Source organism: Somniosus microcephalus, chromosome 6 (genome assembly GCF_052327205.1).
Source record: "Somniosus microcephalus isolate GS21.2 chromosome 6, FLI_Smic_1.0, whole genome shotgun sequence".
Taxonomy (NCBI): Eukaryota; Metazoa; Chordata; class Chondrichthyes; order Squaliformes; family Somniosidae; genus Somniosus; species Somniosus microcephalus.
The window spans coordinates 135,483,564-135,534,840 of NC_140992.1; the positions used below are offsets into that span (position 1 = coordinate 135,483,564).

Genomic DNA, 51,277 nt, shown 5'->3' on the forward strand with positions numbered 1-51,277 from the left:
GGAATGTGATGTTGAATAGAAGGGAGAGTGCAAGAAGAGTGTCATGTTAAGTCACTCATCCATCACCCCTGTCTTCATTTGACCCACACTAACTCGTCATCCTCAAAGCATTAAGCTTAAATTCTTACCTCAGCTTTATATCCCCCCCACCTCCATGACCATGATCCATCCTATCACTGCAACCTTCTCCACCCAATATCCCTTTCCAAACACACCATTCCTTCGATTTAGGTTTTTTAGTCACCTCTCCAAATCTCTGCATCCTGGCTCAGCATCTGTATCTTTACGGCCAGGATATATTTTATGGGTCAGTTCTGTTTCAAAGGTTGACTTACTGTCCCTTCCCCCAGTTTCCATGTATTTACCTTCTGTCCCCTCCCTCGCCTCTTTTTCCAGTACATTGATGGCTGTATTGGTAGCACTTCCTGCTCTTGCCAAAAACTGGAAACTTTTTATCAACTTTGCTTCCAATTTCCACCCTTCTCTCACCTTCACATGGTTCATCTCCGACTCTTCCCTTCCATTCTTCAACTTCTCTATCTCCATTTCTGGGGATAGACTGTCAACCAATATCTACTATAAGTCCATCGACTCCCACAGCTACCTTGATTACACCGTCCCACCCCGCTTCCTGTAAGGACTCTCTTCCATTCTCCCAGTTTTTCCATCTCCGTCGCATCTGTTCTGACGATGCCACCTTCCACACCAGTTCTTCCGATATGTCTTTCTTTTTCTTCAACCGAGGATTCCCCTCCACTGTGATTGACAGGGCCCTCGACCGTGTCCGTCTCTCATTTGCCGCACTTCTACCCTCACCCCTTCCCCTCCTTCCCAGAACCACAATAGGGTTCCCCTTGTCCTCACCTTCCACCCCACCAGTCTCCACATTCAATGGAAACATAGAAACATAGAAGATAGGAGCAGGAGTAGGCCATTCAGCCCCTCGAGCCAGCTCCGCCATTCAATGCGATCATGGCTGATCATCCAAATTCAGTACCCGGTCCCTGCTTTCTCCCCATACCCCTTGATCCCTTTAACCTTAAGAAATATATCCAACTCCTTCTTGAATATATTTAATGTATTGGCCTCTACTGCCTTCTGTGGTAGGGAATTCCACAGGTTCACCACTCTCTGGGTGAAGAAATTCCTCATTTCTGTCCTAAATGGCCTACCCCTTATCCTTAGACTGTGACCCCTGGTTCTGGACTCCCCGACCATCGGGAACATCCTTTCTGCATCTAGTCTGTCCAGTCCTGTCAGAATTTTATAAGTTTCAATGAGATCCCCTCTCATTCTTCTAAATTCCAGCGAGTACAAGCCCAATCGACCCAATCTCTCCTCATACGTCATTCCTGCCATCCTAGGTATCAGCCTGGTGAATCTTCGCTGAACTCCTTCCATGGCAAGAACATCCTTCCTCAGATAAGGCGACCAAAACTCCACACAATACTCAAGATGTGATCTCACCAAGGCCCTGTACAACTGCAGCAAGACATCCTTGTTCCTGTACTCAAACCCTCTCGCTACGAAGGCCAACATACCATTTGCCTTCTTAACCACCTGCTGCACCTGCATGCTTACCTTCAGCGACTGGTGCACAAGGACACCCAGGTCTCGTTGCACTTCCCCTTCTCCCAATCTATTGCCGTTCAGATAATAATCTGTCTTCCTGTTTTTGCCACCAAAGTGGATAACCTCACATTTATCCACGTTACATTGCATCTGCCATGCATCTGCCCAATCACCCAACCTGTCCAAATCATCCTGTAGTTTCTCGGCAGCCTCCTCACAGCGCACACACCCACCCAGCTTTGTGTCGTCTGCAAATTTGGAGATATTACATCTAGTTCCCTTGTCTAGATCATTAATATATATTGTGAATAGCTGGGGTCCAAGGACCGATCCCTGCGGTACCCCACTAGACACTGCCTGCCACTCGGAAAAAGACCTGTTTATTCCAACTCTTTGCTTTCTGTCTGCCAACCAGTTCTCTATCCAAGTCAATATCTTGCCCCCAATAATAATTCAACTTTATTGTCAGTACAGTCCAGTACAAATAACATTAACATTAAACGTAAATAGCACCGTCCTGGGAGAAGCAAAGCCGCTGCGTCTGTGCGCGCCGCCATTTCATTTCCACCATTCCTCCTGTCCGACAATCTTCAGCCCAACGCCCGGGCCTGCTCACCAGCCGCCCCTCCCGGGGCTCCTTCCGTGACCTTCTCACCAACTGCCCCTCCTCGGGGCTCCTTCTGTACCATGGTCTGTCCCTGATGGTCACCCCTCCAGGTACTAACCAGGCCTGGCTTTGCTTAGTTTCCAAGCCTTGCCAGTGACCCTGTCCCTAGTCCCAGGAACAGTGCCTTAACTTTACACACTAATCTCTTATGCGGGACCTTATCGAAAGCCTTCTGAAAGTCCAAATACACCACATCCACTGGTTCTCCCTTATCTATTTTACCAGTTACATCCTCAAAATATTCCAGTAGATTAGTCAAGCACCTTTTGTAAATCCATGTTGACTTTGTCCGATCCTGTCACTGTTTTCCAAGTGCTCTGCTATTACATCTTTTATAATGGACTCTAGCATTTTCCCCACTACCGATGTCAGGCTTACCGGTCTGTAATTCCCCGTTTTCTCTCTACCACCTTTTTTGAATAGTGGGGTAACATTAGCTACCCTCCAATCCATGGGTACTGTTCCAGATTCCATTGAATGTTGGAAGATGATCAATGCATCTACTATTTCTAGGGCCACTTCCTTAAGTACCCTAGGATGTAGATTATCAGGCCCTGGGGATTTATCGGCCTTCAATCCCATCAATTTCCCTAACACCATTTCCCTACAAATACGGATTTCTTTCAGTTCCTCCCTTTCATCAGACCCTATGTTCCCCGACATCTCTGGGAGGTTATTTTTGTGAAGACAGAACCAAAGTATGTATTTTATGGAATATCCTCCTCCATCTCCAGGGCGATGTTACCACCAAACACATCTTCCTGTCCCCTCCCCTTTCAGCATTCCAAAGGGACAGTTCCCTCTGCGACACCCTGGTCCACTCCTCAATCACTCCCAACACCCCCTTCCCTCCCCATGGCACCTACCCTTTCACCTCCTCCCCACCTTCCAGGGCCCCAAACACTCATTCCAGGTGAAACAGCGCTTGTACTTCTTTTAATTTGGTATACTGTATATGCTGCTCACAATATGGGCTCTTATACATTGGGGAGACCAAATGCAGATTGGGTGCTTGCCCCTGAGCTTCTGGTCAATTGCCATTTTAAGTCTCCGTCCCACTCTGACCTCTCTGTCCTTGGCCTTCTGCACTGTTCCAATGAAGCTCGAGGAACAGCACCTCTTCTTTCAATTTTACAAGCACGGGAAGGCACTTTACAATCTTCTGGACTCAACATCGAGTTCAACAATTTCAGATCATAACCACTGCTCCCATTTTTTCAGCCAGCAGGTGCTGGTAGTGATTCTGCCGGTCATAGGGGAGTTGATAGTCAGGGGGATAGACAGGAAATTCTGCAACCGACGGTATGAGTCTTGCATGGTGTGTTGCCTCCCTGGTGCCAGGGTAAAATAAAGAAAAACTTACATTTATATAGTGCCTTTCACGACCTCAACGTCTCAAAGCACTTACAGCCAATTAAGTACTTTTGAAGTATAGTCACTGTTGTAATGTAGGAAATAGGGCATGTAGGAAAGGACATCACTGAGAGGATGCAGATCATTTTGCGCGGGAAAGGGGAAAAGCCAGAAGTCGTCGTCCATGTGGGAACCAATGACATAGAAAGGAAAAGGGTTGAGATCCTGCAGTCAGAGTTTCAGGAGCTAGGGAGGAAGTTAAAAAGCAGGACCTCCAAGGTAGTAATCTCTGGATTACTCCCAGTCCCACGTGCTAGTGAATATAAGAATAGTAGGATAAAACAGGTTAACGGGTGGCTGGAGAAATGGTGCAAGAGAGCAGTATGTAACTGAACTGACCAGGGGGCAAGCAACCTTAGATCTGGTCCTGTGTAACGAGACAGCATTAATTAAAAATGTCCTAGTAAAGGATCCCCTTGGAATGAGTGACCATAACATGGTTGAATTCCATATTCAATTAGAGGGTGAGAAGGTTGGATCTCAAACAAGCGTGCTAAGCTTGAATAAAGGAGACTATGAAGGTATGAGAGCGGAATTGAGTAGAGTGGATTGGGAAAATAGATTAAAGGGTAAGACGATACATGATCAGTGGTGTACATTTAAGGAGTTATTTTACAACTTCCAAAAAATATATATTATCCACTGAGAAGAAAAGGGTGTAAAAGAAAAGACAGCCATCCGTGGCTAAGTAAAGAAATTAAGGATAGTATTCGACTAAAAACAAGGGCATATAAGGTAGCCAAATCTAGTGGGAGGATAGAGAATTGGGAAAACTTTAAAAGACAGCAAAAAATAACAAAAAGATTGATTAAGAAAGGGAAGATAGATTATGAAAGTAAATTAGCAAAAAATATAAAAACAGATAGTAAGAGTTTTTATAGTTATATAAAAAGAAAAAAGGGTGGCTAAAGTCAATGTTGGTCCCTTAGAGGATGAGACCGGGAAATTAATGGTGGGAAATATGGAGATGGCAAAAACACTGAATGAATATTTTGTATCAGTCTTTACAGGAGAAGACACTAAGAATATCCTAACACTGGACAAACAGGGGGCTATGGGGGGGAGGAGCTAAACATGATCAAAACCACTAAGGAAGTGCTACTCGGTAAAATAATGGGACTCAAGGCGGATAAATCACCTGGACCTGATGGCTTACATCCTAGGGTCTTGAGGGAAATGGCGGTAGGGATTGTGGATGCATTGGTAATAATTTTCCAAAACTCCCTGGACTCAGCAAAGGTCCCGGCAGACTGGAAAACTGCTAATGTAACACCCTTATATAAAAAGGGCAGTAGACAGAAGGCTGGAAACTATAGACTGGTTAGCCTAACATCTGTGGTAGGTAAAATATTGGAGTCCATTATTAAGGAGACAGTAACAGGACATTTGGATAATCATAATTTAATAGGACAAAGTCAGCATGGTTTTATGAAGGGGAAGTCATGTTTGACAAATTTGCTGGAGTTCTTTGAGGAAGTAACATATAGGGTGGATAAAGGGGAACCAGTGGACGTAGTGTATTTAGACTTCCAAAAGGCATTTGACAAGGTGCCACACAGAAGATTATTGCTTAAGATAAAAAATCATGGGATTGGGGGTAATATTCTGGCATGGATAGAGGATTGGCTATCTAACAGAAGGCAGAGAGTTGGGATAAATGGTTCATTCTCAGACTGGCAATCAGTAACTAGTGGTGTTCCGCAGGGGTCAGTGCTGGGTCCCCAACTCTTTACAATCTATATTAACGATTTGGAGGAGGGGACCGAGTGTAACATATCAAAGTTTGCAGATGATACTAAGATGGGAGGGAAAGTAGTGAGTGAGGAGGACATAAACAACCTGCAAGGGGACATAGACAGGCTAAGTAAGTGGGCAGAGATTTGGCAGATGGAATACAATACTGGAAAGTGTGAGGTTATGCACTTTGGCAGGAAAAATCGTAGAGCAAGTTATTATCTTAATGGCAAGAAACTGGAAAGTACTGAAGTACAAAGGGATCTGGGGGTCCTGGTGCACAAAACTCAAAAGGTTAGTATGCAGGTGCAGCAAGTGATTAAGAAGGCCAATGGAATGTTGGCTTTCATTGCTAGGGGGATAGAATATAAAAATAGGGAGGTATTGCTTCAGTTGTACAAGGTATTGGTGAGACCGCACCTGGAATGCTGCGTACAGTTTTGGTGTCCATACTTAAGAAAGGACATACTTGCTCTCAAGTCAGTACAAAGAAGGTTCACTCGGTTAATCCCGGGGATGAGGGGATGGACATATGAGGAGAGGTTGAGTAGATTGGGACTCTACTCATTGGAGTTCAGAAGAATGAGAGGCGATCTTATTGAAACATATAAGATTGTGAAGGGGTTGGATCGGGTGGATGCGGGGAAGATGTTCCCGATGATGGGTGAAACTAGAACTAGGGGGCATAGTCTTAGAATAAGGGGCTGCTCTTTCAAGACTGAGATGAGGAGGAACTACTTCACTCAGAGGGTGGTAGGTCCATGGAATATGCTGCCCCAAAAAGCTGTAGAAGCTACATCATTACATAAATTTAAAACAGAAATAGACAGTTTCCTAGAAGTAAAGGGAATTAAGGGTTATGGGGAGCGGGCAGGAATTTGGACATGAGTCGAGGTTCGGATCGGTCATTGCCCTGTGGGTAGCGGAGCGGGCCCAGGGGCCGTGTAGCCTGATCCTGCTCCTATTTCGTGTGTCTAATTCTGTTAGATTCAGGAGATGGTTCTGTGATAGTGGATTGGCGGTTAGGATCAGATCAGCCATGATCTTATTGAATGGTGGAGCAGGCTCGAGGGGCCGATTGGCCTACTCATGCTCCTATTTCTTATGTTCTTATGAGGTAGGGCTTTAGATTCCTGGGGCATTGGGATCAGTTCTGAGACAGGAGGGGCCTGATCAATGTGAACGGGTGGCACCTCAACAGAGCTGGGACCAATGTCCTCGCGGAAAGGTTAACTTGTGCTGTGGGGGAGGGTTTAAACTAATTTGGCAGGGGGGTTGGGCACCAGGATGAAACATTAGAGAGGAGAAACAAGGTGCACAGAGGACTGGGAGAGGCAAATAGCACTAGAGTAAAGAATATTTCAGAAATAGGAGGGATCAGACATGGGCAAATGCGAAGCAGTCTAAGATGGGTTTGGAGTGCATGTACATAAATGCACGGAGCGCGTTAAATAAAGTTGGTGAGCTGCAGGCACAAGTCGCCACATGGGACTATGATATAGTGACAATAACAGACCTGGCTCAAAGAAAGGGAAATAACAACAGAAAATGCTGGAATAACTCAGCAGGCCAGGCAACATCCGTGGAGAGAAAATGGAGTCAACGTTTCGAGTCAAACTCTTTGTCATAGAAACATAGAAGATAGGAGCAGGAGTAGGCCATTCGGCCCCTCGAGCCTGCTCCGCCATTCAATGTGATCATGGCTGGTCATCCAAATTCAGTACCCGGTCCCTGCTTTCTCCCCATACCCCTTGATCCCTTTAGCCTTAAGAAATATATCTAACTCCTTCTTGAATATATTTAATGAATTGGCTTCTACTGCCTTCTGTGGTAGAGAATTCCACAGGTTCACCACTCTCTGGGTGAAGAAATTACCCCTCATTTCTGTCCTAAATGGCTTACCCTTTATCCTTAGACTGTGACCCCTGGTTCTGGACTCCCTGACCATCGGGAACATCCTTCCAGCATCTAGTCTGTCCAGTCCTGTCAGAATTTTATAGTTTGTGAACTTAATATTCCTGGCTAAAAGGTATTCAGGAAAGATAGGGAAGGAAAAAAAAGGAGGGTGTGGCAGTATTGATTACAGAAACTATTATAGCACTGGAGAGGGATTTGATTAGAATTAAGGAACAATAGAGGAGCTATTACACTACTGGGTGTATACTATAGGCCACCAAGGAGATAAAAGAGCAAATTTTCAGGCAAATTACAGAAAGATGCAGGAACTACAGAGTAGTGATAATGGGGGACTTCAATTATCCTAATATAGACTGGGATAATAACAGTGTAAAGGGCAAAGAGGAGGAGGAATTCTTGAAAGGTGTACAAGAGAACATTCTTGATCAGTGTGTTTCCAGCCCAACAAGGAAAGAAGCAGTGCTGGATCTAGTTCTGGGGAATGAAGTGGGGCAAGTTTCAGTGGGGGAGCTTTTGGGGAATGGTGATCATAATATTGTGGGAGACTACAGTCTCCCGCGTAAAGAAATAGGCAACACAGCGAGCTACAAGAAATAGGTCTTTACTCCAACTCTCACAATACAGTACTGAATTCGTACAGCCCGCGAACCTGTGATGACTCATGGATTGGTCACCTGCTGGAACCTGATTGGTTTTCCTTCTCTCAGCAGCAGGCAAGTCTGAACATGCCTTATTCCTCTCAGCTTGCAACTGTCTTGCGGGGGGAGGGGAATACAGCAGTTAAAAGGGGATTATACAGGTTTATCTACATACACACAGTGTTTCCCCAATGTGGCAACGCCACATATGCCCCCCCAGAATCCTCGTTAACTGTAAAAGTCAGTCTCTGCGGAGGTTTGACCAAACGGCCGTAGCGGCTGTAGTAGCCATCTGGCGTGTGAGGAGGGCTGTCTGGGAGGTCGGCCGGTTGGTTCGTCGGCTGGTCTGCCGGTGGGCTGGCTGGACGGGCTGCCGGCGAAGGTGGGGCGGCGGCCGGGAAGTAAGGTTCTGGCGTGTCTTGGTCCTCTTGTGGGGCCGCCGCCAACGCGGGATGTCTGCCCCGCCGTGGGGGGAGAGCCGGACGAAACGGGAAGCTGAGGTCCAGGTGCGCCGGTTTGAGGCGGTCTACTGAAATAAGGTCCGGCTTCCCGCCGACGTCGATAAGAAAAGCTTTGTCCCCCGTCTCCAATACTGAGAAGGGGCCGGTGTATGGTGCCTGCAGCGGGCCTCTGTGCGCGTCCCGGCGCACGAAGACGAACTCCGCATGTCGTAAGTCTCGAGGCACGTAGGACGGCTGCGGGCCGTGTTGCGAAGTGGGCACTGGACGGAATTGCTGGGCCGCGTCCTGGTGCAGGGAAAGCTGTCTGGCGGCCAACCACGGCTCCATTGTCAGGGGGAGGAAGTCGCCTGGTACTCTGAGCGGTTGGCCGTAGACCATCTCGGCCGCGGAGGCGCGGAGGTCCTCTTTGGGCGCGGTGCGCAATCCCAGGAGGACCCAGGGTAGTTTGTCGATCCAGCTGGTGTCGGCCAGGCTGGCGCGGAGGGAGGCTTTCAAGGAACAATGAAAGCGCTCGCAGAGCCCGTTGGCCTGCGGGTGGTAGGCTGTTGTCCTGTGCAACTTGGTGCCGAGGCCGGCGGTGATGGCATTCCACAAGTGGGAGGTGTGGTAAACCACTGTAGTTCACTGTGTTCACTGTTGTTGTTGTTGTCGTTCACTCTTGTTTCACTGTTGTGCCTGACTATGCCTCAGCTGACTCCGCCCCTGGGCTACCGAGTATAAGAGCGGCCGCATGGCAGCTCCTGGCATTCGGTCGTCCACTAGAGGCATAGTCCTGACCTGTCTGAAGTGCAATTCAGTAGTTAATAAAAGCCTGTCGTTCTGAACTCTGCCCAGCCTTTTATTAGAATTGATAGCGCATCAATTTTATTAACTACTGAAAAAAAAAAAAAAACGATGCTGCAGATTCTTAAGATCAAGTGCCTGGAACTCGACCCGCAAGAACCAGACTCGACTGCCAAGTTCTCGCACTGGCTGCACTGTTTTGAGTCCTTTCTGACTGCATCCGGCGAGACCGTCGCCGCCGATGCCGACAAGCTCAGGGTGCTGAACTCTAAAGTAAACCACCGAGCTTTTGCCCTTATCCGGGACGCTACGAGCTACCAGGGGGCTATCGACATCTTGAAGGAGCAATACGCACGCCCGGTCAACTATGTTTACGCAAGACATCTCCTGGGGTCTCGCAAACAACAACCCGGGGAACCCACAGAAGCATACATACGGGCGCTGAAGGAACTCGGCCGAGCCTGCGAATGCAAGCAAGTAACAGCCACGGAACATACGGAGGAGCTCATCCGGGACGCCCTCGTGGCGGGCCTCAGGTCCACTCACACACGGCAGCGACTGCTGGAAAGTAGCGAGCTCGACCTGAAGAAGGCGATTTCACTCACCCTCTCGTTGGACGTAGCCCACCGGAACATGGAGGCCTACTCCCCGGACCGCGCGGCCGCCTCATGGATGCCGCAGCCGCCGCCACCTTGGGACGCGGCGCCGCCACGGGCCCTGGCCTCAACTGCTGCAGCGATGTCCCGCCCGAGCCAGAAATGTTATTTCTGTGGCCAAACCAAACACCCCAGGGCGCGCTGCCCCGGCGAAAAACGCGGTCTGCTCTGCCTGCGGTAAGAAGGGACACTACGCTGGCGTCTGCAGAAGTCAGAAGACCCCTACCTCCAGCAGCGCCGCGTGCAATTCGTGGGAGCGGCCATCTTGCCTCCCTCCAGCCTCGTGGGGATCGGGATCGTCATGGGCGCCGCCATTTTGTCCTTCCTCTCCGACGCCGCCATCTTGCCCGCCATTCTGCCAACGGGCCCCCGACTCACCCACCGCCGCCTCACCGGGGTTCTACAGCGACGCTACCGACTCCACAGCGGCCTCCATCACGCTGGATCAATCCAGACCCCACCAGCTAGCCAGGTCCACGATGGACATCCAGGTAAATGGCCGCGCCACAACTTGCCTTTTTGATTCCGGGAGCACGGAGAGCTTCAAACACCCTGATACAGTACGGCGCTATTCCCTCTCGGTCCGGCCAACGCGCCATCGGATCTCCATGGCCTCGAAATCCCACTCAGCAGACGTCGGCGGCTACTGCGTAGTGACCCTCTCGGTGAAGGGCTCCGTATATAAAAATGTAAAGCTATTCGTCCTGCCACATCTCTGCGCTGCCGTTCTACTGGGGTTGGACTTTCATTGTCACTTTAAGAGTGTCACCTTGACATACGGTGGACCTCTTCCCCCGCTCACTGTCTGCAACCAGCAGTTTTAAAATTGCCCGCCGCGCCCCACCTGTAGTCTCTCCACCCTCAAAATCACACCCCCCCCCGTTCGCCAACCTCACCCGCGACTGCAAGCCTATCGCCACAAAGAGCAGGCGATACAGCACCGGGGACAGATCCTCCATAAGATCTGAGGTGACGCGACTCCTGAAAGAGGGGATTATTGAGGATAGTACCAGCCCCTGGCGAGCCCAGGTGGTAGTCGTTAAGACTGGCAACAAGCAGCGCCTAGTCATCGCCTACAGCCAGACTATCAACAAGTACACCCAGTTGGACGCATACCCCCTCCCCCGCATAGCCGACATGGTTAATAAGATAGCGCAATACCGCGTTTTCTCGACCATTGACCTCAAGGCAGCATACCACCAAATCCCTATCCGCCCTGAGGACCGCCAGTACACAGCTTTCGAGGCAAACGGCCGCCTTTTTCACTTCCTCAGGGTTCCTTTTGGCGTCACCAACGGTGTCTCCGTCTTCCAGAGGGAGATGGACCGGATGGTCGACGAGAATGCGTTACAGGCCACGTTTCCCTACCTGGACAACGTGACCATCTGCGGCCATGACCTGCAGGACCATGACGCCAATCTTGATAAGTTCCTCCGCACGGCCCAACTCCTAAACCTCACGTACAACAAGGAAAAGTGCATATTCCGCACAGCCCGCCTCGCTATCCTTGGTTGCGTGGTGAAACACGGAGTCATCAGTCCTGACCCTGACCGGATGCGCCCGTTGATGGAACTTCCCCTGCCCCACTGTCTCAAGGCCCTCAAAAGGTGCCTGGGCTTCTTTTCCTATTACGCCCAGTGGGTCCCTCATTATGCGGACAAAGCCCGTCGACTTATCAAGTCCACTTCCTTCCCCCTGACGGCGGAGGCCCGCTTAGCCTTTCACCGTATAAAAGATGACATTGCCAAGGCCACCATGCACTCGGTAGACGAGTCCATCCCCTTCCAGGTGGAGAGCGATGCATCCGACTTTGCCCTGGCCGCTACCCTTAACCAGGCGGGAAGACCCGTGGCCTTTTTTTCACGAACCCTCCAGGGCTCCGAACTCAGACACTCCTCTGTGGAAAAAGAGGCCCAGGCCATTGTGGAGGCGGTGCGCCACTGGCGGCACTACCTGGCTGGAAAACGATTTACCCTGCTTACTGACCAACGTTCAGTCGCTTTCATGTTCAACAACAAGCAGAGGGGCAAAATCAAAAATGACAAGATTTTGAAGTGGAGAATTGAACTTTCCACCTACAATTACGACATCTTGTACCGGCCTGGGAAACTCAACGAACCCTCAGATGCTCTATCGCGAGGCACATGCGCCACCGCGCAGATCGATAGACTACGGGGCCTCCACAACGACCTCTGCCACCCGGGGGTCACCAGGTTCTTCCATTTCATTAAGGGCCGCAACCTGCCTTACTCCATCGAGGAGGTCAGGACCATGACCAGGAGCTGCCCAGTCTGTGCAGAGTACAAGCCGCGCTTCTATAGGCCTGACAGAGCAAACCTGATCAAGGCCACCCGCCCTTTTGAGCGACTGAGTATCGACTTTAAAGGGCCCCTCCCCTCCTCTGACCGCAATGTGTACTTCCTCAACATAGTTGATGAGTACTCCCGTTTCCCTTTTGCCATCCCCTGCCCGGACATGACCACCGTTACGGTCATTAAATGCCTGCACAACCTCTTTGCTCTGTTCGGTTTTCCCAGCTATATTCATAGCGACCGGGGCTCGTCCTTCATGAGCGACGAACTCCGTCAGTACCTGCTCATGAGAGGTATTGCCTCAAGCCGGACCACCAGCTACAACCCCCGGGGGAACGGACAGGTTGAAAGAGAGAACGCGACGGTCTGGAAGGCGGCCCTCCTAGCCTTAAAATCTAGGGGCCTTCCGACCTCCCGTTGGCAGGATGTCCTACCCGATGCGCTCCACTCCATCCGGTCACTGCTGTGTACAGCCACCAACGCAACCCCCCATGAGCGAATGTTTGTTTTTCCCCGGAGGTCCACATCCGGTAACTCACTACCACACTGGCTGACGTCCCCAGGGCCCGTCCTGCTGAGGAAGCATGTAAGGTCCCACAAAACGGCTCCCCTGGTAGAGAAGGTTCACCTCCTCCATGCCAACCCCCAGTACGCCTACGTGGCATACCCGGACGGGCGGGAGGATACAGTCTCCATTAGAGATCTGGCACCCTCGGGGTCCACTGACCCGCCACCATTGCCCCCCACCACGACCCCCTCCGACACGGCCCAAAATTCAGTAGACCCAATTCTCACCCCTGTCCATTCCACCCCAGTAGACGGCATGCCGCGACCCCAGGACCAGCCGGAGTCCACTCGCCCACCCAACACCAAAGGGGACGATACGCCGGTGCTGGACCCCGCTCAAGACGCGTCGTGGGAAGCTGTATCATCGCAACCGTCGCCACGAAGATCTCGACGGCAAACGAGGCCGCCCGACAGACTCGCCTACTCGAACTTTTGATACACTTCACCCCGCCGGACTTAATTTTAAACGAGGGGTGAATGTGGTAAACCACTGTAGTTCACTGTTGTGGCATAGTCCTGATCTGTCTGAAGTGCAATTCAGTAGTTAATAAAAGCCTGTCGTTCTGAACTCTGCCCAGCCTTTTATTAGAATTGATAGCGCATCAGGAGGTGAACTGGGGGCCTCTGTCCGAGGATATGTCGGTCGGCACGCCGAACCGGGCCACCCATGTCGAGACGAATGCTCGCGCGACGTCAGTCGTGGTGGTGGAGGCGAGGGGAACCGCCTCGGGCCATCTGGTGGTGTGGTCGACGATCGTGAGCAGGTGTGTGAAACCGTGCGACGGCGGCAAGGGGCCTACCAGATCGACGTGGACGTGGTCAAAACGCCTCTCGGGCACCGGGAAACACTCCAATGGCGCCTTGGTGTGCTGCTGGACCTTAGCGCGCTGACACGCCACGCATGTGTTGGTCCAGTCTCTGGCTCGGGCGAACACTGGTGGTCCCGTAGTGGTGATGTGGTGCTCGACACCATGCCTGGCTGCCGCGGCTGAGAAGGTCGGTTGTGTGAGCCTCGGGAAATCTGCGAGTAGGCGGGCGTAGTCGTCGTCCGCCGGGGCAGAGCAGGACCCGACAAGGGCCGGGCTGTTGCTCTGCTGGCAGGCCAGTGAAGTGAAAGTTGCTGCGTCGATCAGGCGCCTGTCGTGGACGTCGACCAGGAGTCCGTGGGCGCAAAAAAAATCGGCGCCCAGCAAGGGATGTGCCACCGAGGCCGTCACAAAATCCCACATAAATCGCTCGCTGTTGAAACAAACCTCGGCCCATCGCTTTCCAAAAGTAGCAATGGCTGCGCCATTTGCTGCCACGAGGGGTGGGCCGCTGCAGCCTGCCTGGATGTCGAGCTGGGAGGCAGGAATTATGCTGCATTGGGCTCCGGTGTCGCAAAGGAATCTGCGCCCTGAAAGGGAGTCGGTTATGTACAGCAGTTTACCTGCGGTGCCGATGACCATCGTGGCGGCGGGGGTGCGGTCGAGCGGGCCTAGACGGCGGCGCGGGGCTGGCGCGTTGGGCCGGGTGGCCATCTTGGTTTGATCGAAAGAGCAGGGTGCTCTGCAGTGTTGGGCCTTGTGGCCGAAACGCGCGTGGTAGTAGCATAGTTCTGTGGCCTGGCGTGGCGGCGTGCGCTTGGTGGTGTCGGGGAGCCTCGCGGCTGCACAGCCGAGTTGGGCAACGGCGAAGACTTTGTCCGCGGCGGCTGCCAGTTGTACGCAGTCCGTGATCGGGGACCCCGCGAGGGCAGTCTGTACCTGCTGAGGAAGCAGGCTGAGGAAAAGGGCCCGAAACAAGAAGCACTGCGGTTCAGAGCCCAGGAGCGCAAGCATCCGGCTCATCAACTGGGTCGGGGTAGAGTCGCCGAGGCCTGGTAGTGAAAGAAGCCTGCGGGCCCTCTCCTCCCCGGACAGGCCGTAAGCCTGCAGCAAGCGGCCCTTAATGGTTGAGTACTTGCCGGTCTGTGGTGGGTTCCCCAGCAGGTCGAGAACTTCGGCGGCGGTGGAGCTTGCTAGTGCTGAGACTACGTGGAGGTACCTTTCTTCATCGTCTTGAACCCTGCGAAGGGTGAATTGGGCCTCCGTGTGCGCGAACCAAGCCAGTGCTTGGTGTTCCCAGAAGGTGGGGAGCTTCAAGGACACGGCGCCGGCCGACATCGGGCTGCTGCTGGTTGCCGTCGGGTCGTTGCTGGCCTCTGTAGGGCTACGTGAGTCGGGGGCTTCGGCTGCCGACATTCGGGGTCACCAATGTGGGAGACTACAGTCTCCCGCGTAAAGAAATAGGCAACACAGCAAGCTACAAGAAATAGGTCTTTACTCCAACTCTCACAATACAGTACTGAATTCGTACAGCCCGCGAACCTGTGATGACTCACGGATTGGTCACCTGCTGGAACCTGATTGGTTTTCCTTCTCTCAGCAGCAGGCAAGTCTGAACATGCCTTATTCCTCTCAGCTTGCAACTGTCTTGTGGGGGGAGGGGAATACAGCAGTTAAAAGGGGATTATACAGGTTTATCTACATACACACAGTGTTTCCCCACCACAATATCAATTTAGAATTATGGAAAAGGAAAAGGTACAATCAAGTGTAAAAATACTTAACTATGACAATTGTAAGGTTCATAATACAGTGGAGAACCAAGCTGAGTATAGAAAGTACAGAGGAAATCTAAAAGGGAATAAGAGGGGCAAAGAGAGAGTATGAGAATAGATTAGTGGCTAACATAAAAGGAAACCCAAAATCTTTTATAAACACGCAATTAGTAAAAGGGTAGTCAAAGGAAGGGTGGGGCTGATTAGGGACAATAAAGGAAATCTTTTTGTGGTGTCAGAGGTCATGTCTGAGGTACTAACTGAGTACTTTGCATCTGTCTTCACTAAAGAGGATGCTGCCAATGTTCCAGTAAGGAGGAGGCAGCAGTGATATTGGATAGGATAAAATAGATAAAGAGGAGGTACTTACAAGGTTGGCAATCCTCAAAGTAGAAAAGTCACCTGGTCCAGATGGGATGTATCCTAGGTTACTGAGGGAAGTAAGGGTGGAAATTGCGGAGTCTCTGGCACTGGCCACAATCTTCCAATCCTCCTTGGATATGGGGGTGGTGCCAGCGGACTGGAGGATTGCAAATGTTATACCCCTGTTTAAAAAAGGGGAGTGGGATAAACCCGGCAACTACAGGCCAGTCAGCCTAACAGTGGGGACATTTAGAGTCAATAATCCGGGACAAAATTAATTGGCATTTGGAAAAGTATGGGTTAATAAATTAAAGTCAGCACGTATTTGTTAAAGGCAAATCAGATTTGACTAACTTGATCGAGTTCTTTGATGAAGTAATGGAGAGGGTTGATGAGGATAGTGCGGTCTACTGCTCTTTTTTGTTTTGATATATATTAACGACCTGGACTTAGGTATATGGGGCTAATTTTAAAGTTTGCAGATGATACGAAATTCGGAAATGTAGTAAACAATGAGAAGGATAGTAACAGACTTCAGGAGGACTTAGACAGACTGGTGAAATGGGCAGACACATGGCAGATGGAATTTAATGCAGAGAAGTGTGAAGCGATACATTTTGGCAGAAAGAATGAGAGGCAATATGAACTAAATGGTACAATTTTAAAAGGGTTGCAGGAACAGAGAGACCGGGAGACTGTATGTACACAAATCCTTGAAGGTGGCAGGACAAGTTGAGAAGGCTGTTAAAAAAGCATACGGGATCCTTGGCTTTATTAATAGAGGAATAGTACAAAAGCAAGGAGGTTATTCTAAACCTTTATAAATCACTGGTTAGGCCTCAGCTGGAGTATTGTGTTTAACTCTGGGCACCACACTTTAGGGAGGTGTCAAGGCCTTGGAGAGGGTGCAGAAATGATTTACTAAAATGGTCCCAGGGATGGGAGACTTCAGTTATGTGGAGAGACTGGAGAAGTTGGGGTTGTTCTCCTTAGAGCAGAGAAGGTTAACAGATTTCATAGAGGTGTTTAAAATCATTAATGGTTTTGATTGAGTAAATAAGGAGAAACTGTTTCCAGTGACAGAAGGGTTGGTAACCACCGGACACAAATTTAAGGTCATTGGCAAAAGAACCAGAGGCGACATGAGGAAACATTTTTTTACGCAGCAAGTTGTTGTGATCTGGAATGCACTGCCTGAAAGGCTGGTTCAATAATAAAATTTAAAAGAGAATTGGATAAATACTTGAAGGGAAAAAATATATAGGGCTATGGGTAATGCTCCAGTTAAGCTGTGTGGCCGGGCAGCGATCTGGAGGTCCCATGCAGGCCGCTGAATGGCTTTATAATGGGAAAAACATAATTTGAATGAGCTGTGCAGCCCCTTAAAGGGACTGCACACTCAAAAAAAAAAACATAGCCTATCGGGAAAGAGCAGGGAGAGTGGGATTAATTGGACAGCTCTACCAAAGAGCCGGAATAGGCACGATGGGCCGAATGGCCTCCTTCTGTGCTGTATCATTCTGCGATTCTTACCCACTTCTGCCTCGCACCATTATCCCTTTTGTCGTTTAATTTAAACTGGACGGTTTGCACCTGGGCAGGACCGGGACCGATGTCCTAGGGGGAGTGTTTGCTAGTGCTGTGGGGGAGGGTTTAAATTAAAATGGCAGGGGGTTGGGAACCTGTGCAGGGAGATAGAGGAAAGGGAAACAAGGATAAAAGCAAAAGACAGGAAGGAGAAAAGCAAAAGTGGCAGTCAGAGAAATCAAGGGTTTAAATCAAACATGGCCACAGTAAATAATAATTCTAAAAGGTCTAAGATTGTTAAAAAAAACAAGCCTGAAGGCTTTGTGTCTTAATGCGAGGAGCATTCGTAATAAGGTGGATGAATTCACTGCGCAAATAGATGTAAACGGATGATATGATTGGGATTACGGAAACATGGCTCCAGGGTGACCAAGGCTGGGAACTCAACATCCAGGGGTATTCAATATTCAGGAAAGACAGGCAAAAAGGAAAAGGAAGTGGGGTAGCATTGCTGGTTAAAGAGGAGATTAACACAATTGTAAGGAAGGATATTAGTTCTGATGCTGTGGAATCTGTATGGGTAGAGCTGAGAAATACCAAGGGGCAGAAAACGTTAGTGGGAGATGTATACAGACCCCCAAACAGTAATGCGGAGGTTGGGGATGGCATTAAACGGGAAATTAGAGATGCGTGCAATAAGGGCACAGCAGTTATCATGGGTGACTTTAATCTACATATAGATTAGGCTAACCAAATTAGTAACAATACTGTGGAGGAGGAATTCCTGGAGTGTATACGGGATGGTTTCCTGGACCAATATGTTGAGGAACCAACAAAAGATCAGGCCATCTTAGACTGGGTATTATGTAATGGGAAAGGAATAATTAGCAATCTTGCTGTGCGAGGCCCCTTGGGGCGGAGCGATCATAATATGATAGAATTCTTCATTAAGATGGAGAGTGAAGTAGTTGACTCAGAGACTAGGGTCCTGAATTTAAATAAAGGAAACTACGATGGTATGAGGCGCGAGTTGGGTAGGATTGATTGGGGAATGTTACTCAAAGGGTTGACGGTGGATAGGCAATGGCAAACATTTAAAGATGGCATGGATGAACTACAGAATTTGTTCATCCCCATTTGGCAAAAAAATAAAACAAAAAAGGTGACTCAACCGTGGCTAACAAGGGAAATTAGGGTAGCATAAGATCCAAGGAGAGGACATATAAATTGGCCAGAAAAAGCAGCAAACCTGAGGATTGGGAGCAGTTTAGGATTCAGCAAAGGAGGACAAAGGGATTAATTAAGAGGGGGAAAATAGAGTATGAGAGTAAGCTTACAGGGAACATAAAAACTGACTGTAAAAGCTTCTATAGATATGTGTGAAGAGAAAAAGATTGGTGAAGTCAAGCATAGGTCCCTTGCAGTCAGAATCAGGGGAATTTATAATGGGGAAGAAATGGCAGACCAATTAAATACATACTTTGGTTCTGTCTTCACAAAGGAGGACACAAATAACCTCCCAGAGATGTCGGGGAACATAAGGTCTAATGAGAGGGAGGAACTGAATGAAATCAGTATTTGTAGGGAAATGGTGTTAGGAAAATTGATGGGATTGAAGGCCGATAAATCCCCAGGGCCTGATAATCTACATCCTAGGGTACTTAAGGAAGTGGCCCTAGAAATAGTAGATGCATTGCTGGTCATCTTCCAAAATTCTATATACTCTGGAACAGTTCCCATGGGTTGGAGTGTAGCTAATGTTACCCCACTATTCAAAAAAGGTGGTAGAGAGAAAACAGGGAATTATAGACCGGTAAGCCTGACATCGGTAGTGGGGAAATGCTAGAGTCCATTATAAAAGATGTAATAGCAGAGCACTTGGAAAACGGTGACAGGATCGGACAAAGTCAACATGGATTTAAAAAAGGTAAATCGTGCTTGACTAATCTACTGGAATTTTTTGAGGATGTAACTGGTAGAATAGATAAGGGAGAACCAGTGGATGTGGTGTATTTGGACTTTCAGAAGGCTTTCGATAAGGTCCCGCATAAGAGATTAGCGTGTAAAGTTAAGGCACATGGGATTGGGGGCAAGGTACTGACTTGGATAGAGAACTGGTTGGCAGACAGGAAGCAAAGAGTTGGAATGAACGGGTCTTTTTCCGAGTGGCAGGCAGTGACTAGTGGGGCACCGCAGGGATCAGTCCTAGGACCCCAGCTATTCACAATATATATTAATGATCTAGACGAGGGAACTAGATGTAACATCTCCAAGTTTGCAGACGACACAAAGCTGGGTGGGCATGTGTGCTGTGAGGATGCCAAGAAACTACAGGATGATTTGGACAGGTTGGGTGATTGGGCAGATGCAGTATAATGTGGATAAATGCTCCCCTTGTCCTCACCTTTCACCCCACCAGCCTCCACATTCAACGGATCATCCTCCGGCATTTCCGCTACCTCCAAAGTGATCCCACCACCAAACGTATCTTCCCCTCCCCTCCCCTTTCGGCATTCCGCAGGGACCGCTCCCTCCGAGACACCCTAGTCCACTCCTCTATCACCCCAAACAGCCCTTCCCCTTCGCCTGCCACCTTCCCGTGCAAGCGGAGGAGATGTAACACCTGCCCCTATACCTCCCCGCTTCCCACTGTCCAGGGCCCCAAACACCCCTTCCAGGTGAAACAGCGATTTACTTGTACTTCTTGCAATCTAGTATACTGTATTCGCTGCTCACGATGCGGTCTCCTCTACATTGGGGAGACCAAACGAAGATTGGGTGACCGCTTTGCGGAACACCTCCGTTCAGTCCGTAAGGGTGACCCCGAGCTTCCGGTCGCCTGTCATTTTAATTCGCCGCCCCATTCCCACTCGGACCTCACCGTCCTTGGCCTCTTGTATTAGAACATAAGAACATAAGAAATAGGAGCAGGAGTAGGCCAATCGGCCCCTCGAGCCTGCTCCACCATTCAATAAGATCATGGCTGATCTGATCCTAACCGCCAATCCACTATCACAGAACCATCTCCTGAATCTAACAGAATTAGACACACGAAATAGGAGCAGGATCAGGCTACACGGCCCCTGGGCCCGCTCCGCTACCCACAGGGCCATGACCGATCCGAACCTAGACTCATGTCCAAATTCCTGCCCGCTCCCCGTAACCCTTAATTCCCTTTACTTCTAGGAAACTGTCTATTTCTGTTTTAAATTTATGTAATGATGTAGCTTCTACAGCTTTTTGGGGCAGCATATTCCATGGACCTACCACCCTCTGAGTGAAGTAGTTCCTCCTCATCTCAGTTTTGAAAGAGCAGCCCCTTATTCTAAGACTATGCCCCCTAGTTCTAGTTTCACCCATCATCGGGAACATCTTCCCCGCATCCACCCAATCCAACCCCTTCACAATCTTATATGTTTCAATAAGATCGCCTCTCATTCTTCTGAAGTCCAATGAGTAGAGTCCCAATCTACTCAACCTCTCCTCATATGTCCATCCCCTCATCCCCGGGATTAACCGAGTGAACCTTCTTTGTACTGACTCGAGAGCAAGTATGTCCTTTCTTAAGTATGGACACCAAAACTGTACGCAGTATTCCAGGTGCGGTCTCACTAATACCTTGTACAACTGAAGCAATACCTCCCTATTTTTATATTCTATCCCCCTAGCAATGAAAGCCAACATTCCATTGGCCTTCTTAATCACTTGCTGCACCTGCATACTAACCTTTTGAGTTTTGTGCACCAGGACCCCCAGATCCCTTTGTACATCAGTACTTTCCAGTTTCTTGCCATTAAGATAATAACTTGCTCTACGATTTTTCCTGCCAAAGTGCATAACCTCACACTTTCCAGTATTGTATTCCATCTGCCAAATCTCTGCCCACTTACTTAGCCTGTCTATGTCCCCTTGCAGGTTTTTTATGTCCTCCTCACTCACTACTTTCCCTCCCATCTTAGTATCATCTGCAAACTTTGATGTTACACTCGGTCCCCTCCTCCAAATCGTTAATATAGATTGTAAAGAGTTGGGGACCCAGCACTGACCCCTGCAGAACACCACTAGTTACTGATTGCCAGTCTGAGAATGAACCATTTATCCCAACTCTCTGCCTTCTGTTAGATAGCCAATCCTCTATCCATGCCAGAATATTACCCCCAATCCCGTGATTTTTTATCTTAAGCAATAATCTTCTGTGTGGCACCTTGTCAAATGCCTTTTGGAAGTCTAAATACACTACGTCCACTGGTTCCCCTTTATCCACCCTATATGTTACTTCCTCAAAGAACTCCAGCAAATTTGTCAAACATGACTTCCCCTTCATAAAACCATGCTGACTTTGTCCTATTAAATTATGATTATCCAAATGTCCTGTTACTGTCTCCTTAATAATGGACTCCAAAATTTTACCTACCACAGATGTTAGGCTATAGTTTCCAGCCTTCTGTCTACTGCCCTTTTTAAATAAGGGTGTTACATTAGCAGTTTTCCAGTCTGCCGGGACCTTTTCCGAGTCCAGGGAGTTTTGGAAAATTATTACCAATGCATCCACAATCCCTACCGCCACTTCCCTCAAGACCCTAGGATGTAAGCCATCAGGTCCAGGTGATTTATCCGCCTTGAGTCCCATTATTTTACCGAGTACCACTTCCTTAGTGAATTTGATCGTGTTTAGCTCCTCCCCCCCATAGCCCCCTGTTTGTCCAGTGTTGGGATATTCTTAGTGTCTTCTACTGTAAAGACTGATACAAAATATTCATTCAGTGTTTTTGCCATCTCCATATTTCCCACCATTAATTTCCCGGTCTCATCCTCTAAGGGACCAACATTGACTTTAGCCACCCTTTTTTCTTTTTATATAACTATAAAAACTCTTACTATCTGTTTTTATATTTTTTGCTAATTTACTTTCATAATCTATCTTCCCTTTCTTAATCAATCTTTTTGTTATTTTTTGCTGTCTTTTAAAGTTTTCCCAATTCTCTATCCTCCCACTAGATTTGGCTACCTTATATGCCCTTGTTTTTAGTCGAATACTATCCTTAATTTCTTTACTTAGCCACGGATGGCTGTCTTTTCTTTTACACCCTTTTCTTCTCAGTGGATAATATATATTTTTTGGAAGTTGTAAAATAACTCCTTAAATGTACACCACTGATCATGTATCGTCTTACCCTTTAATCTATTTTCCCAATCCACTCTACTCAATTCCGCTCTCATACCTTCATAGTCTCCTTTATTCAAGCTTAGCACGCTTGTTTGAGATCCAACCTTCTCACCCTCTAATTGAATATGGAATTCAACCATGTTATGGTCACTCATTCCAAGGGGATCCTTTACTAGGACATTTTTAATTAATGCTGTCTCGTTACACAGGACCAGATCTAAGGTTGCTTGCCCCCTGGTCGGTTCAGTTACATACTGCTCAAGAAACCCATCCCTAATACACTCAATGAACTCATCCTCAAGGCAGCCCTGCCCAATTTGATTTGTCCAATTAATATGATAGTTAAAATCCCCCATAATTATAGATGTTCCCTTATTACAAGCCTCAACTATTTCCTGATTGATACTCCGTCGAACAGAGTTGTTCCACGGAAGCTCAACATAAACTCGAGGAACAGCACCTCATCTTCCGATTAGGCACTCTGCAGCCTTCCGGACTCAATATCGAGTTCAACAATTTCAGATCATAACCTTGGCCCCTATTTCATTTTTTCTTGTAATTTTTCCACTCCTTTCCCCCCCCCCTTTCCTTTTGTTTCTCTCTCACACCTGGCAATTATCTCTTGCCCTGCCAGTACACCTAATCTCAGCCTATTACCATCTCGTCTAGCTTCTAATACCTTTTATTGTCTCTTTTTTACTTTTGTTTCTTTTATTCTTTTGTCCGATCGCAGCCCTGCCTCCGATCTATCTTTTCTTTCCAGTTTTGAAGAAGGGTTCGACCCGAAACGTCAACTCAAATTTCTGTCCACGGATGTTGCCTGACCTGCTGAGTTTTTCCAGCATTTTCTGTTGTTATTTCAGATTTCCAACATCCGCAGTATTTTGCTATCATAAATGCGAGGTTATCCACTTTGGTGGTAAAAACAGGAAGGCAGCTTATTATCTGAACAGCAATAGATTGGGAGACGGGGAAGTGCAATGAGACCTGGGTGTCCTTGTGCAACAGTCGCTGAAGGTAAGTATGCAGGTACAGCAGGCGGTTAAGAAGGCAAATGGTATGTTGGCCTTCGTAGCGAGAGGGTTTGAGTACAGGAACAAGGATGTCTTGCTGCAGTTGTACAGGGCCTTGGTGAGACCACACCTTCAGTATTGTGTGCAGTTTTGGTCGCCCTATTTGAGGAAAGATGTTCTTGCCATGGAGGGAGTGCAGCGAAGATTCACCAGACTGATACCTGGGATGGCAGGAATGACTTATGAGGGGACGATTGGGTTTATACTTGCTGGAGTTTAGAAGAATGAGAGGGGATCTCATTGAAACTTATAAAATTTTAACAGGACTAGACTGACTAGATGCAGGAAGGATGTTCCCGATGGCGGGGGAGTCCAGAATCAGGGGTCACAGTCTAAGTATAAGGAGTAAGCCATTTAAGACAGAGATGAGGAGGAATTTCTTCACCCAGAGAGTGGGGAACCTGTGGAATTCTCTACCACAGAAGGCAGTTGAGGCCAATTCATTAAATATATTCAAGGAGTTAGATATATTTCTTAAGGCTCAAGGGATATGGGGAGAAGGAAGGGACAGGGTACTGAATTTGGATTATCAGCCATGATCTCATTAAATGGCGGAGCAGGCTCCAGGGGCCAAATGGCCTACTCCTGCTCCTATCGTCTATGTTTCAATAATCTCTCCCCCCGCCCCCGCCACGCACCCCTACACTTGCCTAAAATCTGTTACAGCTCTAACTTTTTCCAGTTCTGATGAAAGGTCATCCATCTGAAATGTTAACGCTGTTTCTTTCTCCACGGATGCTGCCTGACCTGCTGAGTGTTTCCAGCATGTCCTGCTTTTGTTTCAAGTTTCCATTTATCTGCAGCATTTTGCTTTTGTTTTAATGTTAATTTTTTTCCCCGCGAAGGACGGAGCTCTCAGAAAGCGGCCAATCGGAGTCCGGACCTTTCAGTGGTAGCCAATCAATGCTCGGACATTTAGGCGCCAGCCAATCGATTCAGGACACTCTAGGCGGCAGTAGCCAATCACACGGCAGCAATCGGTGCCCGGGCCTTTTGGCGGCAGCCAATCAATACTCGGGAATTTAGGCGGCAGCCAATGGGTGCCCGGGTCGTAGCGACAGGAGCCAATTGGTGGCCGGGGTCTCGGTGGCTCGGATTGATGGCGGGCAAGCGGGGAGCTCTGATCGTGCTGGAGGGAATGGATCGGGCTGGCAAGAGCACCCAGTGTAGGAGGCTGCAGGAGGCGCTGCGGCAGCAAGGCCGAGCCGCCGAGGTGCTGCGCTTCCCTGGTAAGGGATCGAGTTCTGCGCTTCAACAACGGCTTGCACCGTCCCACCTGTAGTCCCCCCGGCCACACTGACCAATAACACCGCCTCCCGGACCTGTAAGCCCCGACCTGTAAGCCCCGCCCCCCGGACCTGTAAACCCCGCCCCCCGGACCTGTAAACCCCGAACCCGTAAACCCCGAACCCCCGCCTCCCTTGACCTGCAACTCCCTCCTGCCCTGGCTGTGACCTGAAAACCCCTCCCCTCCCTCCATGGCTGTGACCTGTAAACCGCCCACCCCCCCGGCTGTGACCTTTAACCGCTCCCCCCCCTTTCCCCAGGCTGTGACCTGGAACACCCCCCACCTTCCAATTCAATTCAAATCGCTTTATTGGCATAATAACAAGTTACATCTTATGTTGCCAAAGCATCGAAAAACATCCCTCCCTCCCAAGGATCTTGCTGGTCTCTGTGGGCCCAACTTGGTTAACTAAATCCACCAGCAAAATAAATCAGAATCAAAAGTCCCTTTATAAAGTGTAATTGACATACTCGTGATCACAAAGCTACTTTCTTTGTGAAAGTTTAAACCTTGTGTGTGTCACTGTTGTAAACTATATTTTTATTACTGGTCTTGTGTCTAGAGCCTCTTGACGTGTCACATGTCGGGTATGTCACATGTCACATTTGTACCTGGTAAATTACTTCACAAAACAGCAACAAATCATCATTATGTAGGTATGGAATGTACCAGTGAAGACTTTTATTTCTGTAGAGCTCTTCACCTGCAGGAAGATGTTTCAAGATGATTTATGTTGAGGAATAACTGCAAACATCACATAGGAGAGGAGGAGGCAAACATGAAGCAGGTTGGGGACACCAAAGGGATGGTGGAACACACAAGTTATGAAGGAGTTTAATAATTTTCCTCCGATTTCAACAGCACCTTGGGATATTTTTCAATGTGAACGGCTCTATTCTAAATGCAAGTTTTTTTTTGAAAGCAGGAAGTGAGGTGGAAAGGCAGAGGAAACTAGGCAGGGTGTACCAGAGGGCAGGAATTTAGAAGCTGAACCAGATGCTACCAGCGGTGGAGCAGGGAGCAAAGAACAGGCCAGGGTCGGAGGAGCAGAGGGTGTATGCCGAAATTGTTTTGGTAGGGTGGGTGACACCATGCAGTGAATTGAAAGCGAGGTCATGAATTTTGAAATCAACTCACTGGAGCACAGGGGGAGCCAGTGTATCAGAATGCGCAGGTGTGATGGCAGGGCAGGGCCGGGGGTGGGAGAGAGCAGGAGTGATGGGAGTGCAAGACTGAGTGCTGGTGGGGATGTGGATGTCAGCATTTTGGTTGAGTTAAAGGTTATGGAGGCTTGAGGCAAGGAGGCTATGGACAGGAAAGAAGTGGAGCCTTGGGGCGATGAAGGCATAGATTAGGGATTTGTCAGTGGGCAATGTTTGTTTCGGTGGGAGAAAGTAGACTTGGTGCTGGAGCGAGGAGCGAGAGGAAGCTAAACTCGAGGGTGAGCAGTAAGCTGAGGTAGTGTATTCCAGGTTCATGCAGAGGTGGAAGCAGGAGACTTAGATCGAGTCCCTAGAGATACGTAGATGCTGATGAAAGCCAAAATAGATGGCTTTGATTGTTGTCAATATTAAGCTGGAGGAAATGTTGGTTTATACAAGTCTAGATGTTGGACCGACATTTGCAGAGCGTAGCCGAAGCTGTTGGATCAATGGATGAGGCAGATCTGGGTGTTCGTATACTTGTGGAAGTTGATCCTTTGCTTCTGCATGATGTGGTCAAGAGGTGACATGTAAATGCTGAAGAAGTTGGAGCTAAGGATGGACTCCTTGGGTCCATTGCAGGGGACCATGCAGGTAGAGGAGGAATAGCTTTTAGAAGTGATGTAGTGCTTGCGTTACAACAGGTATGAGCAGAACCAGGAGAGAGCATTGCAATGGAGAGGAACTTTGAAGGAGGATGTAATGATCAGTGGTGTTGAAAGATTGAGCAGGTTGAGGATGGAATCATGGTCAGAGGATTTGTGATTGACTGGTGTGGGTGAGGTGCATTGGGAGGGTCTTGAATGAGAAGTGTTACTGCAAGGCAGCAAAACATTCCAAGACTTCTGATGAAGAAGCTTGGAGGTAGGACAGTAGTTGAAGAGAATGGAAGGGTTGGGATGGATTAATGAGTGGTAACAGCTTCAGTTTGGAAAGAGATGGGGATTTCCGGTGCTGGGAATAGAGGATAATGTCAGCAATAATGGGCCTGGGGAAGTGAAGTTGGATGGTAAAAAGATTTTTACCATTAAACTTCCAGCGCTGTGTGTCTGCTGAACTGGTTCTACTGGTTTTTCAGCTCTGCTGGCTTGCAGGTAGCAGTTCCACTTGCTGGAAAAAAAACTCTCCCCCAACTCTCTTACAACTGCACTTATGAAATCCCACCTGTCCAGCCTCTGGCCGTCCATTCACTATGACATTTCTGCAGCTACTGATCTGCTCAACCACACCCTCACCACTATCTTTGATGCCCTAGTCCCTACTAAAACAATTACCCTCTCTCACCCTGGCCGTTCCCCCTGGTACGGCTCTCATCTTCGCTCCCTTAAGTCCAAGGGACGCAGACTCGAACAGATAGGCGGACAACTGGTTTAGCCATTCACCGCCAGATCTGGCTGGACCAGATAACGCATAGAAACATAGAAAAATAGAAGCAGGAGTAGGCCATTCGGCCCTTTGAGCCTGCTCCGCCATTCAATATGATCATGGCTGATCCTCTATCTTAATACCATATTCCTGCTCTCTCCCCATACCCCTTGATGCCTTTTGTGTCTGGAAATCTATCTATCTCCTTCTTAAATATATTCAGTGACTTGGCCTCCATAGCCTTCTGTGGTAGAGAATTCCACAGGTTCACCACCCTCTGAGTGAAGAAATTTCTCCTCATCTCAGTCCTAAATGTCCTACCCCGTATCCTGAGACTGTGACCCCTTGTTCTAGACCCCCCAGTCAGGGGAAACAACCTCCCTGCATCCAGTCTGTCTAGCCCTGTTAGAATGTTATACGTTTCAATGAGATCCCCTCTCATTCTTCTAAACTCGAATGAATACAGGCCTAGTCGACCCAACCTCTCCTCATACGACAGTCCTGCCATCCCAGGAATCAGTCTGGTGAACCTTCGCTGCACTCCCTCTATGGCAAGTATATCCTTTCTTGGGTAAGGAGACCAAAACTGCACACAGTACTCCAGGTGTGGTCTCGCCAAGGCCCTGCACAACTGTAGTAAGACATCCTTGCTCCTGTACTCAAATCCTCTTGCAATGAAGGCCAACATACCATTTGCCTTCCTAACTGCTTGCTGCACCTGCATGTTTGCTTTCAGTGACTGGTATACAAGGACACCCAGGTCCCTTTTGTACATCAGCATTTCCCAATCTCTCACTATTTAAATAATACTCTACCTTTCTGTTTTTCCTACCGAAGTGGATAATTCCACATTTATCCACGTTTTACTGCATCTGCCATGTATTTGCCCACTCACTCAACTTGTCTAAATCGTCTTGAAGCCTCTTTGCGTACTCCTCAACTCACAATCCCACTTAGTTTTGTGTTGTTGGCAAACTTGGAAATATTACATTTGGTTCCCTCATCCAAATCATTGATATATATTGTGACTAGCTGGGGCCCAAGCACTGATCCCTGCGGTTCTCTTCTTCTTAGGCAGTCCCTCGGAACCGAGGATGACTTGCTTCCACATTAAAAATGAGTTTGCAAGTGACTGATTAGTCCAATGCGGGACCTACAGTCTCTGTCACAGGTGGGGCAGACGGTGGTTGAAGGGGCGGGTGGGTGGGGTGAGCTTCATTTTAAAGGGTGGAAGATGCCTGTGCGTGAATTCTTTTAACGTGGGGTGGCCGTTGCACACCAGCTACCACACGGGCTTGACAGAGCAAGGTCTTGGTCCAATGGCAAGGGGATCCAAGACGATTGGAGACCAGGCTCTGCTACAGCAGCCTAGCACGCACACACACACACACACACACACACACACACACACACACACACACACACACAGACACACACTGCTACTGTCCTCCTCCCTTCTTCCCGCAGGTCCTTTCTGCTTGGATTTCGTAGGATGCATTGTGGTCCTCCCAACGTCGCTGTTGGCCTGTGCCGCACCTTCCCTAGGGCCCCGACCCCGCTGCTGGTCCACGCTGCGCCACTCCTGGGCCTTGACCTCGCTGCTGGGCTCGTCCTCGTTCCTGGGTCCCGGGTCCCAGGATCGGTCCCTGCGGTACTCCACTAATCACCACCTGCCACCCCGAAAAAGACCCATTTATTCCTACTCTCTGTTTCCTGTCTGTTAACCAATTTTCAATCCATGCCAGTATATTACCTCCAATCCCATGTGCTTTAATTTTGCACACTAACCTCTTGTGGGACTTTATCAAAGGCCTTCTGAACTCCACTGGTTCTCCCTTATCTATTCTACCAGTTACATCCTCAAAAAACTCCAGTAGGTTTGTCAAACACGATTTCCCTTTCATAAATCCATGTTGACTTTGTCTAATCCCGTTGATATTTTTTAAGTGTCCTGTTATCACATCCTTCATAATAGACTCTAGTATTTTCCCTACTACTGATGTTAGGCTAACCAGTCGGTAGTTCCCGGTTTTCTCTCTCCCTCCTTTTTTAAATAGTGGGGTTACATTTGCCACCCTCCAATCTGCAGGAACTGTTCCATAATCTATAGAATTTTGGAAGATGACAACCAATGCATCCACTATTTCCATGGCTACCTCTTCTGGTACTCTGGGTTGCAGATTATCAGGCCCTGGGGATTTATCAGCTTTCAGTCCCATTAATTTCTCCAGAACTATTTTTTTACTAATACTAATTTCCTTTAATTCCTCCTCACTAGACCTTAGATTCCCTTGTATTTCTGGGAAGTTATTTGTGTCCTCTTCCATGAAGACAGAACCAAAGTATTTGTTTAATTGCTCTGCCATTTTCTTGTTCCCCATTATAAATTCTCCCGTTTCTGACTGTAAGGGACCTACATTTGTCTTCACTAATCTTATTTCTTTTTACATACTTGTAGAAGCTTTTACAGTCCGCTTTTATGTTCCTTGCAAGTTTACTCTCGTATTCTATTTTTCCCCTCTTGATCAATCTCTTGGTCCTATTGGGCATTATCGGGCCCTGCTCTCGTCAGCCAAAATTGGTCACTGTTCCAGAATCATTCTGGAATGCAAAGATAAACCACGGCTCCTATTCTCTACTGCTAACCGTCTTCTTAAACCCCTCTCCCCTGTCTCCTCCACCCTCACCTCCGATAAGAAGTGTGAGGAGCTCATGGACTTCTTTGTCTCTAAGATTGAGACCATCCGTTCAGCTGCCTCTGCCACTTCCCTTCCTTCCCCTAGCCCACCGGGCCAAACTTCCTCTAAGGTTCCCCCCACCCTAGCCATGAACTCGCATCTTTCTCCAGTTTCTCTCCGATCGCCCCTCATGACCTCTCTGTGCTCATCTTGTCCATGAGACCCACCTCCTGCTCCCTTGACCCTATTCCCACTAAACTGCTGACCACCCAACTTCCTTTTCTGGCTCCCATGTTAGCTGATATTGTTAATGGCTCTCTCTCCTCGGGTTCTGTCCCCCTCCCCTTCAAATCTGTCATCATCACCTCTATCCTCAAAAAAAAACAAACCTTGATCCCTCCATCCTTGCAAACTACCGTCCCATCTCCAACCTCCCTTTCCTCTCCAAAGTCCTTTAACGTGTTGTCACCTCTCAAATCCGTGCCCATCTTTCCTGCAATTCCATGTTTAAATCCCTCCAATCAGGTTTCCGCCCTTGCCACAGTACCGAAACGGCTCTCATCAAAGTCACAAATGACATCCTTTGTGACTGTGAGAAAGGTAAACTATCCCTCCTCGTCCTTCTTGACTTGCCTGCAGCCTTTGACACGGTTGACCACTCCATCCTCCTCCAATGCCTCTCCAGCGTTGTCTAGCTGGGTGGGACTGCACTCGCCTGGTTCCATTCTTATCTATCTAATCGTGGCCAGAGAATCACCTGCAACGGCTTCTCTTCCCGATCCCGCATCATTACCTCTGGTGTCCCCCAAGGATCTATCCTTGGCCCCCTCCTATTTCTCATCTACATGTTGCCCCTTGGCGACTTCAACCGAAAACACAGCATCAGTTTCCACATGTACACTGACGACACCCAACTCTACCTCACTACCACTTCTCTCGACCCCTTCACGGTCTCTAAATTGTCAGACTGTTTGTCCGACATACAGTATTAGATGAGCAAAAATTTTCTCCAATTAAATATTGGGAAGACCGAAGCCATTGTTTTTGGTCCCCGCCACAAACTCCATTCCCTAGCCACTGTCTGAGGCTGAACCACACTGTTCGCAACCTTGGTGTCATATTTGACCCCGAAATGAACTTCTGACCACATATCCGCAGCATAACAAAGACTGCCTATTTCCACCTCCGTAACATCGCCCGTCTCCGCCCCTGCCTCAGCTTATCTGCTGCTGAAGCCCTCATCCATGCCTTTGTTACCTCTAGACTTGACTATTCCAACGCACTTCTGGCCGGCCTCCCAAATTCCACCCTACGCAAACTTGAGGTCATCCAAAACTCGGCTGCCTGTGTCCTAACTCGCACCAAGTCCCATTCGCCCATCACTTTTGTGCTCGCTGACCTACATTGGCTCCCGGTTAAGCAGCTCCTCAATTTCAAAATTCTCATCCTTGTTTTCAAATCCCTCCATGGCCTCACCCCTCCCTATCTCTGTTAGTCCTCCAGCCCCACAACCCCCCCCGAGATATCTGCGCTCCTCTAATTCTGCCCTCTTGAGGATCCCTGATTATAATCGCTCAACCATTGGTGGCTGTGCCTTCTGTTGCCTGGGCCCTAAGCTCTGTAATTCCCTGCCTAAACCTCTCTGCCTCGCTACCTCTCTTTCCTCCTTTAAGACGCTCCTTAAAACCTACCTCTTTGACCAAGCTTTTGGTCACCTGCCCTAATTTATCCTTATGTGGATCGGTGTCAAATTTTTTGTCTTAACATACTCCTGTGCAGCACCTTGGGACGTTTTATTACGTTAAAGGCACTATATAAATACTTGTTGTTTTGCTGTTGGTGGTAGTGAGAGGATCGAGGGAACAGATGGTAGCCTTCATTGATTTAGTGTGTTCAGTGTCCAGGGGGAAATGATAGCGAAACAACAGCGGACGGAATTGACGACTGCTCAGTAGGTGGACAACAGAAGAGAGAGCTGGGAATAGAGGGGCGGGGGAGTTGAGCAGCAGTCCGAGGAATCGGTGGCAAATGGATGACCTTGATTCTGAGCACAAGTGATCCAAGGTGGAGATGGGGGTTGTGGAGGAGGGATGACTGAGTAGGTGTTTTGTGGACAGGAAGTGGAGCTGGGACTTTCTCCTGCTTGCCATTTGACGATCTTAAGCACATAAGAAATAGGAGCAGGAGTAGGCCATACGGCCCTTCGGGCCTGCTCCGCCATTCAATAGGATCATGGCTGATCCAAACTTAGACTCACGTCCACTTCCCTGCCCTCTCCCCGTAACCCCTTATTCCCTTATCAGCTAGGAAACTGTCTATCTCCGTTTTAAATTTATTTAATGTCGCAGCTTCCACAGCTCTCTCAGGTAGCAAATTCCATAGATTTACCACCCTCTGAGTGAAGAAGTTTCTCCTCATCTCAGTTTTGAAAGGGCAGCCCCTTATTCTAAGATTATGCCCCCTAGTTCTAGTCTCACCCATCAGTGGAAACATCCTCACCGCATCCACCCGATCAAGCCCCCTCACAATCTTATATGTTTCAATAAGATAAGATCGCCTCTCATTCTTCTGAATTCCAATGAGTAGAGACCCAACCTACTCAACCTTTCCTCATAAGTCAACCCCCTCATCTCCGGAATCAACCGAGTGAACCTTCTCTGAACTGCCTCGAGAGCAAGTATATATTTTCTTAAATATGGAAACCAAAACTGTACGCAGTATTCCAGGTGTGGCCTCGCCAGTACCCTGTATAACTGCAGCAAGACTTCCCTGCTTTTATACTCCATCCCCCTTGCAATAAAAGCCAAGATTCCATTGGCCTTCCTGATCACCTGCTGTACCTGCATACTAACCTTCTGTGTTTCATGCACCAGGACCCCCAGATCCCTTTGTACTGTAGCACTTTGCAGTTTCTCTCCATTTAGATAATAACTTGCTCTTTGATTTTTTTCTGCCAAAGTGCATAACCTCACACTTTCCAACATTATATTCCATCTGCCAAATTTTTGCCTGCTCACTTAGCCTGTCTATGTCCTTTTGCAGGTTTTTTATGTCCTCCACACTCACTGCTTTCCCTCCCATCTTTGTATCGTCGGCAAACTTGGAATACATTGCACTTGGTCCCTTCCTCCAAATCGTTAATATAGATTGTAAAGAGTTGGGGTCCCAGCACTGACCCCTGCGGAACACCACTAGTTACAGGAAACTTTGGTTTATCCGGAGGTTGTATGTCCGGAATACTCGATCTAACGGCAAAAATCAGGAGCCGTTTTCTATAAGTTTTTTTAGTTCTCGTTTTTTTTTCCCAGTCAGGCACTGCAAGGTCTGTAGCTATAGCAACAGCTTCAGCTAGAGACGCTTGCAGCTGCAGCCGACTCTTTAGAAGCTGTTGCTAAGCAACAGTGTTTGTTGTCAGATACGGAGATGAAAACCTCCGTATGCTTCAACATTAACTTTGTATGTCCGGCAGTTTTGATAGATCGGCAACACGCCGGTCCCGTCGGTGCCGGATATCACAAAGTTTCCTGTACTGATTGCCAACCCGAGAATGAACCATTTATCCCAGCTCTCTGTTTTCTGTTAGATAGCCAATCTTCCACCCATGCCAGTATATTACCCCCAATCCCGTGATTTTTTTATCTTGTGCAGTAATCTTTTGTGTGGCACCTTGTCAAATGCCTTTTGGAAGTCCAAATACACCACATCCACTGGTTCCCCTTTACCCACCCTGTTTGTTACGTCCTCAAAGAATTCGAGCAAATTTGTCAAACATGACTTCCCCTTCGTAAAACCATGCCGACTCTGTCCGATTAAATTATGCTTATCCAAATGTCCTGTTACTGCTTCCTTAATAATGGACTCCACACATTTTACCAACCACAGATGTTAGGCTAACTGGTCTATAGTTTCCAGCCTTTTGTCTGCCTCCCTTTTTAAATAAGGGCGTTACATTAGCAGTTTTCCAATCTGCTGGGACCTTTCCTGAATCCAGGGAGTTTTGGAAAATTACCACCAATGCATCCACAATCCCTACCGCTACTTCTCTCAAGACCCTAGGATGTAAGCCATCAGGTCCAGGGGATTTATCCGCCTTTAGTCCCATTATCTTACCGAGTACCACCTCCTTAGTGATTTTAATCGTGTTTAGCTCCTCCCCCCCCCATAGCCCCCTGTTTGTCCAGTGTTGGGATATTTTTAGTGTCCTCTACTGTAAAGACTGATGCAAAATATTTGTTCAGCGTTTTTGCCATCTCCATGTTCCCCACCACTAATTTCCCAGTCTTGTCCTCTTAAGGGACCAACATTCACTTTAGCCACCCTTTTTCTTTTTATATAACTTTAGAAACTCTTGTTATCTGTTTTTATCTTGCACCAGACAGAACTTTGAGGTGGTCGCCAGATCTGCTGGGGGGAAGCGCCAGGTACGTTTGAGTTTACAGCCTGTGGATTTGAAGCTGCGGAGGTGTGTGTTATTACCAGGGGAAAGGTGGAGATGGGAAAGGAGGAGGGCACTGCAGACAGAGGCGAGATCACCGAGCTGATCAACAAAATTGTTCGGTGTCAACACACATCAAACAACTGGAAGGGAAGGTCAAAATTAATTGGAAAAGAGGGAGGAGGAAAAGTTTTCCAATCCTGAACTGCTTCTGTTTTTCAGCTTTAAATAAGCTAGAGTTCCAACCTGTCACACAGCAAATCCAAGCACAGGCTTTTTGGCTATTAATATTAACTGAGTAATTTGCGCTAATAATGTGCACTTGCTGGAGATACTGTCTTGTGCACAGTGCCATTGTGAGGTAAGCTAATACACCACGATCTGGTCTAATACTGTGGGAATATCACTGAATATCTGTAACATCGCCCATCTCCGCCCCTGCCTTAACTCATCTGCTGCTGAAACGCTCATCCGTGCCTTTGTTGCCTCCAGACACGACTATTCCAGTGCTTTCCTGGCCGCCTTCCCACCTTTTCACCCTCCGTAAACTTGAACTTGTCCAGAACTCTGCTGCCTGTATCTTAACTCTCACCAAGTCCTGTTTACCCATCACCAATGTGCTCACTGACCTACATCGGCTCTCGGTCCGGCAATGCCTCGATTCTTAAAAAATTCTCGTCCTTGTTTTCAAATCCCTCCATGGCCTCGCCCCTCCCTATCTCTCTAAGCTCCTGCAGCCCTACAACCCTCAGATATCTGCGCTCCTCCACTTCTGGCCTCTTGCACATCCCCGATTTTAATTGCTCCGCCATTGGTGGCCGTGCCTTCAGCTGCCTAGGCACCAAGCTGGGGAATTCCCTCCCTAAACCTCTCCGCCACTCTACGACTCTCCTCCTTTTAAGAGGCTCCTTAAAACTTACCTCTTTGACCAAGCTTTTGGTCACCTGCCCTAATATCTCCTTATGTGGCTCAGTGTCAAACTTTGTTTGATAACGCTCCTGTGAAGCGCCTTGGGACATTTTACTATGCTGAAGTCGCTATATAAATACAAGTTGTTGTTGAATAAGAACATGGCACCGATACATCCCTGATCTGTGTCTCGTTTGGTTTCAGACAGAGGGACTGAAATTGGACAGCTGATCAGCTCATACCTGGAGAAGAAGAACAATCTGAATGATCACACTGTGCACCTGCTCTTTGCGGCCAACAGATGGGAACAAGTGTAAGGGACTTTTAAGGCACTTTGTTTAAGAATGTAAATGTGGAGACGAGGACGATGGTCTCCTTCTGATGGGGAGTGGATGTTGCAGTGTGTTAGGTAAAAGTACATTTTCGGATCAGTTACTGAAGTATTCTGTTCCTGTCTGCCTTTCACTTGGAGCTTGACTTGTAATTTGTAGTGTATGTGCCTTTAAGAGCCCCATGTGTACTGTAATGCCGGTAATGGCCACTCGGGCTATATAAGCCTGAGTATTGTGTTGTATCCGTTAGTTCCCCTCCAGACTTTGTTTAGTAAACACCTATCAAACCAACTCCTGTCTTCAGTATCTCTATCAACACACAGACACAACAGTGGCGACGAAGTGGAAACGGACTTACCTACAATTCGGCAGCACCTCAAGGACATCGATTCCTCTGGCGTCCAGAAGAATCAAGAAGTGAAAGAAGCTGTTGTTTCACCAGCTGGCCAAGCTGGTGGCAGGTACTGCGGTAATCTTTCCTGGGCGTCAGGCTGGGGCTCCAGCGGCTGGCTCTACAGCTGGGCCAAGCAGCGAAAGCGGAGGCAAGCAGTAACAGACGGGGAGGGAGCACTCGGGAGACGGCCGCGGCTGCAAGCAGGTCGGCGTTCAGACCTAGAGAGAGAGTCCGGCGGGAACGAGTCTCCAACTGTAAATAAATAAATAAATAAAAAAGAACGGAAACCGCGGGAAACAGCGTTGTCATCGGCAGCAGCGGCGGGAAAGCGCGGGAAGCGCCATATCTTTTATGCAGAAAAGAAAGAAAAGCGCGGGAAGCGCCATATCTTTTCTAAGATGCCTAATTCTGGCAATATTGATGCTTTTGATAACGAGATAGAGGATTGGACCACATGTGGAAAGAGTGCAGGTATATTGCACCGCAAATGGAATAGAAGATGAAAAAAAAGCTTCAGTACTTCTAAATCTAATGGGCGCAAAGACATACAAGCTGTTACGAAACTTAATCACTCCAGCCGAACCGATGGACAAGAATTTTAAGGAGATTGTTGATACCCTACACTGCCAATTCGAGGCAGGACTGGCAGATTCTCTCCGAGACAAATTCGTCTGCGGTCTCCTAAGTGTAGGAACACAAAAAAGGCTATTTTCTGAGAAAGATTTAACACTGGACAAGGCTTTCAGTGCAAGAGGAGCTGCAGAGATACAGCAAAAGCCACAGGACTTCGGCACCCATGAAATGACACGGGGTTTCGAGAGATGTTATCGCTGCGGCAGATCCACCCATGACCAGAGGGACTGCTGGTTCAAGGACGAAGCATGCAGGCAATGCGGAAAGATGGGACACATTACACGTGTATGCCGATCTGGAAACAAAAAATCTACTAACAGAAAAAAAATCAATAAGGAAAAGCACAGAAAGGTACAAATGATGACGGACAGTAGCTCCGAAGACCAGAAGAGCGATAGCGACTCCGGGAACAAGAGACTAAGCTCTCTCAAATTACATAAGGTAATTGCCAAAGAAGATTACCAGACCATTTGGGTTACCCTCACAATAGCAGGGTCCCCAGTTAAAATGGAGCTAGATACAGGATCAGCTCTGACCATCATAAATCGACGGGATTACGAGCGGCTATTTCCGCATATACCTTTAAAAGACACATCCATTATCTTGAAAACCTATACGGGGCAGAAAGTATACCCCAAAGGAAAAATAAGGGTGCCTGTTGTATACAACGGCAAGGAAATACAAAAGTTGTATTTATACGTTCTACAAGATGGTGGTCCACCGCTGTTGGGACGTGAATGGATCAGGAAAATACGTTTAGGCTGGCACTCCATTCAGGCACTGACGGTGACCAGTAAGGAAAAAAATGATGATGACGTCATACCTGAACGATTAAAAGACATCTTGGCCAACGCCAAGGAAGTGTTTCAAGAGAAACTAGGAACCTTGAAAGGCATCACCGCCTCAATAAAAGTGGAAGATGCAGCAATTCCCAAGTTTTTTAAGGCAAGACCGGTGCCATACGCAATTCGTCCAGCAGTCGAGGCAGAGCTGGAGAATTTGGAAAAGGCAGGCGTATTATCTAAAATAGATTGGAGCGAGTGGGCAACACCCATCGTCCCAGTCATGAAGAAAGCATTGAAGAATGATAAATCTGAAGAACAGAGAAAAATTCGCATCTGTGGGGACTTCAAGGTGACTGTAAACCCGGTCCTTCACATGGTACAGTATCCTCTTCCGAGGATAGAAGATATTTTCGCCTCACTATCCGGAGGGAAACGTTTCACCAAAATTGACTTGGCACAAGCATATCTACAGATGGAGGTTGAAGAGGCCTCTAAAAAATATCTCACGATAAATACACACAAAGGTCTGTGCCAGTACAATCGACTGGTTTTCGGAGTAGCATCCGCTCCAGCTATCTGGCAAAGAGCTATGGAGCAAGTCCTCCAAGGAATTCCGGGGACTCAATGCTACCTAGACGACATCCTTGTAACAGGAGAAAACGACAACGAGCACCTTGCCAATTTGGAGCAGGTGCTCACTAGGCTGAGAGAACGGGGCCTACAAGCAAATCGCCCCAAGTGCGAATTTTTCCAAAATCAAATATCATATTGTGGCCACATAATTAATAAGGAAGGGTTGCATAAGTCACCTGAAAAAATTGAAGCGGTCATAAAAGCCCCAGCACCTGAAAATGTTTCACAATTAAGGTCGTTCCTGGGATTAATAAATTACTATCATAAATTTTTACCGAACTTATCAACTCTTCTACACCCTCTTAATGAACTGCTACAAACAGGAGTAATTTGGAAATGGAGCGAAGACTGTAAACGTGCCTTCCATAAATGCAAAGACTTAATCACGTCCAAAGAAGTTTTGGCTCATTACAACCCATCACTGCCAATCAGACTAGCATGCGATGCATCCCCTTACGGCATAGGAGCAGTATTATCGCATAAATTCCCTGATGGCTCGGAACGGCCGATAGCTTTTGCGTCACGCTCATTGAACTCAGCTGAGCGTAACTATGCCCAAATCGGCAGGGAAGCACTCAGCCTGCTACGGGGAGTGAAGAAATTCAACCATTACCTACACGGACAAAAATTTACCTTGTTGACTGACCATCAACCCCTCATCTCCATATTCAACCCTAAAAAGGGTGTTCCCATTATGACAGCGCAAAGGCTACAGAGGTGGTCCCTTTTTCTAGGGGCACACCAATACAACATAGAATACAAAGGATCAAAACAGCATGGGAATGCTGACGGTTTATCACGCCTACCGTTGCCAACGGTAGAAGAGGCACCTACAGTAGACCCAGTGGAGATGTTCCACTCAACCATAGTGGAATGTCTACCAGTAACAAATTCTGCCATTGAAAAGGAAACGAGAAATGACCCGACTCTCTCACGAGTCTACGACTTAACGGTGAAGGGATGGCCGGCACATGGCGAACCACTGTTGCCAGCATTCTCGCAAAGAAGAGAACAGCTGCCAGTGTGCCGAGGAACTTTGATGTGTGGATCCAGAGTGGTGATTCCACCCAAACTCCAGGATAAAGTGCTACAGGAGCTTCACGAGGGGCATCTGGGTGGAGTGAAAATGAAGAACCTAGCCAGAGCGTTTGTGTGGTGGCCAGGTATCGATGGAGACATCGAAGAAATGACCAAGAGCTGCCTAGGATGCCAGAAGGTCCAAAACGCTCCACCCCAAGCCCCTCTACATCCATGGGAGTGGCCCTCATCTCCCTGGAAAAGGGTACACATCGACTTTGCTGGTCCATTTATGGACTCAATGTTCTTAATCGCAGTTGATGCACACTCCAAGTGGCCGGAGGTAATCAAGATGTCCTCCACCACCACGGAAAAAACCATCACAGTATTAAGGACCATATTTGCCAGGAATGGGCTGCCGGAACAGATCTGTTCTGATAATGGACCGCAATTTGTGTCCGAAGAATTCAGGAAGTTCTTAAAAAACAATGGGGTTAAGCACTACACGTCCGCCCCATACCATCCCGCCACCAATGGATTGGCTGAAATGTTTGTCCAGACCTTCAAGAAGGCCATAAAGGCCATGGGTAATGAAGACATAAAACTTCAGCACAAGGTGGATAACTTCTTGTTCGCATACAGGAATGCAACACATATGGTTACAAACCAAACTCCCGCCATGATGTTCTTCAATAGAAGCCTAAGATGCCGGCTGGATTTGATCAAGCCCAACATCAGAAGGGACGTGGAGAACCGGCAATTTCAAGGCATGAATGAAAGGCCAACTAGAACCTTCCAGATAGGTCAACAAGTTTTGGCCCGGGACTACCGTACCGAGAAATGGCAGCCTGGAACTATCTGCACACGACTAGGACCGCTGATGTATACCGTGGACATCGGAGAAAGCATAATAAGGCGCCATGCTGACCAAATCATAGAGTCATCTGAAAAGGGACAACCTACACCACAACTCTATACGCCTAACGATGAAGTAGAGATACCTATATCTACCTCCGATCCGGTGATACTGGAACCCGATGAACCCGACACTGGCATTCAAGCCGAATCAGCCTTGCCAAAAGAACCTACTACACCACCAGAAACTACTACACCACCGAGGCGTTATCCGGACCGAGTCAGGAAGCCTCCAGAGAGACTGACTTATAATTAATTAACTGCAGCAATGTATAGATTATTTTTCTTGTAACATGTAATTAATAATTACTTAAAATATTATGTACTGGTTAGCTAAAAGGGGAGGAATTGTAGTGTATGTGCCTTTAAGAGCCCCATGTGTACTGTAATGCCGGTAATGGCCACTCGGGCTATATAAGCCTGAGTATTGTGTTGTATCCGTTAGTTCCCCTCCAGACTTTGTTTAGTAAACACCTATCAAACCAACTCCTGTCTTCAGTGTCTCTATCAACACACAGACACAACATAATTGAGATTGGTTTGGATCCTGCTTTACACACATCAGTTCACAGAATCCAGCCCCTGTTGCCTTTAGCTAAAATGTAACTCGGTGCTACAGGAAAAGGAACTCCGAACTCATGGGTGGGGCAATACCAGAATAATCTCCTGTAGAAATACATGTGTTTGATGTGGATTCCCTGGTGCCAGTGGACAGTGCTTACTGCATTGACGCATTACTCCCTTGTTCCTGTGTTCCAGGCCACTGATTAAAGAGAAGTTAGAGCAAGGGGTCACTCTGATCGTGGATCGATATGCATTTTCTGGAGTTGCATTCACAAGTGCGAAACCAGTAAGTATAACAAAACTGAGCAAAATAGTATTTTGAACTGTAATGCGGGTAAACAGTAAATCCACATAATATCTAAACCAGTTTTAGTCAAAGGGTATCGGACACCTCTTTCTGCTTTTCCCTGACACGTACAACATCAAAGCACTGCGATGGAATTGACCGTTTATGTTTAAGATTGATAAGATGCCTTAATTAACTTGCCTTTGAGCCGGAAATAGACGGCATCTGTAACGACAAAAGATAGATTACGAGTTACGACCCTTAAGGTTTGTAACCTTCACAGAACTGAAGGATGAGAGATAAATAGAAATTGCAAAATAGAGAAAATTGACAGATATACCGATCGTAGACAGGAGTTAATGAGTTGAATGACCTGCAGTTTGCTAATAGATTCGATTTGTTTTGGGTCTTGTTTAACTTTACGCTGCAGTTCTCGTGCTCTGCACGGGATGGCGATCTCCCGCACTACCAGCTGCCCATTAACCCAGCGCAGCCCAGACCAACAAACTACAACTCGGACGTCGGCCCAACCAGCCCATGCTCACCCTCCACACAAGCAAATAGTCCTGGTAATATTTACCCGCCCTGTCCCATATCCCTTCACCCACCTGTCCAATCTAATCCAGAATATTGATATTGTTTCTGCCTCAACCACTATCTGACCCTCTGTCTGCTCTGTTACCCCCCCCTCTGTCTGCTCTGTTACCCCCCCTCTGTCTGCTCTGTTACCCCCCCCTCTGTCTGCTCTGTTACCCCCCCCTCTGTCTGCTCTGTTACCCCCCCCTCTGTCTGCTCTGTTACCCCCCCTCTGTCTGCTCTGTTACCCCCCCTCTGTCTGCTCTGTTACCCCCCCTCTGTCTGCTCTGTTACCCCCCCTCTGTCTGCTCTGTTACCCCCCCTCTGTCTGCTCTGTTACCCCCCCTCTGTCTGCTCTGTTACCCCCCCTCTGTCTGCTCTGTTACCCCCCCTCTGTCTGCTCTGTTACCCCCCCTCTGTCTGCTCTGTTACCCCCCCTCTGTCTGCTCTGTTACCCCCCCTCTGTCTGCTCTGTTACCCCCCCTCTGTCTGCTCTGTTACCCCCCCTCTGTCTGCTCTGTTACCCCCCTCTGTCTGCTCTGTTACCCCCCCCTCTGTCTGCTCTGTTACCCCCCCCTCTGTCTGCTCTGTTACCCCCCCTCTGTCTGCTCTGTTACCCCCCCTCTGTCTGCTCTGTTACCCCCCCCTCTGTCTGCTCTGTTACCCCCCCTCTGTCTGCTCTGTTACCCCCCCCTCTGTCTGCTCTGTTACCCCCCCCTCTGTCTGCTCTGTTACCCCCCCCTCTGTCTGCTCTGTTACCCCCCCTCTGTCTGCTCTGTTACCCCCCCCCTCTGTCTGCTCTGTTACCCCCCTCTGTCTGCTCTGTTACCCCCCCTCTGTCTGCTCTGTTACCCCCCCCTCTGTCTGCTCTGTTACCCCCCCCTCTGTCTGCTCTGTTACCCCCCCCTCTGTCTGCTCTGTTACCCCCCCTCTGTCTGCTCTGTTACCCCCCCTCTGTCTGCTCTGTTACCCCCCCCCTCTGTCTGCTCTGTTACCCCCCCCTCTGTCTGCTCTGTTACCCCCCCCTCTGTCTGCTGTGTTACCCCCCCCCTCTGTCTGCTCTGTTACCCCCCCTCTGTCTGCTCTGTTACCCCCCCTCTGTCTGCTCTGTTACCCCCCCCCTCTGTCTGCTCTGTTACCCCCCCCCTGTCTGCTCTGTTACCCCCCCCTCTGTCTGCTCTGTTACCCCCCCCTCTGTCTGCTCTGTTACCCCCCCTCTGTCTGCTCTGTTACCCCCCCCCTGTCTGCTCTGTTACCCCCCCCTGTCTGCTCTGTTACCCCCCCTGTCTGCTCTGTTACCCCCCCCTGTCTGCTCTGTTACCCCCCCCCTGTCTGCTCTGTTACCCCCCCCTGTCTGCTCTGTTACCCCCCCCTGTCTGCTCTGTTACCCCCCCTGTCTGCTCTGTTACCCCCCCTGTCTGCTCTGTTACCCCCCCCTGTCTGCTCTGTTACCCCCCCCCTGTCTGCTCTGTTACCCCCCCCGTCTGCTCTGTTACCCCCCCCTGTCTGCTCTGTTACCCCCCCCTGTCTGCTCTGTTACCCCCCCCTGCTCTGTTACCCCCCCTGCTCTGTTACCCCCCCTGCTCTGTTACCCCCCCTGCTCTGTTACCCCCCCCCCTGCTCTGTTACCCCCCCCCTGCTCTGTTACCCCCCCTGCTCTGTTACCCCCCCCCTGCTCTGTTACCCCCCCCTGCTCTGTTACCCCCCCCCCTGCTCTGTTACACCCCCTGCTCTGTTACCCCCCCCTGCTCTGTTACCCCCCCCTGCTCTGTTACCCCCCCTGCTCTGTTACCCCCCCCTGCTCTGTTACCCCCCCCCTGCTCTGTTACCCCCCCCTGCTCTGTTACCCCCCCCTGCTCTGTTACCCCCCCCTGCTCTGTTACCCCCCCCTGCTCTGTTACCCCCCCCTGCTCTGTTACCCCCCCCTGCTCTGTTACCCCCCCCTGCTCTGTTACCCCCCCCTGCTCTGTTACCCCCCCCTGCTCTGTTACCCCCCCCTGCTCTGTTACCCCCCCCTGCTCTGTTACCCCCCCTGCTCTGTTACCCCCCCCTGCTCTGTTACCCCCCCCTGCTCTGTTACCCCCCCCCTGCTCTGTTACCCCCCCCCTGCTCTGTTACCCCCCCCTGCTCTGTTACCCCCCCCCTGCTCTGTTACCCCCCCCTGCTCTGTTACCCCCCCCCTGCTCTGTTACCCCCCCCTGCTCTGTTACCCCCCCCTGCTCTGTTACCCCCCCCTGCTCTGTTACCCCCACCCTGCTCTGTTACCCCCCCCTGCTCTGTTACCCCCCCTGCTCTGTTACCCCCCCCTGCTCTGTTACCCCCCCCTGCTCTGTTACCCCCCCCTGCTCTGTTACCCCCCCTGCTCTGTTACCCCCCCCTGCTCTGTTACCCCCCCCTGCTCTGTTACCCCCCCCTGCTCTGTTACCCCCCCCTGCTCTGTTACCCCCCCCTGCTCTGTTACCCCCCCGCTCTGTTACCCCCCCTGCTCTGTTACCCCCCCCTGCTCTGTTACCCCCCCCTGCTCTGTTACCCCCCCCTGCTCTGTTACCCCCCCCTGCTCTGTTACCCCCCCCTGCTCTGTTACCCCCCCCTGCTCTGTTACCCCCCCCTGCTCTGTTACCCCCCCCTGCTCTGTTACCCCCCCCTGCTCTGTTACCCCCCCTGCTCTGTTACCCCCCCCTGCTCTGTTACCCCCCCCTGCTCTGTTACCCCCCCCTGCTCTGTTACCCCCCCTGCTCTGTTACCCCCCCCTGCTCTGTTACCCCCCCCTGCTCTGTTACCCCCCCCTGCTCTGTTACCCCCCCTGCTCTGTTACCCCCCCTGCTCTGTTACCCCCCCCCTGCTCTGTTACCCCCCCCTGCTCTGTTACCCCCCCCCCTGCTCTGTTACCCCCCCCCTGCTCTGTTACCCCCCCCTGCTCTGTTACCCCCCCCCCTGCTCTGTTACCCCCCCCCGTCTGCTCTGTTACCCCCCCGTCTGCTCTGTTACCCCCCCCGTCTGCTCTGTTACCCCCCCGTCTGCTCTGTTACCCCCCCGTCTGCTCTGTTACCCCCCCGTCTGCTCTGTTACCCCCCCGTCTGCTCTGTTACCCCCCCGTCTGCTCTGTTACCCCCCCGTCTGCTCTGTTACCCCCCCGTCTGCTCTGTTACCCCCCCGTCTGCTCTGTTACCCCCCCGTCTGCTCTGTTACCCCCCCGTCTGCTCTGTTACCCCCCCGTCTGCTCTGTTACCCCCCCGTCTGCTCTGTTACCCCCCCGTCTGCTCTGTTACCCCCCCCGTCTGCTCTGTTACCCCCCCGTCTGCTCTGTTACCCCCCCGTCTGCTCTGTTATCCCCCGTCTGCTCTGTTACCCCCCCGTCTGCTCTGTTACCCCCCCCGTCTGCTCTGTTACCCCCCCCGTCTGCTCTGTTACCCCCCCGTCTGCTCTGTTACCCCCCCGTCTGCTCTGTTACCCCCCCGTCTGCTCTGTTACCCCCCCGTCTGCTCTGTTACCCCCCCGTCTGCTCTGTTACCCCCCCCGTCTGCTCTGTTACCCCCCCGTCTGCTCTGTTACCCCCCCGTCTGCTCTGTTACCCCCCCGTCTGCTCTGTTACCCCCCCCGTCTGCTCTGTTACCCCCCCGTCTGCTCTGTTACCCCCCCGTCTGCTCTGTTACCCCCCCGTCTGCTCTGTTACCCCCCCGTCTGCTCTGTTACCCCCCCGTCTGCTCTGTTACCCCCCCGTCTGCTCTGTTACCCCCCGTCTGCTCTGTTACCCCCCCGTCTGCTCTGTTACCCCCCCGTCTGCTCTGTTACCCCCCCCGTCTGCTCTGTTACCCCCCCGTCTGCTCTGTTACCCCCCCGTCTGCTCTGTTACCCCCCCGTCTGCTCTGTTACCCCCCCGTCTGCTCTGTTACCCCCCCGTCTGCTCTGTTACCCCCCCGTCTGCTCTGTTACCCCCCCGTCTGCTCTGTTACCCCCCCGTCTGCTCTGTTACCCCCCCGTCTGCTCTGTTACCCCCCCGTCTGCTCTGTTACCCCCCCGTCTGCTCTGTTACCCCCCGTCTGCTCTGTTACCCCCCCGTCTGCTCTGTTACCCCCCCCGTCTGCTCTGTTACCCCCCCCGTCTGCTCTGTTACCCCCCCCCGTCTGCTCTGTTACCCCCCCCGTCTGCTCTGTTACCCCCCCCGTCTGCTCTGTTACCCCCCCCGTCTGCTCTGTTACCCCCCCCCCGTCTGCTCTGTTACCCCCCCCGTCTGCTCTGCTACCCCCCCGTCTGCTCTGCTACCCCCCCCCGTCTGCTCTGCTACCCCCCCCCCCGTCTGCTCTGCTACCCCCCCCCCCGTCTGCTCTGCTACCCCCCCCCGTCTGCTCTGCTACCCCCCCCGTCTGCTCTGCTACCCCCCCCGTCTGCTCTGCTACCCCCCCGTCTGCTCTGCTACCCCCCCCGTCTGCTCTGCTACCCCCCCCGTCTGCTCTGCTACCCCCCCCGTCTGCTCTGCTACCCCCCCCCGTCTGCTCTGTTACCCCCCCTGACGTAATAAAACTCACTACGCACTTGGTTTGAGCATAAAGCAAGGCTTTAATCAACTTGTTTCAGAGCATGGAGGTCTAGTTGTGCTTCACTCGTTCCTTGTCTTACAAAATGTCCCTGAAAAGCTGGGGCCGACGCCCGAGTATTTATACTCCTTGTACGGCGCCACCAGCTGGCCGTCCAGCGTTATTTCACGAGTAGTTTCTTGAATGATGAGATTTCTAACATTCTTCCTGACTAAAAGATTTGGAAGTCCGGTGACTTCCTCTTAGCGGATCAGGCGGACCACGAATAGCCGCAGTCTTTTAGATTTTTGTTTATGGCTAGAAGGCACGTCTACCCGGACCGTGTCTTGGTCCCTGGGCCGCTTGATCCGTACCGGTGGATCGACAGGGCCCGTGTTGCTCTGATGGACCTGAGGGAGGCTGGGGAGATTGTGACTCCGGGTGCGGGTCCCCACAGGCGCAGAACTGGCTTCATCCTGTTGGATAGCCGGGGATTGACTGGCGTCCTGGCCTCGGGTGGCCATCCCACGGGGAGCGCTCGGCTCCCCAAGTGGATCCGGTGGGGCAGCTGGCAGATCTCTCGATGTCCCAGGTAGGGCGTCATCTTCGGGGAGCGCAGAGTGTCGGCATCATCCCCATGGGTCCCTCTATCGGTTGAGTCCGTGGAACCGGCCGGACAGGGAGCCAGGTCTCTGAGCGAAACGGTGGACTCCCGGCCTTCAGGGTACCGCACATGTGCGTACGTGGGGTTGACGTCAGTGAGTTCCACCTCGTCGATGAGAGGATCGGTTTTAGATGATCGGACGAATCTTCGGAGCAGCACGGGGCCGGGAGCTGCCAACCATGACGGTAGAGACGTCCCATGGGTGGAGCGACACTGGAAGCTGAAGAATCGCTCGTGAGGTGTGACATTGGTAGACGTAGAAAGGAGAGACCTGATGGAATGTAACACGTCAGGGAGCATAGTTTCCCACTGCTGGTCTGGTAGGTTGCATGACCTCAGCGCAAGACGAACAGCGTTCTAAATGATAACGTTCTATCTCTCAACCTGTCCGTTACCGATGGGATGGTACGGTGTCGTTTTACTTGTGGCAATTCCCCGTTGGGAGAGATAACTTTTGAGTTCGCTTGACATCAGAGTGGATGAAATTAGCCGTACCGCAAAGGGAAAAGACTTGATCAAGGCATTTGATCACTGTGGAAGTAAGCATATTGGGACAGGGGAAAGCAAAGGGAAAGCGTGAATATTCGTCCACCATAGTAAGTAGGTGTTTCGCGTTGAGGAGGGCAATGGCCCTTTAAAGTCAATGCTGAGTCGCTGCATAGCGTGTATGAGCGAGCCGTCCGATGGATGGAAGAATTGCGGTTTTAATTCCGCACAAATTCTACAGGAGAAGCACGTTCTTTTCACATCTTCCGTAGAAAATGGGAGATTTTTAGATTGCACAAAGTGCAACATACGGGTAACGCCAGGATGGCATAAGTCAGTATGAAGATCCGTCGAAGTTGACATAGAAGAGCAGAATGCCCGTGTGAGGGTATCCGGGGCCACATTCTCTTTGCCGGGTTGATAATGTATGGTGTATCCAAAGGTGGCCAATTCCATCCTCCAGAGTTGTATTTTGTTATTCTTGATCTTTGTGCGTTTCCAGTTATCCAGCATAAAGGCCACGGAACGCTTATCGGTTATAAGTGTGAAATGGCGACGAGCGAGAAAATGACTCCATTTACGTACTGCTTTGATGATGGCCGTAGCCTCCTTCTCGACAGGAGGATAATGGAGCTTGCTACCCTGCAAAGTTCTGGACAGAAATGCAACGGGTCGACCACCTTGATTCAAGGTAGCAGAGATCGCCACATCCGATGCATCGCACTCGACTACGAAAGGAAGATTTTCATCAATGGAACGAAGCGTGGCTTTTTCCAGTTGTCGCTTGAGGAGGTTGAAAGCTGAAATAGCCGTTTCCTTTAATGGAAATGACTTTGCGTGAAGCAGGGGCTGGATCTTGTTGGAGAAGTGGGGTATACATTTCACATAATAGGCGAACATGCCGAGTGACTGACGAAGAGAGCCGAGATTCGTAGGGGAGGGGAGCTCCTGAAGCGGACGAAGTCGCTCCGGATCCGGTTTGATGACACCGTTGCCCACCCAGTAGCCAAGGATGTTGACTGATGGTACTGATTTCACAGATTTGGGCTCATTTAAGGTTAAGTTGCGACGACGGAGAACGTCAAAAAATTTCTGGAGGTTGGCATCATGCTCCTTCTGGTCATGACCAGCAATGGTGATATTATCCAGATATGGAAAAGTGTCCGTTAAGTTCTCCTGTTTGACTAGGCTATCCATTGCCCGTTGAAAGACGGCCACCCCATTGGTGACCCCAAATGGAAGGTGACAAAACTGATAAAGCCGACCATTGGCCTCAAAGGCCGTATACTTCTTGTCAGAGTCCTTTAATGGCACTTGACGATATGCGCACTTTAAATCAAAAGTTGAAAATACCTTGTAGTTGGCAAGGTTATTGACCATGTCATCGATGCGTGGTAGTGGGTAGGCATCCAGGTCGGTATACTGGTTAATAGTTTGCGAGTAATCGATGCAAAGACGTTTCTTGTGTTGCTTCAGAGGATTCTTAACAACGACGACTTGAGCCCGCCAGGAAGATGAACATGGCTCAATGATACCGTCAGCTAGAAGGCGAGAGATTTTTGTCTCGATAAAGGATCGATCATCTTGGCTGAAACGTCGTGATTTAGTGACTATGGGCTAACATCGGGGGGGAAAGATTGGCAAACAAGGAGGGCTCGTCGAGCGAAGCTGCCGAAAACGCACAAAACGGTACTTTGGAAATAGTAAGCTCCGGCTTTGACCCTCCAAGTGAGTCTTTTGTGTTGTTTCTGGAAATCCTGTCCCAGGAGCACATCACTGCATAGGTTCTTGAGCACCCCGAGCCGGGTGGCGAAATACGTGCGGCCATTGAGAATAAGGTCGACAAGACAAAAGCCGGAAGAATTGGTGGTGAGTGTCGTCGGAGCCATCGCAATTTCCCTGTCCGAGGGGTAAATACGCAGTTTTAACTCGCTGACCGCCCGCTCACTAATGAAGGTGTCAGAGCTGCATGAGTCGATTAGTGCACTCACAATGTGTCCATTTACCGAAACCTTCGTGGCTGCATGGGACAGACTTTGGGGGAAAGCAGCTGTGATGGGAGGAGGGGCAGTTTTACCCTTGACAGCTGTAACCTTAGTAGTGGTTCTTGGGGGAGGAGCAGTTTTATAGATTGCAGCTGTAACCTTAGTAGTGGCTCTTGGGGTTGGAGCAGTTTTATAGATAGCTGCAAAACTAACAGGAGCTCTTGACTGGCATACCTTAGAAAAGTGACCTTTCGTGCTGCAATGATTGCAGGTCGTGTTACGAGCAGGACAACATTTCCTATAATGGAATGCACCTCCACAGAAGAAACACTTCCTTCCAGATTGCCAAGATGCCGCTAGGGCGGAGTCGTCATCAGTGTAGGTTTCTAGGGTAGGGTTGTCATCAGCCGGGTTGGAGTCGTCATCCGTGAGGGCTTCCGCCCGAGGCCTAACGAAAGAATCACTAAAAGTGATAGCAGCAGCCCGTGCACGTGGTGAAAGATAGGTGTCTGCATTCCTCTTTGCTAAGTCCAGAGAACATGCCTGGTCATAGGCAGCCTGTAACTTGAGGGTTTTATTCTCCAACAGACGCTGACGTATGAAGGGAGACGCAATCCCATTAATAAAGTAATCACGAATTAACTCCTCCTGGTACTGCTCAGCTGTGACAGCTTTAAGATTACAATCCTTGCTTAGCCTGCGAAGTTTCTGAAGGAATTCGTCAAGTGAATCCCCAGGTTGTTGTCGAGTTGTGGCCAGTAGATGCCGAGCAAAAATTTCATTTGAGGACTTGACATATAGCTGCTGTAGTATTTGGATAGCGGCGTCAGTCTACACAGTCTTCGATATAATCAAACACATGAGGGGATACATAACTTGTTAGGAACATTCTCACCATACTCCTCAAGGAAGTTGCTAAAGGTATGATACCAGTGTTTCCAGACCTTAGCGGCTGTAAGTGAATTCAGGTCCAGCTCGAGACGGGTGGGTCTGAGTAGTTTCTCCATGATGGATCGATTACTTGTTTGAGTTCCCTTCTACGGTTCGAGTCGTAGCTGGCTGTTCCCGAATTACCCAAAGCGTGGAGTCGATATCAAGTTGATTAAATTGACGTAATAAAACTCACTACGCACTTGGTTTGAGCATAAAGCAAGGCTTTAATCAACTTGTTTCAGAACATGGAGGTCTAGTTGTACTTCACTAGTTCCTTGTCTTACAAAATGTCCCTGGAAAGCTGGGGCTGACGCCCGAGTAATTTATACTCCTTGGACGGCGCCACCAGCTGGCCGTCCTGCGTTATTTCACGAGTAGTTTCTTGATGAATGATGAGATTTATAACAACTCCCCTCTGTCTGCTCTGTTACCCCCCTCTGCTCTGTTACCCCCCCTCTGTCTGCTCTGTTCCCCGAATTAGATCTGTTGGGGAGGGTGGGGATGGAAAGACATATATAAAATACTAGCTGGGGGTGCCCGGCAGTGCCAAGGCTTTTTCGAGGGCATGTTGTTGTGGGAAGAGAGAGAGAGAGCGACTGGGGCGGGGTGGGGAGAGAGAGAGCGACTGGGGGGGTGGGGGGGAAAGAGAGAGAGAGCGCGACTGGGGGGGAAGAGAGGAGCGCGACTGGGGGGGGAAGAGAGAGCGCGACTGGGGGGGAAGAGAGAGCGCGACTGGGGGGGGGAAGAGAGAGAGCGCGACTGGGGGGGGAAGAGAGAGCGCGACTGGGGGGGGAAGAGAGAGCGCGACTGGGGGGGGAAGAGAGAGCGCGACTGGGGGGGGGAAGAGAGAGCGCGACTGGGGGGGGAAGAGAGAGCGCGACTGGGGGGGGAAGAGAGAGCGCGACTGGGGGGGGAAGAGAGAGCGCGACTGGGGGGGAAGAGAGAGCGCGACGGGGGGGGAAGAGAGAGCGCGACGGGGGGGGGGAAGAGAGAGCGACTGGGGGGAAGAGAGAGAGCGACTGGGGGGGAAGAGAGAGAGCGACTGGGGGGAAGAGAGAGAGCGACTGGGGGGAAGAGAGAGAGCGACTGGGGGGAAGAGAGAGAGCGACGCGGGGGGGAAGAGAGAGCGACTGGGGGGGGGAAGAGAGAGAGCGACTGGGGGAAGAGAGAGCGACGGGGGGGGGAAGAGAGAGCGACGGGGGGGGGGGGAAGAGAGAGAGCGACTGGGGGGGGGGAAGAGAGAGCGACTGGG

General features: G+C 49.8%; 1 protein-coding gene across 1 annotated transcript; it reads left to right on the forward strand.

The window, feature by feature from the left end:
* Positions 1–24,370: 24,370 nt before the first annotated feature.
* Positions 24,371–40,918, forward strand: LOC147116096 (thymidylate kinase-like). Its single transcript, XM_085990823.1, has 3 exons — positions 24,371–24,660; positions 35,513–35,621; positions 40,777–40,918. Exons 1-3 carry the CDS (start codon positions 24,468–24,470, stop codon positions 40,901–40,903), a joined length of 429 nt encoding a protein of 142 aa, XP_085846949.1. The 5' UTR covers positions 24,371–24,467; the 3' UTR covers positions 40,904–40,918.
* The last annotated feature ends 10,359 nt before the right edge of the window (positions 40,919–51,277 follow it).

Bases quoted from the DNA above. Each gene is read 5' to 3' on its own strand.
- LOC147116096 (XM_085990823.1), top strand. From the start codon at position 24,468: ATGGGTGCCCGGGTCGTAGCGACAGGAGCCAATTGGTGGCCGGGGTCT. The intron at 24,661-35,512 runs GTAAGGGATCGA...GTTTGGTTTCAG, and splicing joins CGAGGTGCTGCGCTTCCCTG to ACAGAGGGACTGAAATTGGA. The intron at 35,622-40,776 runs GTAAGGGACTTT...CCTGTGTTCCAG, and splicing joins GCCAACAGATGGGAACAAGT to GCCACTGATTAAAGAGAAGT.